Source organism: Vulpes lagopus, chromosome 1 (genome assembly GCF_018345385.1).
Source record: "Vulpes lagopus strain Blue_001 chromosome 1, ASM1834538v1, whole genome shotgun sequence".
In the NCBI taxonomy this organism is placed as follows: domain Eukaryota; kingdom Metazoa; phylum Chordata; class Mammalia; order Carnivora; family Canidae; genus Vulpes; species Vulpes lagopus.
In genome coordinates, this window is record NC_054824.1 from 72685776 (window position 1) to 72755264 (window position 69489).

At 45.4% G+C, this 69489-nt stretch overlaps 3 protein-coding genes across 7 annotated transcripts; 1 reads left to right on the forward strand and 2 right to left on the reverse strand.

Moving 5' to 3' along the window:
• Positions 1 to 757: 757 nt before the first annotated feature.
• Positions 758 to 15492, reverse strand: ABCF1 (ATP binding cassette subfamily F member 1). Of its 4 annotated transcripts, none has more exons than XM_041773167.1 (26): positions 15325 to 15492; positions 11293 to 11339; positions 11023 to 11106; positions 10765 to 10891; positions 10580 to 10617; positions 10388 to 10495; positions 8998 to 9072; positions 8803 to 8916; positions 7521 to 7625; positions 6569 to 6691; positions 6068 to 6168; positions 5886 to 5971; positions 5457 to 5596; positions 5223 to 5371; positions 4828 to 4911; positions 4522 to 4646; positions 4204 to 4316; positions 3891 to 4062; positions 3656 to 3730; positions 3497 to 3567; positions 2344 to 2376; positions 2092 to 2260; positions 1848 to 1912; positions 1689 to 1761; positions 1384 to 1546; positions 758 to 1164 (listed from the first exon to the last, which is right to left on the reverse strand). In XM_041773167.1, the coding sequence occupies exons 1-26, from the start codon at positions 15395 to 15397 to the stop codon at positions 1161 to 1163; spliced, it is 2517 nt and encodes an 838-aa protein (XP_041629101.1). In that variant the 5' UTR covers positions 15398 to 15492; the 3' UTR covers positions 758 to 1160. The 4 variants fall into 4 exon arrangements, with proteins under 4 accessions (XP_041629101.1, XP_041629100.1, XP_041629102.1 ...); XM_041773166.1 differs by having other exon boundaries at positions 10765 to 10894; positions 15325 to 15491; XM_041773168.1 differs by lacking the exon at positions 8998 to 9072 and having other exon boundaries at positions 10765 to 10894; positions 15325 to 15491.
• Positions 15493 to 22622: 7130 nt separating this feature from the next.
• PRR3 (proline rich 3) lies at positions 22623 to 28208 on the reverse strand. 2 transcript variants are annotated; one of them, XM_041760048.1, is made up of 5 exons: positions 27907 to 28208; positions 27113 to 27175; positions 25015 to 25197; positions 24371 to 24661; positions 22623 to 23908 (listed from the first exon to the last, which is right to left on the reverse strand). In XM_041760048.1, the coding sequence occupies exons 1-5, from the start codon at positions 28010 to 28012 to the stop codon at positions 23802 to 23804; spliced, it is 750 nt and encodes a 249-aa protein (XP_041615982.1). In that variant the 5' UTR covers positions 28013 to 28208; the 3' UTR covers positions 22623 to 23801. The 2 variants fall into 2 exon arrangements, with proteins under 2 accessions (XP_041615982.1, XP_041615990.1); XM_041760056.1 differs by lacking the exon at positions 25015 to 25197 and having other exon boundaries at positions 27907 to 28181.
• Positions 28209 to 28751: 543 nt separating this feature from the next.
• GNL1 (G protein nucleolar 1 (putative)) lies at positions 28752 to 36874 on the forward strand. The gene is made up of 12 exons (XM_041760040.1): positions 28752 to 29230; positions 29635 to 29800; positions 30150 to 30286; positions 30437 to 30588; positions 30707 to 30778; positions 31839 to 32046; positions 32216 to 32311; positions 32730 to 32924; positions 35438 to 35616; positions 35694 to 35856; positions 36098 to 36238; positions 36525 to 36874. Exons 1-12 carry the CDS (start codon positions 29158 to 29160, stop codon positions 36764 to 36766), a joined length of 1824 nt encoding a protein of 607 aa, XP_041615974.1. The 5' UTR covers positions 28752 to 29157; the 3' UTR covers positions 36767 to 36874.
• The last annotated feature ends 32615 nt before the right edge of the window (positions 36875 to 69489 follow it).

The window sequence follows — 69489 nt, forward strand, 5'->3', positions numbered from 1 at the left end:
CCTGCAAGAAGTTATGGGGTCCACTCCATATGCTTCCACAGCCCCATCATCACCTCAAGTCACCACTGGTTACTTTCCCAATCTGCCTCTGCAATCTAACTCTAGGAGTGGCCACACCAGCTATGCTCTCTCATTAATTCCCAAACAGTCTGTTCTTTCCAAGACTTAGATCTGCTCTTTTCCTAGATTCCAAAAATGGCTTCCTGTTCTCTCACTATTCAAATTTTTCCTTTTCAAAAGGCCCCTGAAGTGATCCTGTCAAATAATCAAGTTCTGGATAATCTTTCCCTTCTATGAGCAAATTGCAACTTATAGAATCTAGAGTACCACAAATTGGCAATTAACCAAATCACCCTTAGGCTGATGTCTCATTTTCTAAGTCTTGTGTAGCTAGACTACTGATGAGGTAGCCTTTGTCTTTTCCTTTTTTATACCCCAGTGTTGTTTGTACAGGATGGTTGATTTAGGAGTTTCTGAGAGGATCAGTACTGTGATCCCTGACCACAGGTCAGAGCTTGGACAATGAGAAGCCCAGGAGTCCCAGATGAAAGGGATGAACCCCTTTCCCTTCCTGTCTGAAGGGCTGGAGGAAGGGAGGGAGACTCCTTAAACAAGCACCATCTAAAATGCATTAAGACTACAAGGTGGAGCCTTCTGTGTTAGTGGGGAAGACTGGATACTGAATGCTGCTAGCAAATGGAACAGAGCAAATCAACACTGAGAACAGTCCCAACTCCCACAAATCTCCAAACAGTGATAGGGCGGCAACAACTCCTTTCCTTTATTTCTTCCCCTTGTAAAGGGAGATTCAAGCTGAGTGTCCGTTCTTTCCTGTCCCCAAGTCCCCAGCTAGACAAGTGACTGCAGGCACCAAACCCTGGGCTGGGTGATAGCACAGGCCTCAGAACGTGCCTCTAGCACTGAGCTGCAGCAGCTATTTGTATGAGTAAGTCAACATTAAATCCACCAGAAAAGAGGAGCACCACTCAAAGACCAGGGGGCCAGCTGGGCCTGAAGCTTTCAGGTGGACCAGAGGCAGGGTTCTTAGTGATAACAGAGTCTCAAAACAACTGGCTACTTAAGCTTGGCTGGTTGGAGCCCACAACAATGAAGGTCACCTCTGTGCATATGGAAGGATGTCAAGGATAAGGCCAGCTCAGTTACCTGAAGAAAATTGAAACACAAAGTCTTTCAGAGAGAAAGAACCAATCAAAGTGGTACCCTGGTCACGTCAAGACCATGCTCTGCCTTCCTGTGCCTGAATAGCTGCTGGGTCAGCTGCAGGCCAAGAGGAAGGCTTCCAAGAGGAGAAAGGGAGACAAAAGGGGACTTCTAGGCCACACAAGCTTGTTTTTCAGGAGACTTCCAGGAAGGAAAACTCACTCTCGGGGTCTGTTGACCATGACTTCACCAAGGGCCTCCAACACCTCTCGTTTGTAGTCCTCGAAGTCACCATCGATCTGGCTAACACTCTGCTCCTCCACCACCCACAGCTGGCAGTTGGTTTCTGTGATGAGTCGGGCATCGTGGCTGACGACAATCACAGCTTTGAAAAAAGATGAGAGAATGGAGGGCAGGCAGGAAAGAGGTAGAAGGCAATCAGAGCCTGAAAGAAGGGAGCCCTGGCCAAGGGACACAACAGTCTGGTCCCCAAGGAAAAGAGGAGTCTGCATCCTGAGCCAACTTACCGCCCTTGTATTCATTGATGGCTTCCCCAAGAGCATCAATAGACTCGATGTCCAAGTTATTGGTGGGTTCATCCTATGGAGGAGACATTCCATGACCAAGCGTTAGAATTCCTTCCAATACTGTCACCTTTAGCCCCTCTTGCAGTCCAGCTCACTCACCAAGATGAGGACATCAGGCTCCCTACAAGCCAGCTCAGCAAACACAACTCGGGCTTTTTGCCCACCTGTAGCAAAGGAAGAGGAGGACCATCACACTTGACTGCCTTAGATTTCTGAAGGTAAACTGAACATGTGTGTGCAGAGTTTCCCCAAGTCCTAGCTCTTCTTCTCTTCTGACTCTAGGTACAGTCTGGAGATGAAAATTAAGGAGAAGGACATCTTCCCTAGCCCCCTACAGTGGTACCAGAGAGTTTGCAGATCTGGATGGTGTGGGCGTGACTCTCAAGGCCAAAGCGGCCCAGGCACTTCCGGGCATCCTGGTAGGGCAGATTGAAGCCCCGCTGCAGGTACTCAGTGGGTGTCTCCTCCATGCGCAGCTGCTCTGCATACTGCTGGTTGAAGAAGCCAATTTTCTGCCCGAGAGAGGGAGGTGGTCTGTGAAAATCATACTTCCTCTATGAGACTCTTTATTCCCTAATTCCCAAAGCTAACTTACCAGCCGGTGGTTCTTTCTCATTTCTCCACGCGTCTGTAAGGAAAAAGCAAGTGATAAGATAAGGGAAAAGGGAGAAAGTATCCTGCTCCACACCCCAACTTTTCTGAAAGGGAGACAAATACTAGAACTGGACTGGGAATAAGTCCATGCAAGAAAGGGAACCCAGATGTTCTCCCTAATGTGACAAAGGCACACCCAAGAAAGGAGAATAGTACGGAGCCAAAGGGGAATGACAGACAAATGAAGAGGAGACACACAAAACACAGACTGAGAACCAGGAGGGAAGGGACCACAGACAAAGACGACCCCCTTCCCACCCAGCAAGACCCACCAATGGCATCTTTTTCATGGTTCTGCGTCAGATGGGGATTAAGAGACAGTTTGTGAGAGGCTCTAGCAATGTGGTGTGTGAAGAAAAGGGCTCTATTCTCAACACTTTCCTAGAGGGAGTAAAGAGGGCTACACCCAATCTAAAGCACTGTATGGTAATATGTTGTTGTAAAAGTCCTAAGAGCGATTATAGGCAGTATATCCTAAGAAAAAACTACATCCATGAACACATACCATAAGAATATTTACAACCGACCTTCAGTGAAAAATAATTTAAGTGACTGACATCAAATAAATCATAGTAAATTCACAAAAACATGAACATACACGGATAATTACTGGCAAGTAAAAATTCTCAATGTACATTATCTGAAAGAACTGGCTATAAAACAATCTGAGAACCCATTTTTGTTAAAAAAAAATTTCTATGTATATATATATATATATATATATATATATATATATATATATATAAACATTTGCAGAACCAAAGGGGAAAACAAAGCACCAAAATTAAGACCAATGACCTCTAGAATTTTCTTACACAATTTCTAAGCATTCTATAACAGACTTATGTTTCTTGTATAACCAAAGCACATGTGAGGGAGGGATACCCCCAGTCCAACCCCTCTTCTACCTGCATTCCTCCCCCAACTGATCTACAAGCACTCTCTTCTACAACACCTCTTAGAGAAAGGAGTCATCTGTGGTGAGTTCTGTATTTAAATCTTCAGCACAGAAGGGGGCTGCCTGATTCTAGCATCTGGTGAACAGCCGCCTTTTCACAGCTGTCATGCTCTCCTGGCCTGGCTCCAGGACTTACTGGTGTCAGCTTGCCCGTCAGTAGCAGGAGCAGGGTGCTCTTCCCCACGCCGTTAGGGCCCACAATGCAGACTGCAAGGAGGAAGACAGGTAATCAGAAGTCCCCAAAATTGTCCCTGCAGTCTAGCTTCACATCCCCAAGCACTCGACACCAACTCACTCCTTGAATCCATGTCAATGCCAAAATCCAGATTCTTGAAGAGTGGTTTCTGCCCCTCATAGCCAAACGTCGCACCTGAGAAGCAGGAAAAAAAAAAAAAAAAAAAAGATTCACTTTCTTTTCAGTCACCCTGAAGGTCCCGGCCTTGGGAGAAAAGAAATGGATCCCATGCTGGATGGAGGACATGGGGTGCACACGCTTCCATCCAGCACTGTTGGGGTCTGCAGCCACTCACCGTGCAGACCCAACACAGGAGGGCTGAGTGGTGGGGGGTTAGGGAAAGTGAAGCGCACAGTGTACTCCTTGGGGCGCTTCAGCAGCTCAGGAGCCTCTTGTGAGTCCTCGTCCTGGTTTTTCCGCCGGCATTTCTGCTGCTTCCGTGTCAGGGCTTCCTTTGTTTGCTTTTCCTGGAGATAAAGGAGAAAAGGAGAAATCTTCACTGTTCACAGCGGTCCCTGGAATGGTGAGTGGTGCCCCTCCAGAAAGAGCCCCCTCTTTCTTTGTACTGAGAAAAGCCCTCCAGGAAAGGAAGACCCCCAGGTGCTCACCGCCTGCTTGGTGGACTTGCCACCTGCCTTTAGCTCCTTCAGCTTTTTCTCCTGCTTCTCATACTGCTTCAGCAGTTCTTTCTGCTTCTGTTGATACATCTTCTTGAAGGTCACTGCAGCAGATGAGGAGGACGGGCATCAACGGTTGTCTCTCTCCCCAGCAGAGGGACAACCAGGACCAGTGAGGACAGAGGTGGGCATCACTGCCTAGACTCCGGAGATTTAACTTATCACTGCATCCCTACCAGTCTTCCCTCTAAGTAAGGCCTTTTCTTGAAGCCTTGTCTCTTTCTTCCCCCTACAGATGATCTCACTTACTGTAATTGCCCCGATAGTAATGGAGCCGCTGGGCATCAAGATGGATAATATCGGTGCAGACATCATCCAGGAAGCCCTGGTCATGGGAGACGATGAGCAATGTCTTCCGCCAGCCCTGGAGGTAGCTGGGTTTTAGAAAAGAGTGTGAACATATCACAATGGTCAGGTTAGGGTTAAGTCAGAGAAGCAGACAGACAACAACAAAAAAAAAAAAAAAAAAAAAAAAGGGAGGAAGAGAGGAAGGGCTAGATCGTAAAGACAGAATGGGAACCCCTGATGCCAAAACTGTAATCAAGGGTGATGTACTTATTGAGCCAGATGACAGCATTGAGGTCCAGGTGGTTAGTGGGCTCATCCAACATCAGCAGCGTCGGTTCCATGAACAGCGCCCTAGAGGGTGGAGCAGCAAAATAGAGGATCAGGGCTAGCAAGATCCTTGCTCAGAAAACCCCACAGAAGCCTCTGGTAAGAGACCATGAACACTCCTCTCCAATCTCTCCTCAGAGAAGCTCCTATGCAGGACATGTCGATGAAAATATACCACCAGGTAGGGAGGAAAGATCTTGAGTTTGACAATGCAGATGATACAGAAGAAACTCCGGAGGCCTTGCAACTCCCTACTGGCCCTAAAACACGGAGAAGGGAAAGCCTTCCAGTAGATAGAGGCTGGAAAGAGGAGGGTGGTGATGTGGGTTGCCCACCTGGCCAGAGAGACACGCATGCGCCAGCCCCCCGAGAACTTCTGTGTGGGCCGATTCTGCATTTCAGGGTCGAAGCCCAGACCGGCCAAGATCCGCCGGGCTTTGGCCTCTGCAGCTGCTGCCCCAGTCGCCCGCAATTCTTCATATACCTGGAGGAGGGAGAAGAGGACACATGTCTGGAGGTTCTAGGAACTCCCAAGTCTCAGCCCATGTCCCCTGCGCCATCTCCTCTACCTTCTCTAGCCTCTCAGCAGCTGTGTCATCTCCCTGCTCCAGCTGCCTCTGGAGCCGACGCTCCTCCTCCAGCAGCTTCAGTCGCTTCGTATCAGCTCGAAGAACAGCCTGCACGGCCGGCGTCTCATCTGCTACCACCTCTGAGGGGAAGGCAAGGACAGACAGGTCGCCTGGAGAGCCAAGACTCCCATCCCTTCTTTCCTTCAGCTCTACTTCTGGTTTGCCTGGCCTTGCCCAACTCTTTGTACTTGTTCCACATAAAATATTCTCTATATCTCCTATTGTTGGCACCCATCTCGCAGTCCCCAATCCCTGCCCCCTGCCCAAACGTTTCTCACTCCATAACCACAATTTTTCTACTGTCAGTTGACTCTTCTACCCACTACCCACCCCTCAGACCCCACAAACCCATCCCACCACTGGCCTCACCCTGCTCACACAGCAGCACGTCGATGTTGGGAGGGATGCTCAAGGCTCGGTTGGAGATATGCTTGAGGAGAGTGGTCTTGCCCTTCCTGGGGAATGAGAACTATTGGGACCAGGACACCCCTGAGAAATCTCTTCTTTTCCTTCCAGCTCCTTCCCCTTTATAGCTTCAGCCCTCTCCTCACCCATTGGGTCCCACTAGTCCGTAGCGGCGGCCGGCTACAATGTATAGGTCTGCGTTGACAAATAACTCCTTGCCATGGGCCGAGATGCTGAACTTCTCCAGCTGCAGTCATCAGGGAAGCAGAGGGAAGGAACAAGTACACAAGAGCCCCCCTCCCACACAGCAGCCATAACTTCCTAAGTGCTGGGAAGCTTCTGATGGACAGCTCCTCTTACCATACTGGTCTCCTTCCTGTTCACTGCTTTGAATTGGCATCTCCCAAATTCTAAGCCAGTCTAGCCCATTTTACTTCACCTCCAAGGGTGGATCCCTCTACTTCTGTTGGTTTTCCTACTTTCTCACTGAAGCTGACAGAACTCAAGGTATGGAATGCGCCTCCAAGCTGTCTTCCAGTGGACTAAACCACTCATAGTTTAGTGGCTTTCTTGGCTGCCACGGCCGCCTCAGGAAAAGGTGGTGCTTCCCTGAGCAAAATGGTTGGGAGGGGCCCCTCAGACCTTACCTTAATGTCAGATGCATTTTCTAACATGGCTTGGCGGGAGGACACCTCCGCTTGGGACACAGAGAAATCATTTTCAGCAGCATTGGCTGCTTTTAATGAAGCCACCTGGCGCTCATACTCCATCTGAGAAGGAAGCAAAAGCCACATATGAGGTCACTGTCAATTACCTGTCACAAACAGAGCCATTTATCAATAGACAGCAAGAAAAAGTTAACAGAGCGCCTGGGTGGCTTAGTCTGTTAAGCACCTGCCTTCGGCTCAGATTATGATCTCTGGGTTATGATCCAGACCCACGTCAGGCTCCCTTCCTCTCTCTCTGTTCTCTCACTCTCTTTATTTATGTATTTGAGAAAGTCTTAAAAAAGAAAGAAAGAAAGAAAGAAAGAAAGAAAGAAAGAAAGAAAGAAAGAAAGAAAGAACGAGCGAGCTAACGATACAATTCTTTCCTTATTTTAATTGTTTTTCTTGCAGTGTCCCCCAAAGCTCTCTTTCTTGCCCTCCAAATTCAGATGTCCCTTAGCTGAAAAAAATTTTAAAGATTTTATTTTTTGGAGCACCTGGATGGCTCAGTGGTTGAGCGGCTGCCTTTGGCTCGGGTCGTGATCCCAGGATCCTGGGATCGAGTCCCATATCAGGCTTCCTGGAGGGAGCCTGCTTCTCCCTCTGCCTGTGTCTCTGCCTTTCTCTGTGTCTCTCTCATAAATAAATAAATAAAATCTTAAAAAAAAATTTTATTTTTTTAATTTCCCAACATATAGTATGACACCCAGTGCTCATCACATCACGTGAAAGACTTTAAGTAACCAATGTGGGGCTTGAAGTTACAACCCCAAGATCAAGAGTCACATGCCAAGACTGAGCCAGCCAGGCGCACCAACCCCCTCACCAGAATTTTTTTTTTTTTCGAAATATTAAAAAAATCAAATGTTGCTAACATTGACCAAGGTCTTACCTGTTTCTTTAGCTTTTTCTTCTCCTTTTTGCTAAGGTGAGCATAAGGATCATCAGCCTTAGACTCCCCTTCCTCCTCTTCATCTTCTCCTTCTTCCTCTGAACACTGTGAGAACCAGGCGGTGATGAAAAACAAAAGATCCCTTCTAGAACTCAGATTTCATGTCATTCATCCAGGTACATAGCTCATCCCTTCTCCACCCAGAGTCCTGAAATATCTTGTTGGGTCCTCTCTCTCTCACACACTAACCCCTGGGCTCCCTGGAGTCCTTCAGCCACTTCTGCTGCCAGCAATGGTATATGACAAATAGTATAAACAAGTATGTATAAAATATAACAATTCTACATATCTACAAATTAACTAACTATACCACTAGGGGAGGGGGGAATAAATGAAATAGGTTTTCTTCATGTATCAGTGAGTTTCTGTGGCTTATATGCAAAAAAAAAAAAAAAAAAAAAAGGTCTAGAAACACTCAGAGCACTGAGAAACCTAACTGACTCCAGAATTAGAAAGTGCTAGAGGTGCAGGGACCTCAGAGAGCATTAGATCTTACAGATAATAAGCCTCGAGGTTATTGGCTTACAACCGAGGTGAAAAAGTCACACCGCTGGTGATTGGCAGAGTCAGAACCCAGATCATCTGAGGCTAACACCAGGGTCCTTTCCTCTCTGAATCAGGAGGTAAATGGGCCATGGGCCAGATTTCACTTGAAGCCTATTTTTTTTTTTTATAAATTTATTTTTTATTGGTGTTCAATTTGCCAACATATAGAATAACACCCAGTGCTCATCCCGTCAAGTGCCCACCTCAGTGCCCGTCACTGTCACCCCCACCCCCCGCCCACCTCCCCTTCCACCACCCCTAGTTCGTTTCCCAGAGTTAGGAGTCTTTCATGTTCTGTCTCCCTTTCTGATATTTCCCACTCATTTTTTCTCCTTTCCCCTTTATTCCCTTTCACTATTTTTTATATTCTCCAAATGAATGAGACCATATAATGTTGTCCTTTTCCAACTGATTTAGTTCACTCAGCATAATACCCTCCAGTTCCATCCATGTCGAAGCAAATGGTGGGTATTTGTCGTTTCTAATGGCTGAGTAATATTCCATTGACTGATGCCTATCTTTATATGGCCCACGAGCTAAGAATGGTTTTATACTTTCAAAGAGTCATTTTAAAATAAAAGGATACGTATTAGAGATTGCATGTGGTCCCCAAAGCCATAAATTATTCTGTGGCCCTTTACAGAACTCCTGCTTCCCCCAACACCAAAATATACACCTGCTCTGCCTTCTTGGCCTTCTCCTTCCCTTGTCTGGGTGGCTCCTTTTCTTTTGTTATTTCTTCTTCCTCCTCCTCCTCTTCATTGTCCAGAGCAGCAAATTTATTATGAGGCTAATAGGGAAGACAGCAGGTCTGATGAAATTTTCTAATTCCTGAGCCCCAGCACCTCCTCCTGCCAATACCTGCCAATACCTTGGCCTTCCCCTTTGATTTCTCTTCCTTTCCCTTTCTGCCCTTCAGCCCAGGCTGCTGTTCCTCGGATACAGCCTGGAGAACACACACACAGACATACACACACACACATATACAAAGTTAATTCACTACTTTGTTGTTTACTAAGCATTTCTAGGGAGCCTAGAACTAGGAATTAAGTATTACCAAGTCCTACTCAGGAAAAAAGATCTAGGAAAATCCTAGCTTCCAGCTTGAAATGAAACAGTGAAGAAATTAGTAAATGATGTTAGCAAAGCTAAGGGACTGAGTCAGGAAAGTGAGCAATGTGGGTGGGTGGCACTAGCACTGCAAGGCTTCCTAAGAGAGGGCAAATCTTGAGAGCAGATAATGGATATGAGCTTGAAAAAGGCATTCTAAAGAGGGAAGATGACATAGTGTAAGAACAAAAAATGGCTCCAGGGCAACTGGCTGCCTTACCTGATGGAGTATGTGAAAGATCCCAGGTGTTTATGTTTGTTTTTTTTTTTTTAACACTTTATTTATTCATGAGAGACAAAGAGAGAGAGGCAGAGACACAGGCAGAGAGAGAAGCCGGCTCCATGCAAGGAGCCCGATGTAGAACTCGATCCTGGGACTCCAGGATCATGCGACTCCGGGATCACCCTCAACTGCTGAGCCACCCAGGCACCCTGATCTTAGGGTTTTAAGTCCAAGCCGCAAGTTGGATGTAAAGATTACTTAAAACAAACCAGCCTCCAGAAAAAAAAAAAAAAATGCTTCAAGAGACATAAAAACGAATGCTGAGAAGTGAACAGGATGATAAAAAACACACACAAAGAATTCCAATTCCAATTCTGCAAGAATTCCCTTGCAGAAGGGTACAAGAGGAAGAGCAAAGATCCTTTGCTTCAGATTTTAAGTGTAAAGCCCACAGAATCATTACAAACTTCTGAATGATGAGAGCAGATATCACAAAGCTGATTTGATAGTGTAAATAAGACAGATCTAGAAACTAGTTTATTTACTCATTTTTAGGCAGGCTTCGTGCCCAGGGTGGAACCCAATGAGGGGCTTGAACTCATGGTACTTGAACTCATGACCCAAGCTGAGATCAAGAGTTGGCTGTTTACCCAAATGAATCACCCACGTGCCCCTGGAACTAGTTTAAAAGCAGAAGAAGAGGTGCCTGGCCTCCTCAGTTAGTGGAGTGCATAACTCTTGATCTCAGGTTTGTGAGTGCATGCCCCACTTAGATGTAGAGATTACTTATATATCTTTTAAGATTTTATTTTTAAATTTACAAATTTAAGAAAGAAAAAAAAGGAGAAAAAAAAGCAAGGGAATTACCACACCATAGCTAGAAGGTGCTACATGGGATGGGAGTGACCAGCAGGGCTGCCACTTTCACCTTATTGATCCTATTCTTCTCCAGCTTGGCAGGCTTAGGAGGATGTTTTTCTTCTTCCTCCTCATCCTCACTGTGATCCTGAATCAGGGCTGCAAAAACATTACCACCCTAGAGAATAGAATGGCCAGAGAAGTCAGTGGAATGGTCAAGGTTGCAACCCTGGGGTCTCTGTTTACCACACAGGTGGCTTACCTTAGTTTTCTTCCCTCCTCGGGGTATGGGGGCAGGGACTGAAATAACAAAGGGAGAAGATGAGGTTGGAAATGATTATAATGTCTGGTTCCTCCGTCTAATCCAACTCAAAGATCAAGGAACAAGGCACTTTACTATTCATGACTCAGGAATTTTGGGAACCCATTTCCCCTCAGGTCATTTACCCTCATCCTCCTCATCACTGGCTGGCACAGAGAGCTTCTTAAGACGCTCCATGAGCTCCTTTTCTTCTCCATCATCATCCACATCCTTCTTCCTTCGGCCTTTTCGGGTGTCTCGTTTCTTTTTTTGCTGCTAAAAGGAAAAGAGAGTAAGACAATGAAGCCCAGGCCCTTGCTGCATCTCTGCCCCAGAGAGTTCCCCATAAGCCGAGTGAAACAATGTAAGCTGGACAGAGTTGGCGGACCCCCTGACACTTGAACCTGCTGTTGCTGTTGCTCCTTCTCCTTAAGCACCTTCTCTTCTTCCCCAGCCTGTTTATCTTCTATAGCCAGCTCCTCAAAGAACTGTAAAGGGAGGTAAAATACAGGTAAATGTGGCTCTGAGACCAGCCCCCCCCACACATAGGCCCACTGACCCTCCAGTCCACCCTCACCTTCCTTCCTCTCCAGAGCCCCCACCTCCTCCACATGGCCATATTTTGGTTGGAAATATCAATGGTCATTTCTTACCGACAACCCTTATTTTCTCACCGTCTTTTTGGTCTTTTTGTCCTTCTTCCCCTTCTTCACCACTTTGTCTAAAAGGTTAAACAGACATTGTGAATGCTTATCTACAAATCCCAAAAAAAGCATGACCACCCCTGCAAAGCTCTCAGTGGCTCCAGTCTAATTTACTATTTTCTATCATTCCCTAGGCATTTGTACTGTCCCACAAAAGACAATGGTGCCCTGGTAGCAGTGGAAGGGAGAAGTAGAATTCACAAGGTGAAGGCAGAAGTGGGAATGGGAAGTAAGTAGTCAGAGTATTCAGAGATGATTCCTATTGTTTCTCGGTTTGGTTTTTTGTTTTGCTTTTAAGATTTTATATTTTGGTGATCATATACTCAAGATTTTATATTTTGGTGATCATATACTCACCCCCAACACCGAGATCAAGAGTCCTATGCTCCACTGACTGAGACAGCCAGGTGCCCCAATGACTACTGTATTTTTAGCTTAGCAAAATTAGCTGTGCTAGTGGTACCACTATCAGCTCAGGATACACTAAAAAAGCCCTCTCCCCACCCCTGCCACCCATGAGGGAAAAGTACGACAGAGATACCACACATTCAGTTTCCCAAATGTCATTTGTGAAAAGCACAGACCGTGTAAACAGAGTGGTCTGGTAAGTAAATGAATACCTGGACCTCTGCTCCACCTGCGCTGCTCAAATTAACATTCTAGCATAAATCACACTGCATTGTACTTAACTGTTGGTACGTTCATCTTTCATCCCAGAGAGTGACCTGTCCTACTGTTTAGCTTGCGTTCCCATGGAACAAAGTGGGAAATCTTATATAAAATGTGACTCGGGTAGCCCAGGTGGCTCAGTGGTTTAGTGCTGCCTTCAGCCCAGGGCGTGATCCTGGAAACCCGGGATCGAGTCCCACGTCGGGCTTCTGGCATGGGGCCTGCTTCTCCCTCTACCTGTGTCTCTGCCTCTCTCTCATGAATAAATAAATAAAATCTTGAAAAAAATCTGAACAAATTCCAGCTCCTTTCTATCCAACCCTGATTCCTTGAAGGTAGGGGACTATGTCTAACTCCTCTTCTCCCTGCCCCCATCAGAAGGGAGGCACCAGCAGCCTCACGACTTCTCTTCCTGTACAGGTCTACGTACCATCATATTCCCCTCTATACCACCCCATCCACCAACCACTATCCAACTCTATGCAGAAGCACTCTGATAATCATTTAGTTTAAAATAAACAAATAAGTAGCTTTCTGCTACCTGCCACGTTAGTATTTTTCTTTTCATTTCTTTTTTAGGGAGGCTCCATGCCCAACGTGAGGCTTGATCTCTTGATCCTGAGATCAAGAATCACATTCTCTACCAACTGAGACAGCCAGGCACCCCTCACATTAAGTATTTTTAGTCTAAAACTTGATATAGTCCATAGTAATCAATTATTCAGGGAAGTTTTACTGACCATCTACTGTGCCGAAAACTGGAGTTATCAAAGGACACTCCCTATAATGTAAGGCTTCACAAACTAAAGAGTCCTATCCTCTTCTCTGCTGTATCTGTTTCTCTACCCACACCTATGTTCTGGACACTGACCTCTCCTTGCTCCCTGATTAAGTCCCAGACACACGTAGTCTTTTTTTGCTTAATCTGTGTCTTCCATCCAGAACACATTTCAAAATCTGATTCCCACATTGGGTGACTAGTGTGAATGAGCTGAAAAGAAGTGTTGAAGAAGTAATGAAAAGTTCTATAAGCTATTCTAAAGAGTTTAATCCTAAAGACTTTTTTGTTGTTGTTGTTTCAAAGATTTTATTTAGGGATGCCCAGATGGCTCAGCGGTTGAACATCTGCCTTTGGCTCAGGGTTATGATCCTGGGGTCCTGGGATCGAGTCCCATGTCAGGCTCCCTGCATGGAGCCTGCTTCTCCCTCTGCCTGTGTCTCTGCCTCTCTCTCTTTAAATAAAGATTTTATTTCTTAATTTTAGAGAAAGAGAGTATAGGAGTAGAAGCAGAGAGAGAGAGGAAAGAGTCTTTTTTTTTTTTAAGATTTATTTTTTTATTCATTCAGAGACACATTGAGAGAGGCAGAGACACAGGCAGAGGGAGAAACAGGCTCCATGCAGGGAGCCCAATGTGGGACTCGATCCCGGGACCCCAGGATCATGCCCTGGGCCAAAGCAGAACTGCTGAACCATCCAAGCGTCCCCTCCTTTGGCTTTAATCTGCATACTCCCCCTAGCAGACTCCTTTGCATTCAACGTTACAACAACATGCTTGTGGTTTTTTACTTTGTAGCCTAAGATCTCTCTTCCTCCCACCTACTCTTAGAAGTTCTCCAGAAATCCCCAAATTGGCAATCAAAAGCTGACCTTATCACTTCCCATTCCCCACCCTACTGCCCACTTCTGATTTCAAGCAATAGTCTACTACCCTCTGAGTTACTCGAGTGTCATCTTTAAGCTCTTCTTCCTTCATTCAGTCAGTTATCAGACCTGCTCAATGCCATTTCCTCAATAACTCTTTGGTCTCCACTGTCTTGGCTTACTCTCTTACTGCTTCTCACTTAGCTCATTGCCAGAGCCTCTTACACAGTCATCCTGTCTCCAATCTTGATCAATTCAAGCCATTCTCCACTGCTCAGTATTTTCAGAATGAGCCGATCCAATCATTAAGCACACAAAAAAGTCCTTCCTTGGGATCCCTGGGTGGCGCAGCGGTTTGGCGCCTGCCTTTGGCCCAGGGCGCGATCCTGGAGACCCGGGATCGAATCCCACGTCAGGCTCCCGGTGCATGGAGCCTGCTTCTCCCTCTGCCTGTGTCTCTGCCTCTCTCTCTCTCTCTGTGACTATAATAAAAAAAAAAAAAATTAAAAAAAAAAAAGTCCTTCCTTAATGTCATCAGGATTAAAGCCTTTGGAATAGTGTATAAAGCCTTATTATTTGTCTCCTGAACATCTTTCTAACCTCATCACATTAGTCACCCAATATTGGAACCAGCCAGGATCACCTAGTTTTTACCTTTGCACAAACTTCTTCCTCTGCTTAGAATGCTCCTCCCTTGGCTAACTCATACTGACTCTTCCAGAATCAACTCAGCTACCACATATATCTGGGAGGCTTTGTTGACATTCCTACCCTATCTGTCCAAGTAGATGCTTCTCGCCGCTGTAGTCTCATAGCATTCTCAACCCCATTCATCACTGTCAACCACTTTCAGATTAATGCTGTCCCTTCCACTAAACTCCATGCCCCTTTGGGGCAAGTCTTATTTTTTATCTCTACGTTCCCAGTTCTCTACACAGCACCAGTTATACAACAGGCACCCAATAAATGCTCGTAAACTTAGTCACTGTGTACCCACTATCACTGTTTGTATCCCTTTTCTCTCCCCTTGAAGTGCCTTCAAATTTGGGAGGATGTCTTCATATTTTTTCTCTCTCTCCTAACCACAGTATACATGGTGCTTAATTTCAGGCAGCTACCCAACAAACATTCCATACACACCTTAGCCTTCATTCCAACACCCAGTAGCTACACTACGCTCTTGCTGCAGATGAGCCTGACATGTACTACGCAGGAGCTCAAGAGGGAGCCCTCCTCTGGCTCCTGAAGGGGTGTGGGTGGGGGTACCGAGGCACAGCTGACAAGTTCCTGTGGTGTGGATACAGTGTGGTGGGAAACACGTCCAACAAAGAAGAAAGGAGGTCTTCCTCAATTCTCCCCTCTCCCGCGGCACCATATGCTTTTCGTCGCCCCTGGTCCGGTCCCACTGAAACTCGTACGCCATAGCCCGGCGCTTTCTATCGCTGCCACCTGGGCCAACTCTTGCCCCCCATCACGACCCCCCCCCCTCGGGCACCACTGCATGACTTCTCTACAACAGTCCAAGCTACCTCCTCAACCTTAACTTCTCTCCATCCTCCACCCTCGGGCACCATTGCACGCATGCGCAGTCGCCCCTCCCGTCCTTCTCACACCCCGTGACCCACTTCTAAAATACGCGCAGTCTCTTCTCCCCTTTTCTCTCCCGTTGGTTCCCTGCCTATCAGCCTCACCGGTGGGGCTCGTACTCTCTCCGTCCCCGATCCACTCGGGCTCCGGCGGCTGCTGCCTAGGTCCCTTCGGCATCGCGGTGGCAGTTACAGGTACCCCGGGGACGCCGGGCGCTATTTCCGCTTCCGGCAGCGTGGGGCCCGGACGGGGCGGGCTCTCCACTCCGCCGCCGCCGGCCCTGTCCCGCGCGGCGCACGCGCGCACGGCGCGTCACCTCGGGGGCGTGCCCGCGGCCGCGGGGCGGGGCCAGCGTGCGCCGCGGTAGCAACGTCAGCACGGCGCCGTGGGCTTTCTGGGAATGTTGGGTCGTGACTCGATGACGTTGCGTCGCCGAGTACCGAACGGAGTAATTTAGGGCTAGGACGAAGGGGAGGAGGGACGCTTGTTCTGCTTGCTTTTGTATTTTAAGTGGTTAGGAGCAGAAGGACGCAGTCCGTCTGCTTAGAAACGGGCCGGTGTTGAGATACGTTGCAAGGCGATCAGGCGTAGACTTGTAAACGGTGAGCTCGGGTCGGTTTGTGGAGGTGGTGGTGGGTCAGTTGTCCTGAGGTGCGGTTGCTACCCGATAAACTCACTTGCAGTAAGTCGACAGGCAAAATGTACGCTCTGATCAAAGTCTTGGCATGTATACAGCCATTAAACCACCACCACAATCGAGATTCGGGTTCACGCCTAACTATACCACGTAATAGATGCGGGAGCAAGAGGCTCCCATAGTTCTCTCAGCTCCCGTTCACTCCGTAAACCACTCTGATCATGCTCTCGTCCCTACCATTGCCTGAGTCCTTCCTTGGCAAGGTCAACAGACAGGAGGCCAATTCTCTGTCCTCGTCTTACTTTCCCAGTGGCATCTGATGCAGATGCTCACTCCCACTTCTTTTTTTTTTTTTCAGGGAGACTGCTCTCTGCAGGTTCCCCTTCCATTTCAGTGGTTGCTCCCTTTCCCTCCTTTCTGGCTTCTCTATGTCTAAATGTTTTAGGTCACATTCTTTGACCTTTTCTATCTAGACTTATCACCTATGTCTCACGACCTTCAATACCATTCACAACTGACGAAGATCTCTGGATGTCTCTTGACACCAATTTCTGCCCTAAGCTTCAGGCTCACAAATCCAACTGCTTAATGAACATCCTCTCTCAGATCTCTAATAAAATATCTCAAATTGATATTTGCAAAACTGAGCTCTTGTTTTTATTCCTTAACCCTGTGTCTCTTCCAGATTTCCCACCAATAAATCACATCATCGGGGCACCTGGGTGGTGAGTGGTTGGGTGTCTGCCTTCTGCTCTGGCCTGGGATGCAGCCCGGCATCCCACTCCCTGCTGAGTGGAGACCCTGCTTCTCCAACCTCTTCCACTCCCCCTGCTTGTGCACTCTGTCAAATAAATAAAATATTTGAAAGGAAAAAAAGAAACCACCTTTCATTTACTTACTTGAGCCCAAACTGAAAGGTCATTCGCTCTCTCCATTCCCCCTCATCAGCAAGCCATGTCTACTTTATTCAAAAAACATGTTTAAGTACATGGTATATGCCAGACACTCTTCTAGGCTCTTGGGCTCAGTGAATAAAATAAAGACCTCTGATCACATTTCCAGTAGGAGAGAGAATGCCATGGAAAAAAGAAAATACAGGTCAAGGTAAAAGTACCAAGAGGGCAGGTTGTAGTATAAACTAGGAAGCCTCAGTGAAGTGAAATTCACCTTGAAGAAGGTGAGAGTTTTGGCTGCATGGGTTTCCAGGAGAGGAGCCTTGCTGGCAGAAGGAATAGCTAGAGCAATGCTCTATATCAGAAGTGTACTTGGTATAAAATGAGGAACAAACAGCAAGGACAGTGTGGATGGACCAGTGTGAGAATAGATTGTTGGAGAGGTGAACAGAGAAGTAAAGCAGGGTCTGGATTGGGAAGGGTCTTGTAGGTCATCTGAAGAATTTGGCTTCTACCCTTGACTAAAATAGAAAGTCATTACAAGGGTTTTTGTTATGATTTTAGGTTTATTTGAGAGAGAGAGCACAAGCTGGGGGAGAGTCAGAGGTAGAGGGAAAAGCTGACTCCCCACTGAGCAGGGGTCCTAACATGGGACTGTATTCCAGGATCTAGTGATCATGACCTGAGCCACCCACGCATCCCCATTAAAGGTTTTGACCAGGAGCAGTGACATGACCTTACATCTTAAAAGGATGACTTTGGATGCTGAGATGAGAATAAACTGAGGAGCTCAGGGCGGGGAGGAATGGCAGAAGCAGGGAGACATGTTAGCAAGTGTTGGTGACTCAGACCAGGGTCGATAGCATTGGAGGTGGTGAAAAGGAGTGGTTTCTGGATATGTTTGAAATGGAACCAGCAGGTCTTATAAAGAATTGGATGTCAGGGATATCTGGGTGGCTCAGCGGTTGGGCATTTGCCTTTGGCTCAGGGCATGATCCTGGCCCTGGGATTGAGTCCTGCATTGGGCTTCCCATGGGAAGCCTGCTTCTCCCTCTATGTCTCTGCTTCTCTGTGTGTCTCTCATTAATAAATAAATATTAAAAAATAAAAGAATTGGATGTCAGGTGTGACCAAAAAAATTTTTTTAAAACGATGGCTCCGAGTTTTCCAGACTGAACAAATAGAGAGATGGAGTTGCCATCAACTGAGACTTTAAAACATATCCCAAATCAGTCCATTATCTCCGCCTCTACCCCAGAGCATACCACCATCTCTTTCCCTTGCACGACCAAAGTGGCCTCCTAACTGGTGGTTCTGTTGTCATTCTCGGTCTGTAGTCTATTCTTCACACCTACATCAGTAAGATGTAAATCAGATCTTCAAAACACTCAGAATAAAATCTGAGTGCTTTGCTACAGCTTACCAGGTTCTATATGACCTGGCCCCTGTTGGAGTTCCTGATCTTTCTCCATAGTCTAGCTATATTGGCCTTATATTTTACTTCATACACTTCAAACTCATTCTTTTCTCAGGGATATTGCCCTTGTTGCTCCTTAAACTTGGAATGCACTTACTCCAGATACTCACATCGTTGCTTTCTCATTTAATTTCAGTCTCTAGGGCACCTAGGTTGCTCAGTCAGTTAAGTGCCTGCCTTTGGCTCAGGTCATGATCCCAGGGTTCTGGGATTGGGCCTGGCATCAGAATCCCTGCTCAGTGGGGGAGTCTGCTTCTCCTCCTTCTGCTCCTCCTCCCTGCTCATGCTCACTCTCTCTCAAATAGATAAAATCTTTTAAAAATAATAATTTCAGCCTTTATTGATATCTTACCTCCTCAATGAAGCCATATTGTAATACTGATCTATAGTCTTCCACCTGTCACTTCACTCTCCAGCCTCTTCCTTCTCTTTTTCTTTAGTATTACTTAAGTTTATAGTACATACTTATTGTCTATTATCCTCAACAGATTATAAGCACCATAGGGGCAGGGATTTATCTTTCCCTTTATTACATTTCCGGCCCCTAAATAGTACCAAAATATTTATTGAATGAATGTGAGACTTAAATAACAAAATAAATAGAAAAAACTTAACATGGTACCTTGCACAGAACAAACAATGGAAAGATCTTACACTCTGAGATACTTCCCCAACCTCCTCTGGCCATCCCTCCTCAGTCTCTCTCTCTCGCTCTCTTTTTTGATTTTTTATTTTTATTGGAGTTCGATTTGCCAACCTCCTTAGTTAGTCTCCTTGTTGGTTTCATCCTATCGTACTTGGCCACTAAATGTCAGCCCTCCTCAAGGCTATACTGGGCCCTCTCTTCTTTCCACTTGACATTCTCCTCTTAGGTGGTTGGTTTCAGCAGATTCCTCAGAGTTCTATCCCAACCACCACTTTTTTTTTTTTTTAAGATTTTTAAAAAAGATTTTATTTATTCATAGGCACACACAGAGAGAGAGAGGCAAAGACACAGGCACAGGGAGAGGGAGAAGCAGGCTCCATGCAGGGAGCCCGACGTAGAACTCAATCCCGGGTCTCCAGGATTACACCCCAGGCTGCAGGCAGCGCCAAACCGCTGCGCCACCGGGGCTGCCCTTTTTTTTAAGATTTTATTTATTTATTCATGAGAGACACAGAGAGAGAGAGAGAGGTAGAGACATGGGCAGAGGGAGAAGCAGGATCCCTGCAGGGAGCCCAATGTGGAATTCAATCCCAGGACCCTGGGATCACGACCTAAGCCAAAGGCAGACACTCAACCACTGAGCCACCCAGGTGCCCCCAACCATTACTCTCTATAGAGTACCCCTCATTTACTTCCTTAATATCAGTAATCACAACCTGTAATTATTCACATGTTCACTTTTAAGAAAGACAGCCCCTGACAACTGAGAATTGGCCTGATCCTACCAGCTAAGCCATGATGCTCAACTTGAACATAGCCTCACAGAACATAAATGTCAGCTGTTACTATGACTGTCACGAAGACAAAGTTCAAAACCTTCTCTAAGCACAAAGACAAGGTCATCATGCAAACCATAAATATTAAACAGCCCCCTCTCTGCTAAAATGAATGAGGGCTCTTTTTGACCAACTGCACTTTTAGCCAGGTTTCATTCCTCCCTCCTATTTTTTTTTAAAGATTTTATTTATTCATTCATTCATGAGAATACACAGAGAGGAGAGAGAGAGAGGCAGAGACACAGGCAGAGGGAGAAGCAGGCTCCATGCATGGAGCCCAACATGGGACTCGATCCCGGGTCTCCAGGATCACACCCTGGGCTGAAGGCAAGGCCAAACCACTGAGGCACCTGGGCTGCCCCATTCCTCTCTCCTTCTAGATGAGATTAAGATGTGCATTCACAATTGTCTTCACTTCCTGAGAGCACCCAACGCAGACCAATTTCATTTCCTTGAACCTTTCCCCCAAATCACCTAGCAGAAACCCTAAACCTGTCATTTCTAACTTAGTGAGATAACCTTCAGAATTAATAAATCCAATTGCTTGACTAAGTGTGTTCCTGGTGGTCTTTGGCCGGAGGGCATTGATACTTTTAGTGTTATTCTCTATTGCATCTCCAAATTTTACCAGAGAGCAGCCAATAAAGGATGTTCATCCTAAAAATCCAGGTGCTTGAATAGAGTACCTTTCCAAGCTTCAGTGGCAGCTAGGACTAGTTATGGCCAGTGGCATAAAGTTGAGCTGTTAGCTTTAAAGAAATTTCCTCCAAGGGGATCCCTCAGTTGCTCAGTGGTTTGGCACCTGCCTTTGGCCCAGGGCGCGATCCTGGGGTCCCAGGATCAAGTCTCACGTCGGGCTCCCAGCATGGAGCCTGCTTCTCCCTCTGCCTGTGTCTCTGCCTCTCTCTCCCTGTGTCTCTCATGAATAAATAAAATCTTAAAAAAAAAAAAAAAAAGATTTTAAGGCCCATACTGAGGACTGGAACATGGTTAAGTTAGCTTATCCACTTCCCAAACCATGAATAGGAGGATCTGACCCCAGTAATTGTGGAGCTGAAATCTGAAGGGAGGGGTTCTGAATACCCAAGGACCTTGTGATAGCATTATGCCTCGTGCTGTCTACCTCCTGAGTTGTGAGAAATAAGCTTTTATTTTGCTTTAGGACTAACTTTGGTTTCCATTACAACTGAACTTAAAAGCTAATATGGAGGGATCCCTGGGTGGCGCAGCGGTTTGGCGCCTGCCTTTGGCCCATGGCGCGATCCTGGAGACCCAGGATCGAATCCCACGTCGGGCTCCTGGTGCATGGAGCCTGCTTCTCCCTCTGCCTATGTCTCTGCCTCTCTCTCTGTGACTATCATAAATAAATAAAAATTAAAAAAAAAAAAAAAAAAAAGCTAATATGGGGCAGCTCGGGGCGGGGGGGGGGGGGGCGGGTGGCTCAGCAGTTTAGCACTGCCTTTGGCCTGGGGCTTGATCCTGGAGACCTGGGATCAAGTCCCACCTTGGGCTCCCTGCGTGGAGACTGCTCCTCCCTCTGCCTATGTCTCTGCCTCTCTCTCCTTGTGTCTCTCATGAATAAATAAAATCTTTTAAAAAAGCAAAAAAAGAAAGCTGATAAACCATTGTAGTAGGTACTTAATATTTAGTGAACGTTTCCATGCTCATGGTTTAACTACCTATATTGTAAAACACTCAAATATGCAGAAGACATTTATGACACCAGTTTTACTGTGAATACTAAACCTGTATATCCAACTTCCCTTTTACTCTCTTCTGAGGTTTGTTTTTTTTTTTTAAATTTTATTTATTCATGAGCGACACAGAGGGAGAAGCAGGCTCCCTGCAGGGAGCCCAATGTGGGACTGGATCCCAGGATGCTGGGATCACACCTAGTCAAGGGCAGACGCTCAGCCACTGAGCCACCCAGGCGTCCCTCTTCTGAGGTCTTAAAAGGCAGCTCAGACTCATTACAAGAATAAATTCATAGCATTGTCTGTTTCCTTTCTATTTCTTTTTAAATGGTAGTTATGCGGGCCAGTATTACCCTGAGAAACCTAAAATATTCTCATTTTGATCTTTTCATGTCTACTTTTCTCCCATTCCACCACCTACGACTATACCATCATAACTCACCTGGACTACGGAAGATACCTTGCAAGGCACTTCCAAGCCTGGCCAGCTCCATATTAGAGTCCATCTTCTTGAAAAACAAAATCTAATCCATGATAGTGAATGGCCTAAGACACTTCAGGTCTTTGGTAATAAAAGAGACCCAAGTCTTTATTTCTGCAAGGCCATGAGTGGTCTAGCTCCTCTTTCTTCTGCCTCATGTTCTACTTTTCCCATCTCTTAGCAAACACCTTTGCTTGGCTTTTGCTCTCCTACTCAGGCCTCCTGCTTGTCCTTCAGAGCTTGTCTCATGTCACCTTCCCAGTCTCCCTTTATTACATACTCCCTTTTCATTATATCTCACTTTTGACAGGTGTGGCCTTATGCATATTCATGATTTTTTGATAAACGTGTCTCTCCTATGGATTTAAATTCACTGGCTTTGGCTCTGTTCTTTCTAGTGCCTAGTATATTGTCAAGCCCACAGTCTACAAATATTTGTTCAAGGACTGTTTTGTCATTACACTCTATAAACATCAAACCTATAAACATAGATAGAATATTTAAATATTACTCCACAGATACTTGGCCTTTCCTTTCTCCTATAAAACCTTACCTGTGAATGTAACGCAGCCTGGTATATTTGATGCTTATAGATTAATGGGACCTCACTGGTTCCTTCAGACTGAAAGAAACGTAAGCTTTTTCCTATGAACAAATGGAAGAATAAAGCGACTCCAACAAGAACAGCCTCATCTGCACCTCCAGAGATGACTGGAACACAGGGATTGAGGAAAATGCTTGTTTCCACTGCATTTATTACTAATATAAAAAATGTTTAAAAGAAAAAAAAAATTCATTCTCAGTTCTCCAACGGCTCTCATCCTTCCCTCTTGCCCACACAACTCCTGACCCATTTCCTCAGGGCCAGTGCAAAACCGAACCTGTTCACTGCCGTTTTCACAGAAAACAACCAGTGCCAGGGATGTAGGGAAGAAGGTTAGACGAGAGCAACAGTACCGTCCAGGTTCCACCCAAGGGTAGGCCAGGTGGAGATTCACAGAATTCAGACGAAAGGGCTGGTGGCCTCACAATGACATACTCTAACTAAAGTGGGCTGGAGAGGAGATAGGATAGCCCGTAAGAGGCTTTAGAGGACATCTCATGGGCTTGTGTCAAACCCCAAAAAACCAACACCAGGAGAATAGGGAGACCAGGGAGGCAGTCTTGCAGAAAGTTTCACAATTCTCCCATGTTGGGAGGTGTGGAAAATCTAGAGGGCATCAAGAGCCTCACTCATTTTGGCAGAAAAACTTACTCTAGTGTTGGGAAGTCACAATGATGCCACGGACACTGAGAAAGGCTACGTACGAGGGGATGCACAGTTTCACAAAGCACAGTGATCACAGACGAGTGGTGGGGATCATGCTACTGACGCAGGATCTACAAAATCCAAAAGCAGGGAGAGTGGCCTTTCAGGGAATAACTCTGCACCAGTCATCCGTACTTGACCCCAGGTCAACCTGGTGAGTTTCACAGAGCAACTGGCAACTTTGGGGGTAGGGTTTGTCACATAAAAAGGACTTAAAACAAGCAGCTAGAAGAAGGGAATGGCAGGAAACTGCTCCAGGGCTCTTAGGAATCGAGGGCAGTGCCGAGGGCTGGGTGGACAGATAGATGCACAAGAAACAGCACCAAAGAGGTTTCCTGTTCAGCAGTCAATCGGCGAAGGGGAAGAGGATCCAGGAGGCAGTTGAAGAGAGCAAAGGTGGGGTCCTGAAGGCGAGTCTCTGGAGGCTGAATCGGAAGAAAGCCCACACGCTGGGCACCAGTGATGAAACAAAACTCTGGACCCCAAATGGGGGAGGTGAGAGATGGGGGTGGGTGTAACAGCCTCACAGTAGCCGTCACAGGGCCACAGGGAAATATATGGCCGCTAGGTCAGAGGGCTCCTTCCAGCCTGGATGGGAAGGCACAGTCTCACAGAGGAGGTCCATTGACGCCTGGGTGGTAGAAGGCACAGAGGTCCTCATATCGACAGTGGCCCTTTTTGGCAAAGTGTCGGCAGACGGGGCGGTTGGATTTGTCTGTGAACAAGTGAAAATTGAGCAGTTTAAAATGCAAGACAGAAAACAAATATAACAAAAAGGAGAGAGAGGGCAGTCAAATTTTTCTACTCCCCACCATTTCCATACGTTTTAGAATGGTAGTCATTTTCCTGGGAGAAAAACACATTCAGGGCTACTCCTACTTCAAAAGGACAAAGCAGCCTGGGTGGCTTAGTGGTTTAGCACCACCTTCAGCCCAAGGTGTGATCCTGGAGACCCGGGATCAAGTCCCACGTCAGGCTCCCTGCATGGAGCCTGCTTCTCCCTGTGCCTGTGTCTCTGCCTCTCTCTCTATGTCTCTCATGAATAAATATATAAAATCTTTAAAACAAACAAACAAACAAAAACAGGACAAAGGACAGCCTAAAAGAGAAGAGTCACAGGCATTCTGGGAGTGATGGGTATTAAATATGTACAGGCATCAAAAAAAAAGAACCTCACCTTCCATAACTTGGGGGCCATCCTTGGGCGGGCAGGTATTTTTGATAAGAGACCAACTTTTGAGCCTTCGGGGATTTCTCTGCTCTTTGTGAAAGCCTCCTCTGGAAGGACCCCCATGGCCTGGTCCAGGAAAAGGAGGTTCAGTATTGGCCCCCCACCAGCCACGACCATATGGGCCGCACCTGGGGCCCAGGCCTCCCCGGATTGGGCCTCTGCCCCTGGGAGGAGGTGGGAGGCTCAGCAGTGGTGGAATCATTGGTCCCCTTGATCCTGGAGGACCTCTGTGAAGAGCTGGAGAGAAAGAAAGAAAAAGAAAGACATGGAAAGGTGATCAGTGGCCAGCTTAATCCTCATAAGGAAGCCCTGTGTTTTTGTTTACTTTTTTGAGGTACGGTATACATACAGAAAAATACACCAATTTTAAGTGTGCAACTTGATTACCATCAAAGTAAACACACCTGTGTTTTTAACCACCCAGGTGAAGGGATAGAGCCTTCTTAGCACTCAGAAGTCCTCCCCCCCCTTTGTGCCCCTCCTCCCCCACTATGCCTTCCCCCCCCTCCCCAAAGTAACCACTATCCTGACTTCTAGCACCATAGGTTAATTTTTGCCTGTTTTTGAACTTCGCATAAATGGAATCATACAGTCTGCATTCTTTTCTGTCTGGCTCCTTTCGCTCAACACCGTGTTTGTGAGATTCATCCAGGTTGCCTGTAGCAGGAGTTCGTTCATTTTCATTGCAGTGTAGTATCCCATTGCATGCACACACAACAACTTATTTATCCATTCTACTGATGGTGGACATGTGGGTGGATTCCAGTTTGGGGCTATAACGAAAAATGCTGCTATGAACATTTTTATACATGTCTTTGTTACACATATGTATGCATTTCTGTTGAGTATAAACCTAGTAAAAGTATTGTTGGGTCCTAGGAGATATGTATGCTAAAGTTTAATGAAGTCCAACTCTTTTTCAAAGTGGATGTACCAATTTACGTTCCCACTGGCAATTGTTCCACAGCCTTGACAACACTTAGTATTGTCAATTTTTTTTTCATTTTTGCCATTCTGGGGAGTGTTGTTGTTGTTTTTTAATTGTGGTGGAACATGTAAAATTTGCTGTCTTTTTTTGTTTTTAGAGCAATCTCTATGCCCAATACGGGGCTCCATCTCACAACCTTGAGATCAAGAGTCACATGGTCTATGGACTAAGCAAACCAGGCACCTAAGATTTGCCATGTTTCAGTAGTGTTAAGTAAATTCTCATTGTTGTGAAAAGATTTTTACAACTTTTCCATCTTACAAAACTGAAACTCTATAGCTACTAAACAACTCTCTTTTCCCCTCTCCACTCAGCTCCTAGTAACTACCATTCTACTGTTTCTATGAATTTGACTACTTTAGATACCTCACAAGTAGAATCATACAACATTTGTCTTTTTGTGACTGGCCTGTTTCATTTAGCCAGATGGCCTACAGGTTCTACCATGTTGTAGTATGTGACAGGATTCCCTTCCTCTTGGGGGCTGAATAATATTCCGTTGTATGAATATACTGAATTTTATTCATCTGTCAATGGACATTTGGGATGCTTCCAGCTCTTGGCTCTTGTAAATAGTGCTGCTATGAATATGCGTGTGCAAATATCTCTTCAAGACCCAGCTTTCCATTTTTTTGGATATATACCCAGAAGTGGGAATGCTGGATCATGTGGTAGTCCTATTTCAAAATTTTTTTTTTTTGAGGAAACTCCAGTGTTTTCCATAGAAATGTACCATTTTACAATCTCACCAACAGTGCACAAGCATCTTAACTTTGAAGTGTTATGTTTTTATCTTGAGATTATTTAACAACTAATGACATTGAGTTCTTGTTCACATGTTCTTGGTCACTTAGATCTCAGTTTTTGAGAGACAACTGTTCTGGTCCGTTGTCCATTTTTCTAACAAGCTGTCTAAAAGAGTTCTATATATATTCTAGATATGAGCTCTTTATTGGTTGTGTTTATTGCAAATATCTGCTATTCTATTAATTTCTTAACGGTGTGACTGGATTAATAAAAGTTTAATGTAGTTCAGTTTATCCATCTTTCCTTTATGGTTAGTGTGTTTCTTGTCTAAGAATTCTTATCCCTTCTAAGACCATGAAAATATTTTTCTTTACCTTTAACCCTTAGATCTACGGTTCACTCTGAGTTGATGTTTACATATGGTACGAATAGGTCAGATTTCATCTCCCCACATATCCAATTAACCAACATCATTTACTGAAACGACCACTATTTCAGCTCCATCTTCATCATAAATGACGTATCTATGTATGTGTAGACCTGATACTGGACTTTTTTTCAGGGCTATTTGCTTATATGTCTGCTGTTGTGCCAATACCACACCATAATAACTACTATAGCCTTACAATAAATCATGATAGTCAAGTAAGTCCTCCTACCTCAAGACTGTATTTGCAGTCTCTTAGCCTGATCCTTTCCATGTCCACATAATAACATAGAATGTTTATTTCCATTATGGGGATCGTCACTGGGAATGCACTGAATCTATAGATCAATTTGATTATAAGTGTCATTTTTGCAATATTGAGCTTTCCAACCTGTGAATATACAACATCTTTCTATCCATTTACGTACAGAATCCCTGATCTTTTGGTTTTAAGTTCTTACTGGGTTTTAGTCCCCCCCCCCTTCTCCAGGACCTAATCAAAGAATCAGAGCCCCCTTGTCCTCACCTGACTTGGGATCACCAGGCTTTCCATTGGCCATGGGGGGAGGGCCCAGAAGGCTAGGTGGTCCTAAGAGTAGACATAAAAATATAGTCACCAGAATGGACTACAGGTACTGGTAAAACCCTGTTATGTTTTTCTACTACTCATTCCTTAATCCGATCAGTAATGGCAGATATATTCTCAGTAGCGTTACAAATTCTCAGCCCATCTGCCTGCTCTTTCCTTTGCAAAGCCTTTTTGAAGTTCGCAAAAAACAAAACAAAACAAGGAGACTCAAGCAAGAAGGATACTACGGGAAGGGTATCTTACAGCTTTCTCTTTCCCTTACATAGTTGCCATTCAAAACATCCCAGGTGATTCCAGAGGTAATCCAATCCCTCTCTTTAACTGTTGGCCAATCGGAATGATCCTCCGCACTCCCCGCCTCAGAGTAGTTTAGAGAAGGCCGCACTTCCACCTTCCTTGGGCCCAAGTCTGGTCACAAATTGTTATCCTAAATCATTGCAATCTGCGATCTCTGTAGGGTGCCCTCTCCCTTGCTGTTCTGCGGCTGCGCGCATGAGCTTTTTATGCTACCCCCCCCCCCCCCCCGCCTTCTTCAGAAAGGTTACAGGAGGATAGAAGTTGAGGGATCAAGGAAGAGAACTCGCTCAGGGCTCCACTGGGGACAGCCTCCTAGCCCCGCCCCAGCGCCCCTTCTCCTTCCGTTAGAACCCCCTCCCCCGCACCTTTTCAGACCCTAACCCCTCAGCTAGACCAGCTGACAGGCATGTGCACAGCCCTCCCGGGCTCCTCACCGATGGGACTCCCATCCTCCTCGTCTCCAGTCTCCCCCCGCTCTGGCAGCGGGGGCTGTTGCGGTGGCGGCGGCTGCTGCTGATTCTGCTTCTTTCGTTTGGGCATCGTGGTTGCGGCAATGGCTGCAGCGGGATTTGGAGGGCAGTGAGGAAGGGGCACGCTGGGATTCTGTTTCCGCTTCCGGGGAGTGGAAGGAGAGGCTGAGACTCCCGCCCTTTCACTTCCGGAAGGCTCCCGGGAGCTTTTGTGCCGCTCATTCTTGATGTCTCCGTCGGTCTCTGCCAGGCACAGAGACAGTCCCAAGCCTTCTTCTTGCTGCGTTCCTATAAATGCTTAAAAAAAAATTCCTCTCTTCTCCGCTCGCTGAAAAAAAAAAAAAAACCCACAACCGGCTCCTCATAGTATGCCATAGAGTCGACCGGCTCTCGGGCCAGAAAGCCTGAGAACGCTGTCGCACCTTAAGATCGCCACATCCGGTCCCGGTTACCATGGTAGCAGCGGCAGGCACGACTTCGCACCCTCTGACCTCTCTCCCAAAGTCCTTGTCCCACCTGGGTTGCCTTCCTCGCCCGCGCATGCCTTTATGATCTGTAAAGCTGCTCATCATCGCTCCCACAAGGAATCTGGGCCCCAGCAAGGTGGCGCCCAGAACTCTTCAGACCGCTACCCGCCCCTCAAGACGTCTGGCACTGCCCTCAGTGTAGACCAGCAAGTCGACTTCATTCCCCGGAGGCGCAGTCCAGTCTTTCCACTAAGGTCCAACCTGGTGGCGGGGTAAATTAGCTTCGGCGCACCCACGCCCCTCTCTGTCCCAGACGGTAGACCGGCCCTCCGCGCCCCCGCCCCCTCCAGGTGAGTGATAGGTTCCCTCAGCGCGCAAGGTGATGACACACGCCCCCCCTCCTCCGAGAGCGACTTGGTAGCGTCCGTGACGAAGTCCGCTCGATCCTCCCACGCGCGCCTCCTTGCTCGCCGCCGCTGCGCCCTCTTGATGCCAGTGAGTCTCAGGTGCGGAGAGTCCGGCCCGCTGCGTCCTTTCGCCTCGCTCCCAGAAGGAAGCGGCGGTGTTGCCTTCGCCTTCCACCCAGGCCGCAGGCGAACTCGGCCGGCCCGCCCGTGACGTCACCGCCTGGCCCCGCCCCCTCCTGGGTCCCAGGCCCCTGCGGCGGGGGTTGCCCGGGGGGGTGGGGGGGAGTCCGTTGAGGCGGCAGGATCTCGGTGGAGGGTGGGCCAGGGGACTGGTCCAGACCATGCCGAGAAAGAAGCCCTTCAGCGTGAAGCAGAAGAAGAAGCAGTTGCAGGACAAGCGGGAGCGGAAGCGAGGTCAGTGCGGGCGCGAGGGGAGGGGGCGGAGCCCGACTCCCCGCCTCGGGAAGGAGGGGTGTGCCCCCTGGCCCGTGCGGGGCGGGCGGGCCCGGCGGTGGCCGCGCGCCCACGCCCGCGGGGCCCGGTCGAGGGGCTTCTCTCAGCCCGGCCTCCCCGGAAGGAACGAAGGAGGACGGAGAATGGGGGCGGGGAATCCCTCCCGCTCGGACAGGGCGTCGTTCCCGCAGAACCCTGCAGAAGGAATGACTCCCCCACGCGCATCCTTTGGGGTCTTGGGAAGGATGGTGGGAGGATGGCCTCGAAAGGAATGGGGTGGTGGTGGGGAAGCCAGCTGGACCGGGGACGGGGTCTCGAGCTCCTTGGAGCCGGCCGGTATCGGCGTCACTGCCTCCTCCCCGCAGGGCTCCAAGATGGGCTGCGATCCAGCTCCAACAGCCGCAGCGGGAGCCGGGAGCGGCGGGAAGAGCAGACCGACACCTCGGACGGAGAGTCCATGACCCACCATATCCGCAGGCTCAACCAACAGCCTTCCCAGGGGCTGGGCCCTCGGGGCTACGATGCGAACCGGTGAGAGCGGGCGGGGGCGGGAGCGCCGGCGCCGGCCGGGTGTTCCCCGCCCGCCTGGAGACAAGCGTGTTGGGGAGAAGGTGGCTGCTACCAGTGGGCGAGTGGGTCTGGGATGCCGCGGCTCCGAGGCAGCTGGGCCCACGGGACGGGCCACAGGCCTCCCTTCCGGAGGGGCTGCAGAGAGTTCTTGGCCCTCAGAAGGGCGAGGCTTGGGACAGAGACTCGAGGGAGGGCCCGACAGAAAGGTGACTTGAACAACTCTGGAGAGAAAGCTCTGCGAAGATGTCTGCCCGGAGGGGGCTTTATGGGCACGGGATTGCAAGAGATGCTGCGGTCCCTGTCCCATTAGATACCGGCTGCATTTCGAGCGAGACAGCCGGGAGGAGGTGGAAAGGAGGAAGAGAGCAGCCCGAGAGCAAGTGCTACAGCCTGTCAGTGCTGAGCTGCTGGAACTGGATATCCGAGAGGTCTATCAGCTTGGCTCAGGTAAGAGCTCAACACCTGGATATTTGGGAGAGGCAGTGTGCTCCGGGAAGGAGCTGGGATGAGCTGTGACCAATGAGAGATCTGGGTGCCGCCACTGCTGAGCCCTGAAACCATTCTCAGACTTACTCGGGCTTTTTCCTAACCTTCCAGTCCTGGACTTTCCCCGTCGTCCTCCTTGGAGCTATGAGATGTCCAAAGAGCAGCTAATGAGCCAGGAGGAACGGAGCTTCCAGGAGTATCTTGGGAAGATTCATGGGGCTTACTCCTCTGAGAAACTCAGCTACTTTGAACATAATCTGGAGGTGAGAATGGAGTGGGGCCAGGAGTGGGGCATAGCAACCCCTTGGTCAAGTTGTTCTGGGATCAGGCAGGAGACGGATTTGGGTCTTCGGTACTCTTCCACTGAACTTGTCTTTTCAGACGTGGAGGCAGTTGTGGCGCGTGTTGGAGATGTCTGACATTGTCTTGCTTATCACTGATATCCGACATCCGGTGAGTACTGGGGATGAGGATGACAAGGGGTATGAAGGAGGAAGATTCTTCTGGGGTAAAGGCCAGAGGCAGAAGTTGAGAAATGGAAAGGTGTTTTTCCTTTTTAGTCATACCTACCTCATACTGACGTCTGTGATCAGGAACTCAGTCCTTTATTCATCAGTGTCACAGCTTGTCACTCCTGCTCTGGTTAACTGACTTTTTTCTTTACTTCCTTTGATAAAAATCTGTATATCCCATTTTCATTCCACCACAGCTAGACCGATAGGAAGTTCCAATGTGGAGTGCCACGGGATTCTGTGAAGGCAGCTGGGGGCTCTTCCCTGCCCCACCACAATAGTCGCTGTAGAGCGCAACCCTACTTGGAATGCTAGGACAGTGGTTAAGGCTCTGGGATCAGCTACTGGACAACCTTTGTGTTAATTTGGCTATACAACTTCACTGCTGTCCTCCATTGGGAGACAGAGAGGTCTGTGGGGACATTTAGTTAGCGATAATCATGCTTCAGATAAACCTCATCGGCTATAATACTGCCACTGCACAGAGCTTGTGGGGACATTTAGGTTGTAAGTTCTTAACAGCATGTATACACACGCACTCTTGCGCGTACTCACGAACATGTGTTTGCTTGTGTGCACTCACACAGCCACACATAAGCATCACAAACATGCAGACATGTGCACGCCCATACATGCATGTGTATATGCATAGATAGTTATGTGCATACAAAAACAGGTATTAAGTTTTATGCCAGCTCCCACCCCATGCCTGACCCCAACCTTCATGCTAGTTTGCTAGGTGCAACTATTTGCTTGTCTTGTTTTGGGCTCATTTTCATCCCTAATCAGGACCTGTAAGAAGTCCCCCAGAGACAAATGCACAGGTATTGCTTACTGCTACTTTATCTTCCTAGTTCAGTTTTGCTGATTTACTGTTTTGCCCCCAAATCTGCTACCATCAGAGTCTTGTCTCTGAGTCGTCCCTGGTGAGTGGGGAGCTGGAAGCAGAGAACTCTGGGTTGACCTCTCATTGCTCCCTCCTCTCACTAATCCTGCCTCAGGTTGTGAATTTCCCGCCAGCACTTTATGAGTACGTGACTGGAGAACTTGGGTTGGCCTTGGTCTTGGTCCTGAACAAGGTGGATCTAGCCCCACCAGCTCTCGTGGTTGCCTGGAAGCATTATTTTCATCAACACTATCCTCAACTCCACATAGTCCTTTTTACCTCTTTCCCTCGGGACCCCCGCACCCCACAGGACCCTAGTAGCGGTGAGTAGGCAATGAGGAAGGCAGCATGGGAAGGGTGGGGTGACAAGGGACAACAGGGAGAACAGAGAGGCTTGTTGACAAAGGAGTCCCTGATCTCAGGCCTAAGGGTGGTGGGTGAGATGGGGTGTATAAGCCCACATGCTAACACTTTTGTACTCTATACTCTCAGTGTTGAAGAAGAGTCGGAGGCGGGGGAGAGGATGGACTCGGGCCCTGGGGCCAGAGCAGTTGCTGAGAGCCTGTGAAGCCATCACTGCAGGGAAAGGTATATACCTCTTGGAGGGGAGCGGTGGGAGGATATGGGGGAGGACATGACTCCCAAGGCCTGGAGTCCTTTTGCTTACCTTCCCTGAAGTCAGTCCCTTCTATTATGATTGTAGGCGAGCGACCAGGAGGAGGTATAGAAGAGGGAGCAGATTAACTTGGTGGAATCAAAGGTAGCAAGTAGGCAGGAGCCCCCGTGGTCTGTTGCCTTCAGTCTTCCTAGTATTTTTCCGAAACTCAAAAGTTCACGTGATTTCTAGGTGGGGTCAAGTGAAGGCCGGGGAGAATCTGTCCTGTAGGCTGGCACTCTCCAACTCCAGAGGGTGCCAGTTGCATTAGCTGTGCAGTGCATAGTCTGTGCAATCATCTGTGATGGCCCTGGGGAGAGAATCTTCATCATCTTCTCCTTCCTTGAACAGTGGACTTAAGCAGCTGGCGGGAGAAGATTGCTCGAGATGTGGCTGGGGCCACCTGGGGAAATGGCTCTGGGGAGGAGGAGGAGGAAGAGGATGGGCCTGCAGTGCTGGTGGAGCAGCAGACTGACTCAGCAATGGAGCCAACCGGCCCGACCCAGGAGCACTACAAAGACGGGGTGGTGACCATCGGCTGTGTGGGTAAGGATGCGGTGGCCCATGCATGGCAGTCTCTGAGGTACATAGTTTCACTATTTGGAAAAGGAGAGTGTTGGCAATAGTGGAAGGTTCCTGGCACCCTTGACTTAATTTCCACCTTTTCCTAGTTATTTACCCACCCTGAGTCTTAGTTATTTTGATTTTTAGAATGAGGATGCTGATACCTAATTAGAAGAAAGGACGTAAGGAATGAAGACAATAGCACAGGGAGGGCCTAATAATGCTTATCAAATAGTGTTATTAGTAATAATCACGATTGTTAAAATTGAAATTTACATGGTGCTTACCAGGTATCAGGCACCAGGCATCATTCTTTTTTTTTTTTTTTTTTTTTTTTTGCCAGGCATCATTCTAAATGACATAAATCTTAACTGTTTCTTTGATGGTAATCAATCTGTAATAGAGGAATCGTTAAGTCCTAGCAGGAGCTTAGTTACCATCAATATCTTCCTGAGTCTTATCTTTATAAGTTTGTTGTCAAGAAGAATCTACCCTGAATTAAAAGAGCCTTGTCTCTGCTCTTCGTGAAGAAAGGAATGTATAATTAGGGCCCAGGGCCCCTTTCCTTTGTGCGTGGGAGAGTTAAGAAGTGAAGTGGGCAAAAAAAAAAAAAGAAGAAGAAGTGAAGTGGGCAAAGTTGTGTTATCTGAAGTGATAAGGGAACCAAATTAAGGAATAGAGTAGTTAGTTGGGCTCCTGGGAAACATTCCTGACTTACCTTTCAGTCTTATTTTTGTCCTGGAAACAACCTACCTGACTGCTGACAAATGGCGCCCTTTCCAGTCCTTTCTTCCTGGTTCTCTCTTGCCAAGGTGGGAGGTGGGAGGTGTGGGATGGGTGGAGATGGGGCATCCACTCTTTCAGGCCTCTGTAGTAACCTTTCTGTGTTCAAAGTGATATAGGGAGAGCATTTTTTTTTTTAATTTTTTATTTATTTATGATAGTCACACACACACAGAGAGGTAGGCAGAGACATAGGCAGAGGGAGAAGCAGGCTCCATGCACCGGGAGCCCGACGTGGGATTCGATCCCGGATCTTCAGGATCGCGCCCTGGGCCAAAGGCAGGCGCTAAACCGCTGCACCACCCAGGGATCCCCTTTTTTTTTTTTTTTTTTTTAATTAGGAGAGCATTTTCTTTTAAAGATTTTATTTATTTATTCATAAGAGACAGAGAGGCAGACAGAGGGAGAAGCAGGCTCCATGCAGGGAGCCCGAGTCCCGATGGGACTCCAGGATCATGCCCTGGGGTGGAAGGCAGACAACCGCTGAGCCACTCAAGTGTCCCATAGGAGAACATTTTCTGTGGCACAGGCAGTCCTGAGTTTAGATATTGGCAAATATTTGTTATGTGCCAGGTGCTGTTTACAAGGGCAGGTTATGCTGCCATGAAAGTGGCAGAAAAGTCCCTATTCTCAAGAGTTTATTGCCTTGGAAGTAAACTAATTCTTGAATTTTAAATCATATTATTTAGGGGCAATGAAAGGGAGTAGAGAGTGACCCAGAGAGGAGGGTTCTCATGGGAAGCCCCCTGTGAGAAGAGCCTGGAATGTTGAGAAGAAGTTGCCATTTGGAGATACGGGAAAAGGGCCTTCCAGGCCAAGGGATCGGTAAATGAGATCTCAATGTAGGAACAAACTTGGTGATTGTGGGACAAGCCAGAGTGTCAGAGCATTGGGAGATGGGAGCCATGGGCGGGGGGTAAGATTGAGGAGAAGGACAGGACTTGGGAGTTCAAGGTCTGTGAAAGGGGGTGGCTGTAGAGCCGGGTCATGGTGTCTTGGTTGGTATAGAAAGGAAGTGAGGACATGAGTCCAGTATGGAGTAGTTGTCCTAACGAGAGGCAGGGTCAAAGAGCAATCATAATCGAAGAACAGAAAAAGTGAGCTGGGATGTCACAGCAGAGAGTGATGCTTGTGGTTGAGATTTTGGAGGTGTGAAGTGACAAGATCCAGAGTATGACCAAGGCAGTGGGTAGTTGAGGAAATAACCTTCGGAAGACGGATGCTGGCACTGGGAGGCCCAAGTGCTTAACAGGCCACCTGTGCGGATACTAAGGTCCCCCAGAGTGACGGAGGTGTCATGAAGAGAATGTCAATAAGCCCCAAGGATTTCCAGTCTTCTCCCTGGAGAAGTTGCAATGATTGTGAGCTGCATGTCTACATATTGGGCATTTAATATACTGCAGGCACTGAACCACGCAATCCTATTTGTTTTTCATTTAATATGGACCACTCTGAGCTTGAAGGTATGTGCACTTGTGAAATGAGGAAACAGAGGCTCAGAAAGTGAAGTAAATTGCCTTGAGGTTATAGAGTTGATAAGTGAAGAGGCCAGGATTCAATCATGGCAGCCCAGAGTCTGATTTGAAACTTGCAAGGTTATACTACTTCCGTAACATCTGTGCCTTACTTCCCTTTTTATCAATAGCTATAGCACTGCATCCTGCCTCACAGAGTAGGGATCTGTCCACTATTAAGTTTTTTGCCTTCCTTAGGTTTCCCTAATGTGGGCAAGTCCTCACTGATCAACGGGCTGGTGGGTAGGAAGGTTGTGAGTGTCTCCAGAACCCCCGGCCACACCCGATACTTTCAGACCTACTTTCTCACCCCCTCTGTGAAGCTCTGTGATTGCCCTGGACTCATATTCCCATCCCTTCTGCCCAGGCAGTTACAGGTATGAGGGCAGAGGGGGCAGGGAGGGAAAGAAGGCAGGAGGCCAGGAACAGACTGAGCATTCTTGTTTCCCCTCAGGTTCTGGCAGGGATCTACCCCATTGCCCAAATCCAGGAGCCGTACACCGCTGTGGGCTACCTGGCCTCTCGAATCCCTGTGCAGGTCCTGCTCCACCTGCGCCACCCAGAGGCCAAGGATCCCTCAGCAGAACACCCCTGGTGTGCCTGGGACATCTGTGAAGGTGGGCTCCGTGTGCCTGGCTTCTCCCCTTCCCTTTTACCCTGCCCTATCTCCTCTCCTCTCCAGAGGTTCTGCCATTGATGAAGTACCTGGCTACTCGTGCCTGGATTTCTGTCGTGGGGCCAGCAAGATCAGTGGCCTGGGATGTTCTGGAGAAAACTGGAAAGACTTTGTTATGGGAACAGAGTGGTGATGACAAGGCTTTAACGGTTTCTCTCCCTGCTATTCTTTTCTCTCTCCAGCCTGGGCAGAGAAGCGTGGTTATAAGACAGCTAAGGCAGCCCGGAACGATGTGTACAGAGCAGCCAATAGCCTCCTACGACTGGCACTGGATGGCCGCCTCAGCCTGTGTTTTCATCCCCCGGGCTACAGTGAACAGAAAGGTCAGAGAGCCAGAGTTCTTATGCTATAATATAGGCAAAAGGGTGTGGGCTCTGCGGCCACACAGAATGAGGGTCAGACCTGGATCCTGTACCTGCCAGCCAGAGAGTAGAGTTAACATATGCAGAGCTTGTGTTCAGTGCTTAGCACATAGGAGTTGGAATGAATGAATGAATGCCAGCAGCTGCAAAACCGATGTTAGTGTTAGTCTTTGCCTCTTCTCATCTTTCTTTGGCTTTAGTTACTGCTTAAAACTTTTCTCCATTCTTTTCTTGTTTTGTTCCCCAGGCACTTGGGAGTCCCATCCAGAGACCACAGAGCTGGTGGTTTTGCAGGGCAGGGTGGGGCCAGCAGGTGACGAGGAGGAGGAAGAAGAAGAAGAGCTGAGCAGCTCCTGTGAGGAGGAGGGAGAGGAGGACCGGGATGCAGATGAGGAGGGGGAAGGGGATGAGGACACCCCAACTTCAGCTGCAGGAGCCAGCCTGGCTGCCCGAAATCCTTATGCCCTACTGGGTGAGGACGAGTGCTGAGTCCCTACCCTGTGCCACCTGCTCCACCCAGTATCTCTGCTTTTGGACTGACCTGGGGGTACCTCCCCTCTGCCGCCCCAATTGTGAATAAAGATTGTCTGCTTTGTAGCCCCTTCCCCGGATGGACTGAGGTGAGAACAGGTGAGAGCGGCTGCTTTAGGCCAACAGCTCTGGGAAGCTTTTCTCCTCTTTTCCCTTCTTGCCTTGTGCATTCTCTTTGGGAAGGAAGAGTTCTCTTAGGGGTTAATTCACTGGGTGCTAAGGCCCCAGAGTCCACTTTCTGCTAATTCTCCCACTCTGCACCTTATGAATCCCATTATCATCATGGAACATGGGGAGGGGAGGTCACTTCAGGCTTTGAGGCCTGGTCGAAATCCAGCCCTCATGCAGCTGGTGCCATTCCTTCTCTCTCAGATTTGAGCAGCAGCCTCATGTTGCCCCCTGCTGCTAGATCTGAGTCTACTAGCTCTTTGGAGCTTTTTGGAGTAGAAGTGGTAAGAGGTGTGATGAGCTATTGTCTCTGCATGAGCGTTTTATAGGATTTATTCAAATTCAACAAATACTTACTGAGGGCTGACTATCTGGATTTCTGCTTTTAAACACTGAGCATATAAAAATGTGTGGACAGTGCCTGACCTAAATGTGCAGCCTGGCCATGATTAACACCCCATTCTCAGGCATCCAAGTTTTTGGATTAAGAAGGGTGTGTGATGTTCTCCAAATCTTTGGAGCTCATGCACTACAATTCTAGGACTTCCTATTGATAGGAGTTTTTAGGTAAGAAAATGTTTCTGAAAATGATAATTAAATGTGTACAAGTCGCGTCTTAAATACTGCAAAGAGCTAGGGTCCACATTTATTATTTGAGCAGACCAACCCCTTAAGTAACACTGGTTAGGCTTTATTATTGAAAGACCCACATGCACTAAAGGTCTATGTGATTCATAGGGGAAGATACAGAGCCAGCATTTTGAATCCCATTTAGCTTGGTTTGGGAATAGAGCAAAGATGATCAGTGCAGGATCTGAGCTAGAACTCAGCAGGTAGCCAGAACGATCTTATGGAGTTCTGTGCATTTCAGCAGCAGTCAGCTCTTGTTGAGAGCATCTTAAGACTTTATGTACTTCTTTGTTAAGCAAGCAGCTGGACTCCTAGACTTAATTATTGGAGAAAAGGGAGAATGGGATTTGTTTTGTTGGCTGCCACAGTGTTGTCTGAGTTAAATGGTAGCAAAAAAGTATTGGTCCAACAGGTTGAGAAACCTATGCCTTTAGGTGCAGGGTTAAGGAGAAGATGGGAGTACCAGATTGCTTCTCTTCACTCTAAAACCTCCCCTGCAGGATCTGGGTCATTGGGAAGTTTTCCAAATTCCAGTAGAAACCTGGTCAATCCAGGAGTGAAGGAAACAAAGTATATTTAGGAGAGGCTGACATGTTTGGCTTTTGAAGCCTGATCACAGTCCCCCAAACTCACTCTTTATTGGTTCCAGTGAGCACCTGAGTGCTGGAATTTCCATTGCAGTACAAAGATGAAATACTGTTAGCATGTGAATGTGCTTGAAGGTTGCTCAAAATGTGTGGTAAAAGAAAAAAGTCCCAGTTAAAGAAAAACCCACCTGTCTCCCATCTTGGGCTCTTTAGCCTCAAGGCTGACTCTTCTGATGGAAGAAAGGGGCTCAGGCTCAGCTTCCTCTGAGGGTTCATGATATTTAGAGAAGCAGAGGATTTATATGCTGCTGGAGTAGGAACATTGGAGTGTTCTCAGACAGTGGAGGGACGGGAGGTGATCAGAATTGTACCTGTCCCTCCCTGCCTCCTCTGCAGTGCTGCCTCTCTGCGCTTTATCTTTGGCTGTCCCATGAGTTTCACCAGGGCTATTGGGAGTCTGTGGGGCTGAAAAGGAGACCTGGAAGGGAAGCTGAAGAGGGGAGATGTTTATGCTGAATACCTAGAAGGAAGTAACTCTAACAGCCCCGGTGGGCTACACTGTTAAGTGATTCTTCTCAGGCCCCTGTAAGTGACTCACTCACTGTAGGAAAGAGAAACAGGGAAAAGAAGTATCTTAGCAAGAAACAGATTTCAGAGAAGAACAAATAATACCCCAATACTAACTAGTGCCTGGGGCTGGGTGTTGAAACTGACTAAAAGGGACAAAGGAAACCAGGGGTCCAATCTCCCATGCTGAAATATCCAAGACCCCTGTCCTCATGCCCCTTGGCCTGGGTCACATCTACTATGGGGATACTTGACCATAGAGGTCTGCGGCTCTGGCAGTTCCTGTTGCATCTGGCCAGTCTCTCTCTCTCTCTTTTAAAGTTTATTTACACAATCTTTACATCCAACGTGGGGCTTGAACTCATGACCCTGAGATCAAGAGCCACATATTCTACTAAGCCAGGCTAGGTGCCCCTCTGGCCGGTCTCTTGGTGCAGAGAAGTCAGTGCTGGCACTCTATTTAGACATTGAACTTCCTTCCAAGCATCCCTTTTTCAGGCTGAGCTTTTGTGTATATGTGTTTAAAATTTTATTTATTTGAGACAGAGAGAAAGAGCACAAGTGGGGTGGGGGTGGTAGGGGCAGAGGAAGAGGGAGAGGCAGACTCTTCACTGAGCAGGGAGCCTAATCTGGGGCTCGATCCCAGGATCCTGGCATCATGACCTGAGCTGAAGGTAGACACTTAACTGGCTGAGCCACCTAGGTACCCCATCAGACTGAGTTCTGATCTTACTTCTGGAATAAGATAGCTGTGTGTACTCTAGGGTAGTTCAATTATCTGGGCCTCTATTTTTTAATTTCTTATGATCACTGAATCAACAGAAGTTAATTGAAAGCAATATGTGCCAAGGCATGCTGAGTTTTCTAAAACAAAGAAATTGAATAAGGCATAGGCTGAACCCTCGAGTAAAAGAGCTAGATACTGATGATACAATAATTATGCAGTAAATTCTACAATAATTCTATGTAAATTAATTACATGTATCCATTGAACTTCATAACGAAGTTGTTTTTGCAAAAAAAAAAAAATCAGTAGTCTATTGTAAATAATTGGTTTGAAAATACTCAACAGGAGCAGGTAAGCCAGTTTTGATGAGTCAAAAGAATCTAGAGGAATGGAGGTCCAAGCTGAGGCCTGAAGACTGAGCAGGGGTTAGCCAGGCATTAAGAGGGCAAGAGCATTCCATAAGGTCTAGGAAGAAGCACATGACAAACTGGGAAGACCAACATATTCAGCAGGACTCGGGCTTACAGTGCAAGGGACAGGTGAAGAAAGGTAAAGCAGGAGAGGGAGGCTTGGGCCAGCTCTTGCTGGACCTTGTGAGCTGTGCTAAAGATGTAGGCTTTATCCAGAGGAATGGTGAAGAATTTGAGGCCTAAGAACAAGGAGAGATTTGTGCCTTAGATCACTGCAGTGTGGAAACTGGTTTGGAAAGGGGAGAGAGATCCAAGGCTTTTGAAGTGATGCCAGGGGAAGAGAATGGAAACTAGAATTAAGTAGTGGCTGATGGAAAGAAGAGAAACAGTTTTATGGGGTACTTAGGAGGTAAGGTTAATGTCTGGGGAATTGTTTTGCTGTGTGGAGGAGGGAGAAGGACAAGTCAAGATTGCATACCCTGTTTCTGACTTGGCAACTGGGTGAGTGATGGTGCCATTTTCTGCGACAGGGTTTATTTGAGTGGAGCTTGGAGGAAAGGGGGTCATGACTGCAGACAGCCTTGGGTGGCATCGACACCAGGGAAGGAGAGTAATGAAGATAGCCCTCAGAAAATGTGTAGCATGAGAAGAGAAGAGGGCACTGTTCAGTCAGTTAAGCGAATGCCTCTGCTCACTGGGGAGTCTGCTTCTCCCTCTCCATCTGCCCTTCCCTGCTTATGTTCTCTTTTGCTGACTCTCAAATAAATTTAATTTTTTAATCTTAAAAAAGAAGAGGGCTAAGGAAGAAAGTGGAGAACAGAAATCAAAGGGAGAGCGGGGGAATAAAAGCCAGCAGACAAGATGAAACCTGGAAAGTGTGCAATAAAAGCTCAGGTAAGAAGGAAGGGCCAAATGTGGGATGCCCCTGAGGGGTGAGGACCCCAAGAATGAGGAGTGGTCACTAGATTTGGCCACAAGGAACCTTGGTGATACTGTTGGGAGAAGTTCTATTGGATAGGTGAGATCAGAATGAAGGAATGACTTGGAGGAAGGAAGTGGAGGCAGTGGGGGAAAGGATATGATTTTCTTTAAAAAAAAAAAAAAAAAAGAAAGATTTTATTTATTCATGAGAGACACACAGAAGCAGAGACCTAGTCAGAGGGAGAGGCAGGCTCCCTGTGGGGAACATGATGCGAGGACTCGATTCCAGGACCCCGGGATCACAACCTGAGCCAAAGGCTCAACCACTGAGCCACCCAGATGCCCCAAGGATATTATTTTCAATAAATTTGGCTGTATTTGCATGAAAGAAAGTGGAGAGAGCAGATATATAGAATTGAGGACTTTTTTTTTTTAAGTTTTGAGTGTTGTAACATGCTGTTAAGAAGAATCAAGTGAGGACAAAAAGTTGGAAATGCAGGAAAGTGGGGATTAGAATGGAACAAACCCTGGAGAGCAGATGATGTGGTCCCTTCCCACAGGAGCCAAGTGGCTTCTGTGTTAATAGAAGGAAACAGTACCGGTACTGCCTCAACCAGTTGTTAAAACACTTCTGTACCAGTAAGTAGTGTAAGAGTAACTACAGTAAGCAGTAAACATAATAAATTCTGAGTGAACTCATCAATTCAAGCTAATTAAGAAATTGCAGCAGCCATTGGTTAAAGGGTTTCCTGCTGCACCTGAGATGCTTAGCAGCGTCATCTGCCCATGTGGCAGCATCACTGCAGGCTGAGAACTGCTTTTTATATATATGAAGCACTCTAAAATTGCCTGTTTAAATTTAATCTTTGAAGTATGGAGTTGCTACTGCTTCTAAATAGTTTAGCTTCTATTTTGATTTTATTGCTAGTGCATTGTCATTCTTGTGCCAGTAAATTGCAGTGTCTTAATATTTACAAATTCAAGAATTTTTAATAAAATATTAAAGCCATACTTGGGTAAAGAGACAACAAAGTTTGGATATGTTTGTTAGTGTGTCTTTTTGAAATATCAAAGTGAGAATCTCTTGATTGCTTAGGAGAACAAAGAAAAGATAATATTAATGGGATGCATCCTGGAATGTCTTCCATTATTGTGTAAAAATTAGGATAATATGGAAATTCTTTCCAACTTTTAATTTTTTTATTTTTAAAAAATATTTTTAAAAAAAGATTTTATTTGTCCTTTTTTATTTTTTAAATTATTTTTTGCATTCGTTTTTATTTAAGTTCGATTTGCCAACAGCAAAAAAAAAAATTTTTTTTAATTTATTCGTCTGAGCAAGCAGCACAAGCAGGGGGGAGGGTTGAGGGAGAGAGAGAAGCAGACTCCTGCTGAGCAGGGTGTCAGATGTGGGGCTTGATCCCAGGACCCCAGGATCATGAGCTGAGCCAAAGGCAGGTGCTTAACTAAGCTACGCAGTTTTATTTTGAAAACTCAAACATACAGAAAAGCTGAGAAAAAAGGGACAATAAACACCCAAACACTAAGTCCAAAGATACAACAAATCTTAATATTTTGCCATATTTGCCTTAATTGTCTCTATCTTAATTATCCATCTGTTTGTATACCTACCATTCTTTTCCCAAAGTATTTGAAAGCAACTTACAGACACCAAGACCATTCATCCCTAAATCTTTGGTGTATATCTTACACAATCACGATGGAATTATCAGGATCTGAAATTATCTGATGAATAATTAGTAATATCCTCGAATGATCCATATTCAAACTTTCCCAATTTAAGCGTCTTTTATAGCATTAATTTAAAAAGAAAAGATCCAGGGATCCCTGGGTGGCGCAACGGTTTGGCGCCTGCCTTTGGCCCAGGGCGCGATCCTGGAGACCTGAGATCGAATCCCACATCAGGCTCCCGGTGCATGAAGCCTGCTTCTTCCTCGGCCTGTGTCTCTGCCTCTCTCTCTCTCTCTCTCTGTGACTATCATAAAAAAAAAAAAAAAAAAAGAAAAGATCCAGTCAAGTTCCATACATTACTTTGTCGTTCTTGTTATTTCCTCTTCTCTCCCTTTTTTTAAAATCCAAAACAGTATTTTTTCTTCATAGAACTGACTTTGAAAGACTAGGCCAGGGGGATCCGTGGGTGGCTCAGCGGTTTGGCGCCTGCCTTTGGCTTAGGGCGTGATCCTGGAGTCCTGGGATCAAGTCCCATGTTGGGCTCCCTGCTTGGAGCCTGCTTCTCCCTCTGCCTATGTCTCTGCCTCTCTCTCTCTCATGAATAAATAAAATCTTAAAAAAAAAAAAAAGACTAGGCCAATTGTTAAAGAATGTTGTACATTCTGGATTCTATTATTGTTTCTGTCTTGTCATTAAACTCGTTCCTCTCTCCCTCTGCATTTTTTTTTTTCAATTAAGAAAAATTCTGGGGACACCTGGGTGGTTCAGTTAAAAATCTGAGTCTTGATTTCAGCTTAGATCATGATCTCAAGGTTGTGGAATTGAGCTCCACCTTAGGCTCTGTGCCAGGCTTGGAGCCTGCTTAAGATTCTCTCTGTCTCTGCCTGCACTCCTCTGCAACCTCCCCTCCCACCCCCCCCCCCAAAAAAAATCTTAAAAAACAGAAAAGTGCCATGTACTCCACATTGCCTCAAATCAGAAGGCATATAATATGAGGTCATCCTACCACTAGTGATACTTGGTTAAGGTGGACATCCTTAGTCAAATTTGTCCTTTAAAGTTTTCTCCTTTACAATTAACAAATCACCTGCAAAGTTCTTTGACACCATGACTATCCTAAAACACTTTTACCTAATAATTGACGTCCATAGTGATCCTTCCCTGAATGAGTTTATTTCATCAGAAGCTACAAAATGGTGTGTTTCTACTTCTCCCCTTCCTACATTTATAAAGGGTAGTTATCTATAGAGGAGTTTTCCCTCATCAACTAGGAATCTAGGGTTCCTTCTAAAAAGACAGAGTAACTGCTTTATTTCCCTTTCGTTACCAATTTTCGGAGTAAGATAGTGGCATAATATTAATCTACTAAGGTGGAAAATTAGTCTTTTTCTTTTTTTCTTCAACTACAGATCCAGGGTTTTCATTCAGTATTTTACAACCAATTACAGTCATTCTTTTTGTGCTCAAACTACCAAATGTGTCCAGTTGGGTGTTTTTTAAAGTTGACTCCTATGTCCTTTTGAGATGCCCTCTAAGTTGTCTGTGAGCACTTTCTACCTTTGGCACAAGAAGTCCCAGGTTCAGTGTTACTTCTGTAAGCTCCAGACATGAAATCAGCCATTCCTCCAGGGAGCACTACTACTTTTAATGAGGAATGTTTTTTGGAAGCCACTGTTTAAGTGATGGGAGAGTTCATTGCTTCAGAGATAGCACTGCTTTCAGACGTTGAAGGCAGTGTTTAGAAAAATCGAAAAATCATGAATTCATATGGATATTTCCAATTCAAATTTTACCTTACTATTTTCTTCCTTCTTTGATTTTGTATTTTATATCATTTATCAAAGGAGTTGAAATTCTTGGCTCTTAGTAACTTGGACGTATTTGCCTATTTGCTTTATCCTAAAATATAAAATAGTTTAAAAACTGCAACAACTACTCCTAACAATAAAATTGGTAAATGAAATTTAATATTTATTTGCTATTCTTTTACTCCTTAGAATATTTACTATAAAGGATGTACAGAGTTCTGTATGCAAAAGTCACCTGAGATAATTATTTTCTCTAAGGGTTACCTTAAAATTTGCTAAATAAGGAGCTTTTGTCTTTATATTTTAATTTTTAAAAATGATTTCATTTATTTATTCATGAGAGACACAGAGAGAGGAGCACAAACACAGGGAGAGGGAGAAGCAGGCTCCCCACAGGGAGCCTGGCACGGGACTCAATCCCAGGTCCCTGGTATCATGCCCTGAGCCAAAGGCAGACGCTCAACCACTGAGCCAGCCCTAGTCTTCAATTTTGGATATTGATTTTTTTCCTTAAAAATTAATTTCATTTTTGGGGTAACTTGGTGGCTCAGTAGGTTGAACGTCCAACTCTTGATTTCAGTTAGGGTCATGATCTCCAGGTCCTGAAATTGAGCCCCCCCCCGAAGGCTCCATGCTTGGCACAGTCTGTGTCTCTCTCTCCCTTACCCTCTGCTTCTCTCCCTTGTTCCCATACTCTCTTTCTCTCAAATAGATAAATGCAAACTTTAAAAAAAATTAATTTCAGGGATGCATAGGTGGCTCAGCGGTTTAGCACCTGCCTTCGGCCCAGGGCGTGATCCTGGCGTCCTAGGATCGAGTCCCACATCGGGCTCCCTGCATGGAGCCTGCTTCTCTCTCTCTGCTTGTGTCTCTGCCTCTCTCTCTCTCTCTCTCCCTCTCTCTGTGTGTGTTTCATGAATAAATAAATCTTTTTAAAAATTAATTTCATTTTTAATATGTAAAACACTAAAAAATGTTGAAAAGTGAAAACAAGATTTAAAAAGATGTATTTAGGGATTCCCTGGGTGGCTTAGCGGTTTAGCACCTGCCTTTGGCTCAGGGCGTGATCCTAGAGTCCTGAGATTGAGTCCCATGTCAGGCTCCCTGCATGGAGCCTGCTTCTCCCTCTGCCTATGTCTCTGTCTCTGTCTCCCTCCCTCTCTCTCTCTCTCTCTGTCTCTCTCTCTCTGTCTCTCATGAATAAATAAATAAAATCTTTAAAAAAGATATATTTAATCCTATGGATAAGAAGCAGCAGAAAGGAAATGCGCTTCATTGCAGAAGGGTTTCTGTTTTGGTTTTTTGGTATTCAGTCCCATCTGGGTCAAAAAATTTTGTGACTCCATTTCTCTAATTGTATTTATATGGGAATACTTGTAAATTTTAACAAATATAGTTTCCATTTGGATGGAAAAGCCATCATAACTTGTTTGGATGCAGTTCTAAATTATGCATATTAAAACTGATTGCAAAAATATTTCTGCTCCAAAAATTCCATAATAAATAAGAATGAATATTTAATCATGAAAATAGCATATATTTAGACAAGTATATTTATCCTAACCTCTCTTTCATTTCTTCCTTCCCTTGTCTATTTTTAACTTAAATTCAATTTAATTAACAAATACTATATTACTCATTTCAGTGGTAGAATTTGTGATTCATTAGTTGCATATAACACAGTGCTCATTACTTCAGTGCCCTCATTCATTTCCATCACCCAGTTACCCCATCCCCTCACTAACCTCCCCTTTTGCAATCCTCAGTTTATTTCCTAGAATTAAGAGTCATGGTATGTCTCCCTCTCTGATTTCACTTCTTTTAGTTTTCCTTTTCCTCCTCAATGTTAATCTATTTTGTTTCTTAAATTCCACACATGAATGAAGTCATATGGTATTTAACTTTCTCTGACTTATTTCATGTAGCATAATACCATGTAGCACACACACACACACACACACACACACACACACTGCATCTTCTTTATCCATTCATCTGTTGATGGACATCTGGACTCTTTCCATAGCTTGGCTTTTGTGAACATGCTGCTATGAACATTGGGATGCAGGTTCCCCTTCGAATCACTATTTGTATCCTTTGAATAAATACCTAGTAGTTCAATTGCCGGGTCTTAGTGTAGCTCTATTTTTACCTTTTTGAAGGACCTCCATACTGTTTTCCTGATTGGCTGCATCAGGTTGCATTCTCATCAAGAGTGTAAGAGGGTTTCCATTTCTCCACCTCCTCACCAATATGTTGTTTCCTAACTTGTTCATTTTAGCCATTCTGACAGGTGTGAGGTGGTATCTCATTGTGGTTTTGATTTGTGTTTCCCTGATGGCAAGTGATGTGGAGTATTTTTTCATTTGTCTGTTGACCATGTGTATGTCTTCTTTGGAGAAATGTCTGTTCATGTCTTCTGCCCATTTCTTGACTTGATTGTTTTTTTGGGTGTTGAGTTTGATAAGTTTTTTTTCCCATTTTAAAGAATTTATTATTTTTTAAAATTTAAATTCAATTTGCCAACATATAGTGTAACACTGATAAGTTCTTTATAGATTTTGGACACTTGCCCTTTATCTGATATTTGCAAATATCTTCTCCTATTCTGAAGGCTGCCTTTTAGTTTTATTGGCTATCTCCTTTGCTGTGCAGAGGCTTTTTATATTGACAAAGTCCTAATAGTTCATTTTTGTCTTTGTTTCCTTTGCCTTTGGAGACATATCTAGCGAAAACTTCCTGCAGCCAAGGTCAAAGAGGTTACTGCCTGTGTTCTCCTCTAGGATTTTGATGGATTCCTCTCTCATATTTAGGTCTTTCATCCATTTGAAGTTTACTTTTGTGTCTGGTGTAAGAGAATGGTACGGTTTCATTCTTCTACATGTGGCTGCCCAGTTTTCCAGACACCATTTCTTGAAGAGACTGTCCTTTTTCCAGTGGATAGTCTTCCCTGCTTTGTGAAATATTAGTTGACCGTAGAGTTGAGGCCCCATTTCTGGGTTCTCTATTCTGTTCCATTAATCTGTGTGTCTGTTTTTGTGCCAGCACCACACTGTCTTGATGGTCATAGCTTTGTAATACAGCTTGAAGTCAGGCATTGTGATGCCCCCAGCTTTGGTTTTCTTTTTCAACATTCCTTTGGCTATTTGGAGTCTTTCCTGGTTCCATACACATTTTAGGATTGTTTTTTCCAGACTGTAAAAAATGTTTATGCTGTTTTGATAGGGATTGCATTGAATGTGTAGATTGCTTTGGGCATCACAGACAGTTTCACAATATTTGTTTTTCCAATCCATGAGCATAGAATGTTTTTCCATTTCTTTGTGTCTTCCTCCATTTCTTTCATAAGTCTTCTATAGTTTTCAGAGTACAAATCCTTTACCTTTTTGGTTAGGTTGATTCCTAGGTGTCTTATGGTTTTTGGTGCAACTGTGAATGGGATTGGGGATCCCTGGGTGGCTCAGTGGTTTGGCACCTGCCTTTGGCCCAGAGCGTGATCCTGGGGTCAAGTCCCACATCGGGCTCCCTGCATGGAGCCTGCTCCTCCCTCTGCCTGTGTCTCTGCCTCTCTCTCTCTCTCTCTCTCTCTCTCTCTCTGTGTCTCTCATGAATAAATAAATAAAATCTTTTTAAAAATTGTAAATGGGATTGATTCTTTGATTTCTCCTTCAGGCTCATTGCTTTTTTTTTTTTTAAGATTTTATTTATTTATTCATCACACACATACACACACACAGAGGCAGGATATAAAACCAATGCACAGAAATCATACAGGAAACCTGTATGAGATCTAGCAATCTTGGGGTGAAGTCTTTAGGGTTTTCCACATAGAGTATCATGTCATCTGTGAAGAGGAAGAGTTTGACTTCTTTGCTGATTTGAATGCCTTTTATTTCTTTTTGTTGTCTGATTGCTGAGGCTAGGACTTCCAGGACTGTGTTGAACAACAGTGGTGAGAGTGGACATCCCTGTCGTGTTCCTGACCTTAGAGAGAAGCTCTCAGTTTTTCCCCAAGAAGGAGGATGATATTTGCTATGAGTTTTTGGGATATGGCTTTTATGACATTGAGATATATTCCCTCTATCCCTACACTGTGGAGTTTTAATTTAAAAAAGGATGCCATATTTTCCAATGCTCTTTCTGCATCAACTGAGAGAATCAAATGGATCTTGTTTTTTTTCTTTTATTAATATGGTGTATCACATTGATTGATTTATGGATCTTGAACCACCTTTGCAGCCCAGAAATAAATCCCATGTGGTCGTGGTGAATAATCCTTTTGATATACTGTTGGATCATACTGGCTAGTACCTTGGTGAGAATTTTGGCATTCATGTTCATCAAGGATATTGGTCTATAATTCTCCTTTTTTGGTGGGGTCTTTGGTTTTGGGATCAAGGTAATGCTGGCCTCATAGAACAAGTTTGAAAGTTTTCCTTCCATTTCTATTCTTGAAACAGCTTCAGAAGACTAAGTATTAATTCTTCATTAAATGTTTGGTAGAATTCCACTGGGACACCATCTGGCCCTGAACTCTTGTTTGTTGGGAGACTTTTATTTACTGCTTCAATTTCCTTGCTGGTTATGGGTCTGTTCAAAAAACAGAAATTTTTTCCTATTTTAGTTTTGATCATTTATATGTTTCTAGAAGTGCATCTGTTTCTTCTGGATTGACTAATTTGTTGGTATATAATTATTCATAATATGTTCTTATAATTGTATTTCTTTGGTGTTGGTTATGATATTTCCTCTTTCATTTATGATTTTATTTATTTGGGTCCTTTCTCTTTTATTTTTTAGAAGTCTGGCTAGGAGTTTATTGATCTCTTTAATTTTCTCAAAGAACCAGCCCCTATTTTCATTGATGTGTTGTACGTTGTTGTGATGGTGGGTTTTTGTTTTGTTTTTGTTTTGATATCTATATCATCGATTTCTGCTCTAATCTTTATTTTTTCTCTTCTACTGGATTTAGGCTTTATTTGTTATTCTTTTTCCAGCTCCTTTAGGTATAAGGTTAGGCTGTTATTTGCAACTTCTCTGGTTGAGAGACTTATATTGCCATATACTTCCCTCTTACCTCTTGCTGCATCCCAAAGGTTCTGAAGTGTCACGTTTTCCTTTTCATTTGCTTCCATGTATTTTTTTTTTTTTTTAGATTTTGTTTATTTATTCATGAGAGAGACAGAGAGAGGCAGAGACAGAGGTAGAGGGAGAAGCAGGGTCCATGCAGGGAGCCCGACGCGGGACTCGATCCCGGGACCGTGGGATCACACCCTGAACCAAAGGCAGACGCTCAACCACTGAGCCATCCAGGCACACTGTTCCCATGTATTTTTAAAATTCTTCCTTGATTTCCTGGTTTGCACATTCATTCTTTAGTAGGGTGCTCTTTAACCGCAATGTATTTGTGTTCCTCTCAAATATTTTCTTGTGATTGAGTCAAGTTTTAAAACATTGTGGTCTGAAAATGTGCAGGGAATAACCCCAATCTTTTTGTACCAGTCGAGACCTTGATTTGTGATCTAGTATGTGATCTATTCTGGAGATGTTCCATGTGCACTCGAGAAGATATATTCTGCTTTAGGATGGAATACACTGAATATACCTGTGAAGTCCATCTGGTCCAGTGTGTCATTTAAAGCCCTTGTTTCCTTGTTGATCTTCTGCTTACATGATCTGTCCATTGCTTTGAGTGGGGTGTTAAAGTGCCCTACTATTATTGTATTATTATTAATGTGTTTCTTTAATTTTGCTATCAGTTGATTTATATACTTGGGTGCCCCAAGCTAGGGGTGTAAATATTTACAATTGTTAGATCTTCTTGTTGGATAGACCCCTTTTATTAAGGCATAGTGTCTTTCTTCATCTTATTAGAGTCTTAGGTTTAAAATCTAATTTGTTTGGAGCAATAGATTGCTACTCCAGTTTTCTTTTGATGTCCATTAGCATGATAAATGGTTCTCTGCCCCCTCACTTTTAATCTGGAGGTGACTTTGTGTCCAAGATTTTACTCATTTATTCATGAGAGACACAGAGAGGGAGAGGCAGAGACACAGGCAGAGGGAGAAGTGGGCTCCCTGCAGGGAGCCTGATGTGAGACTCAATCCCAGGACTCCAGGATCATGCCCTGAGCCAAAGGCAGACGCTCAACTGCTGAGCCACCCAGGTGTCCCTGTTTGTTTGTTTTTTTTTTTTTTTTGTTTTTTTTGTTTTTTTTTTTTGTTTGTTTGTTTTTTTGTTTGTTTTTTTGTTTGTTTTTAAATCTAATCTGATACTCTATGTCTTTAGATTGGAGAATTTAGTCCATTTACATTCAGAGTAATTATTGAAAGCTATGAATTTCATGCCATTCTGATACCTGTAAAGTCACTGTTTCTGTAGATTGTCTCTTCTTTTCTGGTCTTTGTTACTTTTGGGCTTTCTCTTCACTCAAAAGATCCCCTTTAATATTTCTTGCAGAGCCATTTTAGTGTTCACGAATTCCTTTTGTTTTTGTTTGTCCTGGAAGATCTTAATGACAGCCTTGCTGGATAAAGTATTCTTGGCTGCATGTTTTTCCCATTTATACATTGAATATATCACGCCAACCCTTTCTGGCCTGCCAGGTCTCTGTGGATGGGTCTGTTGTTGGTCTTATGTAACCCTTATAGGTAACGGACCTCTTATCCCTGAGCTGCTTTCAGGATTTTCTTTTAATCTCTGAAATTTGCAAGTTTCACTATTATATGTGGAGGTATTGACCTACTTTTATTGATTTTGAGGGCAGTTGTCTGTGCCTCCTGGAGTTGAATGCCTGTTTCCTTCCCCAGACTAGGGATGTTCAAATAAACCTTCTTTGTTCAAATAAAACTTCTGTCCCCCTCTTTATCTTTTGGGACTCCTATCATCGCATATTTTGCTTTATGTTATTACTGATTTCTCAAAGTCTCCCTTCATGATCCATTAGTTGTTTTTCTCTGTTTTTCTCAGCTTCCTTGTTTTCCATCATTTTGTCCTCTAGATCCTGAGCTCATTTCTGGCTCATTTATCCTCGTTGTCAGAGACTTCATTTGTAATGTATGTCAGTGATAGCACATTTAATTTCCGCCTGATTAGATTTTCGTTCCTTTATTTCTACACTACGGTATTCTCTAGTGTCTTCTATGCTTTATTCAAGCCCAGCTAAGTATCTTTATTATCATTGTTTTGAATTCTAGTTCTGACATCTTACTTGCTTTTTTATTGGAGTTCGATTTGCCAACATATAGTATAACACCCAGTGCTCACCCCATCAAGTGCCCTCTTCAGTGCCCATCACCCAGTCACCCCATTCCCCCGCCCTCCTCCCCTTCCACTTCACTTTGTTTCCCAGAGTTAGAAGTCTCTCATGGTTTGTCACCCTCTCTGATTTTTCCCCACTCATTTTCCTTCCTTTCCCTTATAATTCCTTTTGACATTTTACTTATATCCATATTGATTAAATCCCTGGCATTGAGTACTGCCTCCTGTTCTTTGTTTTGGGGTGAGTTTGTCTGTCTCATCATAATGTCAAGAAAAGAATAAAATGAAAGACAAAAGGCAAAAATAGCAACACCACCACCAGAAAAACAACAAACAAAACAAACCAGAAGAAGACAGAAATAAAACAAAATAAGAAAAAACAAAAACAAGAAAAACAAAACAAAAAAGTAAACTAAATCCTGGGTGTATTTTGGTCTGTTTATTAAATGAAATTAGATCCCAAATTGAAAGAAAAAAAATGTATATATACAAAAATAAATACAATGGCAGGAAACCTAAAATGAAAAAAAAATATGTAACATGTATATAAAAGTAAAAATTAAAATGACAAAAAATTGAAGAAAATTAGAAAATAGCTGAAAAGAAGTGAAAAACTAAGGAATAATAAAGAATCAATGAATAGTATATACTGTTTTTCCCAAGAGCTAAAGTTTTGCAGGTCTCTACGATTGGTAATGGTAAACTTGCCACTAGTGAGTTGTTTCTGCTGGTTTTCTGGGGTGGGGGCCTGTTGCGCTGATTCTCAGGTGTCTTGGGCCTCATGATGGCTGATGGCGAGGGCCAGGCCAGAGGGGCCTTGCAAAGGGGCCAGGTTCAGTACAAGTGGCTCTGGATTCCACTATGTGTCACTGTGTTGCTCTCCGAAGGCTTTCAGCACTGATAGGGGAGATGAAAATGGTGTCACCCAGTTCTCTAGCACTGGAGCTGAAATTTCGAGTCCCCCACTCTTCGGTGAACCCTCACAGAACGCAAACTCCCTTGTTTCCATCCAGACTGTGTGTTCACTTTGCCTGTGACTGACTTTTTTTTTTTTTTTAAGGTTTTATTTATTTGAGAGAGAGAGCAGGGGGGAGGAGGGAGGAGAAGCAGATCCCCCACTGAGTAGGAAGCATCCAGATCCCCGGACCCTGGGGTTGTGATCTGAGCGGAAGGCAGGCGCCTAATGGACTGAGCCACCCAGGTGCTTCTGTGACTGTTTTTCATGACCCAGTTTCAAGTCTCCGAACTTTACAGACTCTGTGGCTCACACCTGCACTGTGTCTGGTCAGGGGAGGGAGGACTCGCCATACTTCTGCCTCCTGCCAGGCCCTATCTGGAGGGCGGTCGGGCGCACCCTTTTGCCTTCGTGGCCACACTGAGCAGAAACCCGGCACCTAAACTCGCTGATCGCAGCTGGCTTCCCCAGTGGGTGCCTGGGACCTGCTGTGCTCAGACACTCCCATTCTTGGGATCCCGGGGATCCTGAGACCCCGCTTTCCCACTTGGGATTTTGCCCCCATCGCCGCCTGAGTCCCTTTAAGCCAGGGACTCCCCACTGTAGGAGACTTCTAGAAGTTCTGTTTTTGTGCTCCCGCTGCATACCATGCTTTGCAGTAGCCCCCGTAGGCGGCGCCCTCCCTGCCGTATCCTCTGATATTTCGCCCTGGATTTGGGTCCTTGCATCTCCTACCTCCCACAAAGTGGTTACTTTTCTACTTGTACAGTTGCAGCATTTCTTTTCTCAGATTTCCGATCTATTTCTCAGGTTTTCAGAATGATTTGATAAATATCTAGCTGTATTCCAGGGACCAGATGAAGTTAAGGTCTCCTATTCCTCCACCTTCTTATTTCCTTCCCCCTTTAAGTAACCATTTGCATTGGTTTCTGTTTTAGTCTTTCAGTTTCTTTTTACAAAAATAAACACATATATGTGTTATTCTTATTTAATCTCCTTTCTTATACAAACAGCATTATATAGGCACATCTTTGTACCTTGCTTCTGGAGAAGGAGCAGAAGCCAAACTGAGGGCAAAACATGACCTGGCACTCCACAAACCCTTCCCCCCAATCCCCCCAATGATCTGTGTGACATTCCTCAGGCCCCCCTGGCTGCCCTAAAGCTAAGGGAAAGAAAAACAAATGGTTAACTTAGATCACAGTCCTATAAGACATAAGCCTCCCTCAGTTTACAAATGTCTTAGCGTTTTATGAGAAAAAAGCATTCTTATCAATAACCTAACTTTCAGAAGGAAATGTAGATAAAATTAAATGTCCTTGGGGCAGCCCCAGTGGCCCAGCGGTTTAGTGCCACACCTTTGGCCTGGGGTGTGATCCTGGAGACCCAGGACTGAGTCACATGTCAGGCTCCCAGCATGGAGCCTGCTTCTCCCTCTGCCTGTGTCTTTGCCTCTCTCTCTCTCTCTCTGTCTGTCTGTCATGAATAAATAAAATGTTTTTTTAAAAATAAATAATTAAATGTCCTTATAATCTGCAACACATTGACAAATACTTGAGGCAGGCAGAGTATAATGTTCCTCCCGGAAGCTCCCAACTGTTTAATATTTTACTGGGGGTCCAGGAGCTTACCCCCTCAACAACCTTAACTTGACAATGAGAAGGCCTCCAGTATCTAGAAGGTCCTCTTTAGCACATGAAAGTTCTTTTGAAAACCTCCCTTTTCCTTACCTCCTCCAATTCCAAGTATATTATCAATTGCTCCTCACAACCCCAGTGCAACTCCTTCTGCTCCTGGGTCCTATCCCTGTGCTTTAATAAAACCACCTTTTTGCACCAGAGAAGTCTCCAGAATTATTTTTCTTTTAATATTTTATTTATTCATGAGAGACACAGAGAGGCAGAGACACAGGCAGAGGGAGAAGCAGGCTCCATGCAGGGACCCTGAGCTGAAGGGAGATGCCCAAACACTGAGCCACCCAGGCATCCCTCAAGAATTGTTTCTTGGCTGTGGGCTCGACTTCACGCTGCCAACCTCACCTACACTCAAAAACTACATCTCTTATGTCATTAACAGTATATCCTGAGGATTGCTCCATATTAGTATTGGCAGGTCTTTTTCATTCTTTTTACAACTGAATAGCATTGCTGTCTCGATGTACCACAGTTTATTAAGTCTCCTACTGGTAGACATCGTGTCATTTCCAGTGTTTTGTTATGACAAATAATGCCAAAATGAGTACCCTCACGTCTGTTCACTGCGGAAATATATACTGAGTAGATTAGAAATGAGGTTTCTGAGTCTAAGGGTAATTATAGATGTAATTTTGTTAGGTTTTGTCAAATTCTATTCCACAGGGATTCTGTTAAACATTTTGCTCTCCTATCAGCGGTGATAGTGGGCTTGCTTCTCCACAGCCTTACTAACAGGCTACTTTGACAAACTTTGGCACTTTTGTCACTCTGATCAGTGAGAAATTGTATCTTGATGTAGTTTTATTTGATCATGAATGCAATTGAGATCATTTTGATTAAGTTTTGGAATATAGGGATCCCTGGGTGGCGCAGCAGTTTAGCGCCTGCCTTTGGCCCAGGGCGCGATCCTGGAGATCTAGGATCGAATCCCACGTCGGGCTTCCGGTGCATGGAGTCTGCTTCTCCCTCTGCCTGTGTCTCTGCCTCTCTCTCTCTCTCTCTCTGTGACTATCATAAATAAATAAAAATTAAAAAAAAAAAAGTTTTGGAATATATAGGTGAGGTTTGGTGGGGCGAGGTCTGGAGCTGACGACCAAGAAAGAATTCTTGAGATGTCTTTGGGGCAAAATGGTGGTTTTATTAAAGCAGGGGGACAGGACCCATGGGCAGGAGGAGCTGCTGCCCTGGCCCATGAAGGGTGGCTGATTATATACCTGGGACTTGGGAGGGGTTTGAGGATAGTGTGCTCTCTAAGGAATTTGGAAGCAAGGTTTCCAGGACCTTGAGGAGGAAAAGGTCACTTATTACTGTCTAATAAAACCTGAGTCATGAGACCCTTCAGATGCGTATGGGTGGGCCATGTGCTTGGGGATGATTGTGGGCATGTATCTTGGGGGATGGAGGTAAAGGAACTTTCTTTTTTTTTTAAAGATTTTATTTATTTATTCATGAGAGACACACAGATTGAGAGAGAGAGGCAGAGACACAGGCAGAGGGAGAAGCAGGCTCCATGCAGGGAGCCCGACGTGGGACTCGATCCAGGGTCCTCAGGATCACACCCCAGGCTTCAGGCGGCACTAAACCACTGCGCCACCAGGGCTGCCAGATAAAGGGACTTTCTAAAGGAATTTTTACATGTTAAAGTAGACTTACAGGATCCTGGGGGTCAGGTTAAGATTCACTTTTCTGGGCAGCCTGGGTGGCTCAGCGGTTTAGTGCCACCTTCAGCCCAGGGCCTGATCCTGGAGAACCTGGGATAGGGTCCCACGTTGGGCTGGGCTCCCTACATGGAGCCTGCTTCTCCCTTTGCCTGTGTCTCTGCCTCTCTTTTTTTCTGTGTCTCATGAATGAATAAATAAAATCTTAAAAAAAAAAAAAAAAGATTCCCTTTTGCCCTGAGCAAAGTATGAACATCGAGTTGAGTCCGTAGAGGAATATCCCTCTACCTGTTTCAAGGGCTTGTCAATGTGCTGCCCTGGGCTCATGCTTTGTCCTCAGCCAGTCCTCTCTTCCCTTATCACTTTGATTTTTTTTTTTTCTAAAACACATATATTTTTTATTTAATTTTTAAGAATTTAAAAAAATATATTTTATTTATTCATGAGAGACACAGAGAGAGGCAGAGACACAGGCAGAGGGAGAAGCAGGCTCCATGCAGGGAGCCCTATGTGGGACTAGATCCCAGGACCCCGGGGTCATGACCCAAGCCAAAGGCAGACACTCAACCGCTGAGCCACCCAGGCGTCCCTATTTTTAATTTTATATACTTATGTTTGTTAATATTTTATTCTGTGTTTTGAATCATAATAAAAAGGCCTTCCCAATCCACAGGTTACAAAGGAATTAACCAATGTGTTCTTTTAGTACTGGTATGGTGTCATTATATATAAACTTCTGATCTATTGGGGTTTGTTTTAGTGTGTGATGTGAAGTGTAGCTCTAATTTTATCTTTTCCCAGAGGCTATACAGTTGTCCTAATACTGTTTATTAAAAAGCCTATCTTATGTTCAGAGATTTTAGATGCCACTTTACTGCATACCAAATTTTCATATTTACTTGATCCTATTTTTTAAAATTAGAATTTAGCAATATTTTTTTACACAAGAAATAACATATTATCTTTAAGACTCCAATGCAGACAAAAACAGAGTAAAATAGCTCAAGTCCCCTTCTTTCCTTTTCCCATTCTCCCCTTTAGCAGCTGCAACTCCTAATTATCTGGTGTGTATTCTTCTACTTATTGTTTTGTGCATCTATATGCATCTATACATTTATCATATGATCCAGCCAATCCTCTCTTAGGTATTTATCCAAGAGAAGTTAAAGCAGCATATGTCCATACAAGAATTTTACACAGGGCAGCCCGGGTGGCTCAGCTGTTTAGCGCCGCCTTCAGCCCAGGCCCTGATCCTGGAGACCCGGGATCGAGTCCCGTGTCAGGCTCCCTGCATGGAGCCTGCCTCTCCCTCTGCTGTGTCTCTGCCTCTCTCTTTCTCTCTCTCTGTATTCTTATGAGTAAGTAAATAAAATCTTAAAAAAAAAAAAAAAAAGAATTCTACACAAATATTCATAGCCACTTTATTAAGTAATAGGCAAAAACTTGAGATAAACTAAATGTCCATTAACAAATGGATAAACAAAAGTAGGATATTCATACTATGGAACACTACCCAGCAATAATAAGAAATGAACTATTGGTATATGAGATAATTTTTTGGATCTTGAAATGATGATGCTGAGTAAAAGAAGCCAAACAAAAAGAATGAAGCGGGAGAGCTAGGTTCTTGTCTCATGGAGTTGAAAAATGAATCTCATGGACTACGGAGAGTGAGTAAAGCAATAGAGTTTTATTAAGCAAGGATATAGAGAAAACTCTCAGGAGTGAGAGGGGTCCCAACCAGGATTGCCACTGGGGACTAGTAGGGTTGGTCTTTTATTTAAAGCCAACCAGGGAACCTAAATCCTTTTAACCTATCTATTGATACCATCATCGAGTAAGGACTAGTGATAACACCTTCAATGGCTCACTCCCTTTTTAGGGTCTTGTAACTCTTTGTTGGTCACAAGTATCTGTTACTTTGTGGAGGCAGAGAAAAATTAAGGCCATTCTACCTCAAGTTTAGCATTAGCACAAGTACAGCTATCCTAGGCCCCTGGGAATAAGAGCTGAACCTTACAGGAAAAACTGCAGAATTTCCTCGGCAGGGATCCCATATCAGAAAGACAACAGAGCCCACCCTGTGGCAGAAAAGTCCCATATTAGAATGAGAACAGAGCTCAATGCCCTTGAAAGCCCCATATCTGAATGTAAACAGAACTTGAGAAATTCCTCCACCCCTTCTGAAAATCCCCTAGACCAGCCCATAAAAAACCCAGCTGTAACCCACTTAAGTGTCCAAGTCCCTGCTCCGCTTCGTCGGGTATACTTGGACCCGAGCTCGAGCTTGCTAATAAACCCTCATGCACTTGCATCGGTGTCAGCTCCTTGGTGGTTTCTCGGATTTGCAATCTTGGGCACAACAATGACCTGAGCCAAAGGCAGACTCTTAACTGACTGAACCACCTGAGTGCCCCAAATTTGTGTTTTTAAATGAGAAGCAATCTGGTATCTAAAAAGAACAGTGGGTGTCCCGGTGTTTCATTGCATCTGCATCTTTGGGGTAAATCCCCAGCAGTGCAATAGCTGGGTTGTAGGGCAGGTCTATTTTTAACTCTTTGAGGAACACCAATAAAAAATAAATTTATTATTAAAAAAATAAAAATAATAAATAATAAAATAAAAAGAACGGTGGGGGGAATCCCTAGGTGGCTCAGCAGTTTAGCGCTTGCCTTCAGCTCAGGGCATGATCCTGGAGACCCGGGATAGAGTCTCGCGTCGGGCTCACTGCATGGAGCCTGCTTCTCCCTCTGCCTGTGTCTCTGCCTTTGTGTGTGTGTGTCTCATAAATGAATAAATAAAATTTTTAAAAATAAAATAGAGATTGTTAATAGAGCAAATGAAAAATATTGAGATAGCGCCATTAGATTTTTTTCTGTAATATATATTTTTACTTCTACATATTATTACAAATCTTAGAAAACATTACTTTTTAAATTTTTACCCAGGAATTGTTATTTTATTATTATTATTTTTTAAAGATTTATTTATTTATTTATGATAGACATAGAGAGAGAGAGAGGCAGAGACACAGGAGTTGGGAGAAGCAGGCTCCATGCTGGCAGCCTGACTCGGGACTCGATCCCGGGACTCCAGGATCGCGCCCTGGGCCAAAGGCAGGCGCTAAACCACTGAGCCACCCAGGGATCCCCTGTTATTATTATTATTATTTTAAAATTAAAAAAAAATTTTTTAACTTTTATTTATTTATGATAGTCACAGAGAGAGAGAGAGGGGCAGAGGCACAGTCAGAGGGAGAAGCAGGCTCCATGCAGGGAGCCTGAGGTGGGACTCGATCCCAGGTGTCCAGGATCATGCCCTGGGCTGAAGGCAGAGCTAAACGGCTGAGCCACCCGGGCTGCCCTGTCTGAAAATATCTTTATTTTACCTTTTTGTTTTTGGTATTGCATGAGTTTTTAAATTTTATTTTTAATATTTATTTATTTTTAAAGATTTTAAAGTAATCTCTACACCAGCATGGGGCTCGAACTCAACCCTGAGATGGAGTCACTTGCCCCACCACTGACTGAACCAGCCAGGTGCCCCTATTTATTCTTTTCAAAAAAATTTAATTCCAGTATAGTTAGCATACAGTATTATATTAGCTTGAGGTGTACACTGTAGTAATTTGCTTTACCTTGAGCTTTTGAAAGTTGTTTGTAAGCTTAACAGTGTAAGATCCAAGTAAATATTAATTCATTTTCTCCTGGTAGGGTAGGTGCTATTACTCTTCTGGTCCTCAATGAATGATAACTGAAGTATGGTGTTGCTAACGACAATACTTTAGGAGAGGGATACAACTGAATTAGTTTCTGCCACAGTTCTGCAAACAAAAATAAAAATCAGCAACAAAGAAGACATGATACAGCCTCAAGAAACAAAATCTGCTGTGCGAAGTCCTGCCCTCTCCTGTCGTTTCCACCAGGCCCAAAGCTGTTTATTAGGAGAGTATGTTTCTGGGGGAAAGAATACCCACTGAGTCCACGGGAACCACCCGAGGCCAGCTGGGCAGCGTGGGGGCGAGCTGGCCCCCAGCTGGGGCATCGCTGCTGCTCCGAGTTACCAGTCGGCTTCCCTCGACCTCCTCGGTGGAAAGGTTCGCCTTGCCGCGGGGCAACGCCTTGGGGAGCCGGAGAGCCGCCAGCCGCGGAGGCTCCCGACAGGAGCACCCTCCGGCACCCAGCCCGGCCGGCCTGGCCGGTGGCACGTGCCGCCAGAATCCTGCCGGTGTCCTCCCCAACCTTCCTTGCTCTCCGGCTCCCCACCACCCCGCGCTAATTTATTTTTCGTGGCCGCTTGTGCTTCCGCGAGCCCCAAAGCCCCGAGCGAGCGGTCGCCCACGCAGTCGGTCCTTCGTGGCAGCGAGGACTAGGTTTCCGTCGACCCTCACTGCCGCTCGCCGCTCATCTCCCTCCGCGGTTTTGCAGCAAAGCCCGGGCGACCTCGCAGCCGGCCGCGCTCTCCCCTGCCCTCGCTGGGGCGCCTCGCTGCCCGGGAGCACGGGGAACACGGCCGCGCCGGGGCGGGTCAGCCCCCGAACCCTGCGCACCGTCGCCCTGGACGCGGGTGTGAGCTCCGCCCGGCCCCGCCCCGCCCCGCCCCGCCCCGCCCCGCGCAGCGGCGGGTGCGCGCAGCAGGACCACGGGGAAGCCTGGGGACCGGACCCTCAGCTGCCGCGGGCTTTGTTTTCCAAGAGGACGGGCCCGGGCTTTGCGGGGAGGCACTGGGTAGGAATCCGGGAGACCGGCGTGAGTCCGGGCACCGTCTCCCTTGGGACCTGTCCTCAGGAGGGGCAGCAGGAGTGAATCCGACTTTATCTCTGTACAACTATCTTCAATGACATCCTCTCACCAGCCTTCCTTGCCTGAGAGCAGAGGCGGTCCGCCCCATGTGTTTCTCTCCTCCGGAGAAATAAAAAGGTATCTTGGACTCGTCTCTATCCCCCGAGAGGCCAGAACTCACCCAGGACAGAGCTGCGGATCTTCAGCCTCTCAGATGCGGGATCAAACCGACTGCACCTGCACGTCTCCAAATGGGAGCAGCCAATGACCCCGGGACGCCCAGGGCCTCGGCACCCTGTGCCAAAGAGCGCGCCGCGTGGGGGGGCGGACTTCCACCCCCACCTGGTCCCCAACCTGTGCTCCCCAGTTTCCCACTCTTCACGTCTAATCTCAGCCGCCCGACACGCACACACTTCTTTTGTTGACTACTCTCTAAAGGACTCGTCGTCTAGGTTCCTGGCTGGTCCGGAGGAGGGAGCGGAAAGGGGGGAGGAGAGCACCTGCTGGCAGGACCAAACACTGCAGAACGAGCTAGTGCTGGGCGGCTGGCCTGGCCGCTTGCTTGGGGAGGAGCAAGCTACTCCTGACCTGGGGGTTGTGAGCCCCACATTGGGTGTAGAGATTACATGAAAAATAAAATCTAGTAAATGAATAAATAAACAAATTAAGCTTCTGCGATCCTGACCACTGTGCCTGCAGAAGGGCCACCATTTTCTTGTCCTCTGGGCCCGAGCTCCTCCTCCGTGCCCTGCCCACACCCTGCGGCCGCCAGCTCTGTGAGCCCTCAGACTCCGGGGAAGCGGCAAGAGGGGCTGGACGCCAGTGGCAGAAACCCGGTCCTTTCAAGCTCACTATTTTGAAAAGCCAGGAGACCAGATATGGAAATTGGGAGGTTGGGACCTGCAATAAGAAGCCCCTGTCCGCCTCTCCCGGCGCGGTGCTGAATCTCTGGGCGAAGCCTGGTGTGCATCCCCAAAGCCCGGAGTTTCCCAATCCCTGAACGGGCCTGCATGCCCCAAGGCAGAGGATGGGGGAGTGGAGGATCCCCCCACCCCCCGCCCCCTGCCTTGGCCACGTGCCTGCCCAGCCCCCCACTGCCCGCCTCCTGCCTGGGCTTCTACAGGCTGCAGGGGCCTCGGCTCTCCGGCTCTCCGGGAGCAGCTAGCCAGTCCTGCTAGTTCCCACCGCCTTCCTTTTCAACCTGGTTGGCACTGTTGGGGCGAGAAGGAGCAGGAGCCCGGTTGCCAGAACCCAGGGCAAAGCCCACGAGCCCCCTGGGCTAACCTCTCTTCTCTCCCCCTTCTCCCTGCTAACTGCTGAAACCAAGTGGGTGGCCTTAACCTAGTTGAGGCTCGGGCTTCTTTTGCCGAGGCTGCGGTTTGCCGAACCACAGGTCTCTCTTGTTTACTGGCAGGTGAGCCTGTGCAGAGTTGGAAGAGCACACTCGTTCCCAACGCAGGCCCTATCCGCATCTTCCCCTAGTCCAAGTTCCAAGTCCGGCGGACAAGGCCGGACCCCAGATTCAGCACTGTCGGAGGGAGCAGTGCCCATGATGAATCTGAACCTGGTCATGGAGAACTGGAACAAGGAGGGGGAAATAAAACTGGGGTCGCAAGTTCAGGGGGACAATAACGGCCAGACTATGATAGGGCTCAGCTCTCGCATTTGGGGATCTCAAGGTATGAAAACCTGAGCTGGTGTGGAAACTGTGTGTTTACTGTTTTTTTTTTAATTTATTTTTATTTATTTTTATTTATTTATGATAGTCACAGAGAGAGAGAGGCAGAGACACAGGCAGAGGGAGAAGCAGGCTCCATGCACCGGGAGCCCGACGTGGGATTCGATCCCGGGTCTCCAGGATCGTGCCCCCGGCCCAAAGGCAGGCGCCAAACCGCTGCGCCACCCAGGGATCCCCTGTTTTTTTTTTTTAGAGGCCCTATGAGGCTAGACTGGGTTTCTTTTTTCTCTTTCTTTCTTTCTTTCTTTCTTTCTTTTTTTTTTAATTGGGTTTCTTGTCTCTAAGTTCAGGTGACTGGGCTTAAAAGCTCAAGGGAATTCTCCACCACCTTTTTGTCCTTGAGTCTCATTACTGGAGAGGAAACTAAGTGTGAGAGGGTCCTGCATCCACTGGGTGGTCACAGGGCCAGTAGCTGAATAGGATTTGAAACTGCAGGACTCAGAGCTGACTTTTCATTCCACCACACCTCAGTTTGTTCTTGAAAGATATATAAATAGATGAACATGCATGTAATCTTCATTTAGTAACCATACTGGATCTTCCAGTACCCACTTTCTAGTCAGGAGTTATAACCTCAGCCAGTGCGCAGTAAAGCTCTGAGTGCCCTTCGCCTATGGTAATCTTCTTTGCCTCCCCACATCCCCTGCTGCTGAGCGTGGTTCCATCTTCTGTGGTAATAATTGCTTTCCTTTGCTCTATGCTTTTCCGTTGTGTTTGCACTCTCTGTGAAATAAGGAATACCTTCTCAATTCTGAGTTTGCTTTCCTGTCCACAGGAGATTTCTCCCTTGGAGCAGAAAATTTCATTTCGGGATCCCTGGGTGGCGCAGAGGTTTGGTGCCTGCCTTTGGCCCAGGGTGCGATCCTGGAGACCCGGGATAGAATCCCACGTCAGGTTCCCGGTGCGTGGAGCCTGCTTCTCCCTCTGCCTGTGTCTCTGCCTCTCTCTCTCTCTCTCTCTCTCTCTCTATCATAAATAAATTTTAAAGGGATCCCTGGGTGGCGCAGCGGTTTGGCGCCTGCCTTTGGCCCAGGGCACGATCTTGGAGACCCGGGATCGAGTCCCACGTCGGGCTCCCGGTGCATGGAGCCTGCTTCTCCCTCTGCCTGTGTCTCTGCCTCTCTCTCTATCTCTCTGTGACTATCATAAATAAATAAAAATTAAAAAAAAAAGATAAAATAAATAAATAAATAAATTTAAAAAAAAAAAGAAAAAAAAAAGAAAATTTCACTTCACTGTACACGGCAAGCCCTGTACAGGGCTTGTGGTGGGGCTCTGGTGACCACAGGAGTGCTTGGAGCTGCTTCCCTCTGGCTGTGCTGGGTAAACTCCCCTTCTAGCTTCTCTTTTCAGCTGGCGAAAACAATCCGTGAACAATGCGTAGTACATCATTTTGATGAGACAGTGGTGGTGGGGAGTGTTAAGAAGTTGGGAAAGGAATTCCACTCAAGTGGAAGAATTTAGAAGCAACCTGCCATATTAATCCCAGGAAAGGAGCCCCAAGGGAGACGAAAGTATGCCAACCTGCTCAGGTCAAAGGGTTGGAAACTCCTCTTGCCCCTCTCTGAATTGCAGCAGTCTCAGTGACCTTGCTTGCCCTGACTGTTGGTAGCCCAGCACCCAAGAACCTGCCCCCACCCCCCAACCTCACAATCTCATCTTCCTGGTGCAGACATATGGTAGTAATCTTCTTAATGTACTATTGGATCCTACTGACTAGTATCTTGCTGAGAATTTTTGCATCTGTGTTCATCAGGGATATTGGTCTATACTTCTCCTTTTTGGTGGGGTCTTTGTCTGGTTTTGGAATTAAGGTGATGCTGGCCTCATAGAACGAGTTTGGAAGTAGTCTGTCCCTTTCTATCCTTCGGGACAGCTTTAGAAGAATAGGTATTGTTTCTTCCTTAAACATTTGATAGAATTCCCCTGGGAAGCCATCTGGCCCAGGACTATTGTGTGTTGGGAGGTTTTTGATGACTGCTTCCATTTCTTCCTGGGTTATTGGCCTGTTTAAGTTGTCTATTTCTTCCTGTTCCAGTTTTGGTACCTTGTGGTTTTCCAGAAATGCGTCCATTTCTTGTAGATTGCCTAATTTATTGGCGTATAGCTGCTCTTAATACATTTTTCAAATCATTTGTATTTCCTTAGTATTGGTTGTGATCTCTCCTCTTTCACTCATGATTTTATTAATTTGAGTCTTTTTTCTTTTTCATAAGGCTGGCTAATGGTTTATCTATCTTACTAATTTTTTCAAAGAACCAACTCCTGGTTCTGTTGATCTGTTCCACAGTTCTTCTGGTCTCTATTTCATTGAGTTCTGCTCGAATCTTTATTATCTCTCTTCTTCTGCTGGGTGTAGGTTTTATTTGCTGTTCTTTTTCTGGTTCCTTTAGGTGTGAGATTAACTTGTGTATTTGAGTTTTTTTTCCAGTTTTTTGAAGGATGTTTGTATTGCAATGTATTTCCCTCTTAGGACTGCTTTTGCTGTATCCCAAAGATTTTGAATGGTTGTATCTTCATTTTCATTAGTTTCCATGGATCTTTTGAATTCTTCTCTAATTTCCTAGTTCACCCATTCATGTTTAGCAGGATGCTCTTTAACCTCCATGCATTTGAGTTTCTTCCACATTTCCTCTTGTCATTGAGTTCTAGTTTCAAAGCATTGTGGTCTGAAAATATGCAGGGGACAATCCCAATTTTTTGGTATCAGTTGAAACCTGATTTATGATCCATTATGTGGTCTATTCTGGATAGTTTCATGTGCACTTGAGAAGAATGTGTATTCAGTTTCTTTTGGATGGAAAGTTCTGTATATATCTGTGAAATCCATCTGGTCCAGTGTATCATTTATTTTATTTTTTTTTTTGTAAAGATTTTATTTACTTATTCATGAAAAACACAGATGAGAGAGAGAGGCAGAGACACAGAGAGGGACAAGCAGGCTCCATGCAGGGAGCCCGATGTGGGACTCGATCCCGGGACTCCAGGATCACACCCTGGGCCAAAGGCAGGTGCCAAACTGCTGAGCCACCCAGGGATTCCCCAGTGTATCATTTAAAGCCCTTGTTTCTTTGTTGTGCTTAGAAGATCTGTCATTTGCAGAAAGTGCCGTGTTGAAGTCTCCTATTAGTGTATTATTATCTAAGTATCTCTTTACTTTGGTTATTAATTGATTGATATACTTGGCAGCTCCCACATTAGGGGCATAAATATTCATGACTGTTAGGTCCTCTCGTTTGATAGACCCTTTAAGTATGATATAGTGTCCCTCTTCATCTCTTACTACAGTCTTCAGGATAAACTTTAATTTATCTGATATGAGGATTGCTACCCCTGCTTTCTTTTGAGGACCATTTGAATGGTAAATGGTATTTCATTTTCAGGCTGGAGGTGTCTTTAGGTCTCAAATGAGTCTCTTGTAGACAGCAAATAGATGGGTCTTGCTTTTTTATCCATTCCGATACCCTGCATCTTTTGATGGGATCAGTTAGTCCGTTCATGTTCAGAGTAACTATTGAAAGATATGAATTTAGTGTCATTGTAATACCTATTCAGTCCCTGTTTTTGTGGATTGTTTCTTTGGGCTTCCTCTTTCTTTTACAGAGTCCCCCTTAATATTTCTTGCAGAGCTGGTTTGGTGGTCACATATTCTTTCAGTTTCTGCCTATCTTGGATACTCTTTATCTCTCCTTCTTTTCTGAATGAGAGCCTTGCTGGATAAAGTATTCCTGGTTGCATGTTCTTCTCATTTAGGACCCTGAATATATCCTGCCAGCCCTTTCTGGCCTGCCAGGTCTCTGTGGAGAGGTCTGCTGTTAATCTGATATTTCTCCCTATAGAAGTTAGGGATCTCTTGTCTCTTGCTGCTTTAAGGATTTTCTCTTTATCTTTGGAATTTGCAAGTTTCACCATTAAATCTCGAGGTGTTGAACAGTTTTTATTGATTTTGTGGGGGACCTCTCTATCTCCTGGATCTGAATGCCTATTTTCCTTCCCAAATTAGGGAAGTTCTCAGCTATGATTTGTTCAAATATGCTTTCTGACCTTCTGTTCCTCTCGGTGCTTATACATAGATTTATAACTTATACATATATTTTTCCCACTTATACATAGATTTTTCTGTGGAACCCCACTTATACATAGATTTTTCCTTCTGAGGCTATCATTTATTTCCTATAACCTTTTCTCATGATCTCTTAATTGTTTTTCTCTTTTTTCCTCAGCTTCCTTCCTTGCCATCAACTTGTCTTCTATGTCGCTCACTCTTTCTTCCACCTCATTAACCCTAGTTGTTACGACATCCAGTTTGGATTGCATCTCATTTAATTGATTTTTAATTTTGTCCTGATTAGATCTAAATTCTGCAGTAACAAAGTCTCCTCCTCCTCCTCCTCCTCCAGGATGCTCTTTAACCTTTATATGTTAGAGTTTCTTCCAAATTTCCTCTCGTGGGGATACCTGGGTGGCTGAGTGGCTTAGCACCTGCCTTCGGCCCAGGTCGTGATCCTGGAGTCCCAGGATCAGGCTCCCTACATGGAGCCTGAAGGCTCAATGCTGAATACCTCAGGCTGAATAGGTATTACAAAGCAAGTCCCAGGATTAGGCTCCCTACATGGAGCCTGCTTCTCCCTCTGCCTGTGTCTCTGCCTCTCTCTCTCTCTCTCTCTGTCTCTCATGAATAAATAAATAAAAATCTTTAAAAAAATTTCCTCTTGTGATTGAGTTCTATTTTCAAAGCATTATGGTCTGAAAATATGCAGGGGACAGTCCCAATCTTTCGGTATGGGTTGAGACCTGATTTGTGACCCAGTATGTGGTCTATTCTGGAGAAAGTTCCATGTGCACTTGAGAAGAATGTGTATTCAGTTGCATTAGGATGGAATGTTCTGTATATATCTGTGAGATCATCTGGTCCAGTGTCATTCAAAGCCTTTGTTTCTTTGTTGATCTTTTCTCTTTTTTTTTTTTTAAAAAGATTTTATTTATTTATTAATGAGAGATACACAGAGAGAGAGAGAGAGAGAGAGAGAGAGAGGGAGGGAGAGAGGCAGAGACACAGGCAGAGGGAGAAGCAGGCTCCATACAGGGACCCTGACATGGGACTCTATCCCAGGTCTCCAGGATCACACCCCAGGCTGCAGGCAGCACTAAACCACTGTGCCACCAGGGCTGCCCTTGTTGATCTTCTCTTTAGAAGATCTGTCCCTTGTTGAGAGTGGAGTGTTGAAGTTTCCTACTATTAATGTATTACTATCTATGTATTTTATTACTTTGTTGTTTTTTTTTAATTATTTATTTATTTATGATAGTCACAGAGAGAGAGAGAGAGGCAGAGACACAGGCGGAGGGAGAAGCAGGCTCCATGCACCGGGAGCCTGATGTGGGATTCGATCCCGGGTCTCCAGGATCGCGCCCTGGGCCAAAGGCAGGTGCCAAACCGCTGCGCCACCCAGGGATCCCTTGTATTTTATTACTTTGGTTATTAATTGGTTGATATAATTGGTTGCTCCCACATTAGGGGCATAAATATTTATAATTGTTAGATCTTTTTGGATAGACCCTTTAAGTATGACATGGTGTCTTTCCATCTCTTACTAAGTCCATCTCTTACTACAGTTGTTTTTTTTTTCCAGTCTTTGGTTTAAAATCTAGTTAAAATCTAGTAGTTTATTTGACATGAGGATTGCTACCCTAACTTTCTTTTGAGGTCCATTAGATGATAAATGTTTCTACACCCTGTCATTTCAGTCTGAAGGTGTCTTTAGGTCTAAAATGAGTCTATTGTAGACAGCATATGGATGGGTCTTGCTTTTTTATCCAGTCTGAGATTCTGTCTCTTGACTAGAGCATTTAGCCCATTCATGTTCAGAGTAATTATTGAAAGATATGAGTCTAGTGCCATTGTATTACCTGTACAGTCCTTGTTTCTGCACATTGTCACTCTTTCTTCACTTACAGGATCCCCCTTATTTTTTTTTAAAGATTATATTTATTTATTCATGAGAGACAGAGAGAGAGAGAGGCAGAGACACAGAGGCAGAGGCAGGCTCCATGCAGGAAGCCCAATGTGGGACTCCAGGATCACTCCCTGAGCCAAAGGCAGATGCTCAACTGCTGAGCCACCCAGGAGTCCCCAGGATCCCCCTCAATATTTCTTGCAGAGCTGGCTTGGTGGTCACATATTCTTTCAGTTTCTATCCCGGAAGCTCTTGATCTCTCCTTCTATTCTGAATGAGAGCCTTGCTAGATGAAGTATTCTTGGCTGCAAGTTTTTCTCATTTAGTATCCTGAATATATTATGCCAGCCTGCCAGGACTCTGTAGATAATTCTGCTATTAATCTAATATTTCTCCCATTGATAGGATTCTCTTGTCTCAAGCTACTTTCAGGATTTTCTCTTTCTCTTTGAAATTTGCAAGCTTCACTATTTTATAATCTTTTTGTTGATTTTGGGAGGGGTCCTCTCCATCTCTTGGATATGAATTCCTGTTTCCTCTCCCAGATTAGGGAAGTTCTCAGCTATGATTTGCTCAAATATACCTTCTGGTCCTCTCTCTCTCTCTCTGCGACCTCAGGAATTCCAATAATATGAATGTTATTTTTTTTCAAACTATCACTTTATTCTTGGAGCCTTGTAGGCTTAGTTGTTTTTCTCTCTTTGCCTCAGATTCTTTCCTTTATCAACTTGTCTTGTATGTCACTTATTCTCTTCTACCTCATTTACCCTAGCTGTTAGAGCATCCAGTTTAGACTGCATCTCAGAGTATTTTTAATTTTGGCCTGATTAGATCTCATTTTTGCAGTAAGAGATTCTCTAGTCTTTTGTTTTTTTCAAGACCAACTAGTAACTTTATAATTGTAATCCTGAATTCCATCTCTGACATTTTTCTTAAATCCATATCTATTAGATATGTAGCAGAGAGTATTACCTTTGGTTCTTTCTTTTGTGGTGAATTTCTCCTTCTAGTCATTTCATCCACGGCAGAATGGCTGTATGTGTGAGCAGAGTCAAAAATATCAAGTGGAACCCAAGCAAAATACACACTAGTCAATTCTGAAGAGGGCAGGAACCAGAAAATAAAAGA

What these genes read in the sequence shown, in the direction of transcription:
- ABCF1 (XM_041773166.1), bottom strand. Translation starts at nt 15,397, where the DNA reads ATGCCGAAGGGACCTAGGCAGCAGCCGCCGGAGCCCGAGTGGATCGGG. An exon ending in CAGTGATGAGGAGGATGAGG is followed by an intron (nt 10,618 to 10,764) that starts GTAAATGACCTG and finishes TTGTTATTTCAG; the next exon opens with TCCCTGCCCCCATACCCCGA. An exon ending in CTGCTGAGAGGCTAGAGAAG is followed by an intron (nt 5,372 to 5,456) that starts GTAGAGGAGATG and finishes TCCCTCCTCCAG; the next exon opens with GTATATGAAGAATTGCGGGC.
- PRR3 (XM_041760048.1), bottom strand. Translation starts at nt 28,012, where the DNA reads ATGCCCAAACGAAAGAAGCAGAATCAGCAGCAGCCGCCGCCACCGCAA. An exon ending in GCCTGGTGATCCCAAGTCAG is followed by an intron (nt 25,198 to 27,112) that starts GTGAGGACAAGG and finishes TTTTCGTTATAG; the next exon opens with CCCCAAACTGGAATCCACCC. An exon ending in TGGCCCCCAAGTTATGGAAG is followed by an intron (nt 23,909 to 24,370) that starts GTGAGGTTCTTT and finishes ACTTGTTCACAG; the next exon opens with ACAAATCCAACCGCCCCGTC.
- GNL1 (XM_041760040.1), top strand. Translation starts at nt 29,158, where the DNA reads ATGCCGAGAAAGAAGCCCTTCAGCGTGAAGCAGAAGAAGAAGCAGTTG. An exon ending in CCCACAGGACCCTAGTAGCG is followed by an intron (nt 32,047 to 32,215) that starts GTGAGTAGGCAA and finishes CTATACTCTCAG; the next exon opens with TGTTGAAGAAGAGTCGGAGG. An exon ending in TTCTGCCCAGGCAGTTACAG is followed by an intron (nt 35,617 to 35,693) that starts GTATGAGGGCAG and finishes GTTTCCCCTCAG; the next exon opens with GTTCTGGCAGGGATCTACCC.